The 72,089-nt window shown below is 37.7% G+C and overlaps 2 pseudogenes; both read right to left on the bottom strand.

Moving 5' to 3' along the window:
• Positions 1-39,393: 39,393 nt before the first annotated feature.
• Positions 39,394-40,223, bottom strand: LOC111154357 (annotated as a pseudogene).
• Positions 40,224-65,527: 25,304 nt separating this feature from the next.
• The window catches only part of LOC111154358, an 11,921-nt pseudogene continuing 5,359 nt past the window's right edge, over positions 65,528-72,089 (bottom strand).

A 72,089-nucleotide genomic window follows, 5' to 3' on the forward strand; every position in this document is an offset into this window, starting at 1 on the left:
ACACTGCAAGAAATATTAAGGGAGGTTCCATAAAAGAGGAAAAATCCTAAGAATATGATTGAACAGAAATATATGGAGACAGTCTATAGAAAAAAAGACTTCACATGTAACATGATGTCAATAAAAATGATTCTCTCAATAATCACACTCAATGTGAATGGCCTAAATGTGCCCATAAAATGACACAAGGTTGCAGATTGGGTAGAACAAAAGAACTCATCCATATGTTGTCTACAAGAGACCAATTTTGACCTAAGGATACATCCAGACTGAAAGCAATGGGATTGAGAAGGATCTTTAATGTCAATAAGCCTCAAAGGAAGGTTAGGGTAACAATTCTCATATCAGATTAGATTCTCATATCAAATTAGATTTTAAACTAAAGACTGTAGTCAGAAATACAGAAGGACACTACACCATTCTTAAAGGGACTATCCACCAAAAAGATCTAACAACTGTAAATATTTATGCCCCCAATATGGGAGTAGCCAATTACATACGAAAACTGTTAATCAAAATAAAGAGTTATATTGATATGAATACATTAATGGTAGGAAATCTTAGCACATCACTCTCAGTAATAGATTATCTAAGCAGAAAATCAATAAAGAAACAAGAGCATTGAATGACACATTGCACCAGATGGACCTCATAGATATATACAGAACATTCCACCCTAAAACAACAGAATACTCATTCTTCTCAAGTGCACATGGTACCTTCTACAGAATGGACCACATACTGGGTCACAAATCAGGACTCAACCGATACCAAAAGATTGAGATTATTACCTGCATATTCCCAGATCACAGTGCTTTGAAATATGAGCACAACCATAAGGGAAAGTTTGGAAGGAACTCAAACACCTGGAAGCTAAAGACCACCTTGTTTAAGAATGCTTGGATCAGCAAGGAAATCAAAGAAGAACTGAAACAATTCATGGAAACCAATGAGAATGAAGACACTTCGGTCCCAAACCTATAGGATACAGCAAAGGCAATCTTAAGGGGGAAGTACACAGCCATTGGAACCTCCCTCAAAAAAAAAAAAAAAAAATCCAGAATACACCAGCTGTCTTTACACGTTAAAGAACTGGAGAATCAACAATAAATTAAGCCAACTCCACACACAAGAAGGGAAATAATCAAGATTAGAGCAGACTTCAATGAGATAGAAACTAGAGATACAGTAGAACGCATCAATGAAACTAGAACCTACATATTTGAATGAATCAATAAGATCGATAAGGCATGGGCCAAACTAATCCAAAAGAAAAGAGAGTAGGCCCAAATTAATAAAATTATGAATGAAAAGGGAGAGATCACAACTAACACCAAGGAAATAGAAACAATCATCAGAAATTATTATCAACAGTTATATTTCAATAAGGAAAGTAACCTAGATGAAATGGATGCATTCCTGGAAAATCATAAACATGCAAAACTGAACCAGGAAAAAATTGACAACCTGAATAGACTGATATCCAGTAATGAGATTAAAGTAGTGATCAAAAACCTCCCAAAAAACAAGAGCCCAGGACCTGACTGATTCCCTGGAGAAGTCTACCAAACGTTCAAAGAAGAAATAATACCTCTTCTCCTGAAGCTGTTCCCAGAAGTTGAAGCAGAAGGAAAACTTTCAGACTCTTTTTACGAAGCCAGCATTACCCTGATCCCCAAACCAGGCAAAGACCCCACCAAAAAGGAGAATTTCAGACCAATATCACTGATGAATATGGACGCTAAGATTCTCAGTAAGATCCTAGCAAACAGGATCCAATAGCCCATTAAAAAGATAATCCACCATGACCAGGTGGGATTCATCGCTGGGTTGCAAGGGTGGTTCAACATTCGCAAATCAATCAATGTGATAGAATAAATCAATAAGAGAAGAGAGAAGAACCACGTGGCCTCTCAATTGATGTAGAAAAAGCATTTGACAAAATCCAGGATCTGTTCCTGATTAAAATGTTTCAAAGTATAGGGATAGAGGGAACATTCCTCTACTTCATAAAGTCTATCTATGAAAACCTGCATCAAATATCATCCTTAATGAGAAAAACCTGACAGCCTTCCCATTGTGATCAGGAACACGACAAGGATGCCCACTCTTATCCCTCTTGTTCAACATAGTATTAGAAGTCCTAGCAACAGCAATCAGACAACAAAGAGAAATAAAAGGCATTCAAATTGGCAATGAGGAAGTCAAACTCTCGCTCTTTGCAGATGACATGATACTTTATATGGAAAACCCAAAAGACTCCACCCCCAAACTACTAGAACTCATACAGAAATTCAGTAATGTGGCAGGATACAAACTCAATGTACAGAAATCAGTTGCTTTCTTATACATTAACAATGAAAATATAGAAAGGGAAATTAGAGAATCAATTCCATTTACTATAGCACCAAGAACCATAAGATACCTGGGAATAAACCTAATCAATGACATAAATGATCTATACTCGAGGAACTACAGAACGCTCATGAAAGAAATTGAAGAATACAGAAAAAGATGGAATAGTATTCCATGCTCTTGGATCGGAAGAGTAAACATTGTTAAAATGTCTATACTGCCTAGAGCAATCTATATTTTTAATGCCCTTCTGATCAAAATTCCACCTGTATTTTTCAAGGAGCTCGAGCAAATAATCCTAAAATTTGTATGGAATCAGAAGAGACCCCAAATTGCTAAGGAAACATTGAAAAACAAAAACAAAATTGGGGGCATCACGTTACCTGATTTCAAGCATTACTGCAAAGCTGTGATCACCAAGACAGCATGGTACTGGCATAAAAACAGACACGTAGACCAGTGGAACAGAGTAGAGAGCCCAGATATGGACCCTCAACTTTATGGTCAAATAATCTTTGACAAAGCAGGAAAAAAATCCAGTGGGAAAAAAGTCCATTTAATCAATGGTGCTGGAAAAATCGGACAGGTGTTTGTAGAAGAATGAAACTCGACCATTCTCTTACACCATACACAAAGATAAACTCGAAATAGATAAAAGATCTCAACATGAGGCAGGAATCCATCAGAATCCTAGAGGAGAATATGGGCAGTAACCTCTTTGACATCAGCCACAGCAACTTCTTTCAAGATATGTCTCCAAAGGCAAAGGAAACAAAAGCGAAAATGAACTTTTGAGGACTTCATCAAGATCAAAAGTTTCTACACAAGAAAGGAAACAATAAACAAATCAAGGAGGCAACCCATGGAATGGGAGAAGATATTCACAAATGACAGTACAGACAAGGGTTGATGTCCAGAATCTATAAAGAATTCCTCAAACTCAACACACACAAAACAGATAATCACGTCAAAAAGTGGGCAGAAGACTTGAACAGACACTTCTCCAAAAAAGACATACAAATGGCTAACAGACACATGAAAAAATGTTCATCATCACTAGCCATCAGGGAGATTCAAATTAAAACCACATTGAGATACCACCTTACACCACTTAGAATGGCCAAAATTAACAAGACAGTAAACAATGTGTGTTGGAGAGGATGTGGAGAAAGGGAAACCCTCTTACACTGTTGGTGGGAATGCAAGTTGGTGCAGCCTCTTTGGAAAACAGTGTGGAGATACTTAAGAAATTAAAAATAGAGCTTCCCTATGACCCTGCAATTGCACTACTGGGTATTGACCCCAAAGATACAGATGTAGTGAAAATAAGGTCCATCTGTACCCCAATGTTTATAGCAGCAATGGCCAGAGTCACCAAACTGTGGAAAGAACCAACATGCCCTTCTACGGACGAATGGATAAGGAAGATGTGGTCCATATACACTATGGAATATTATGCCTCTGTCAGAAAGGATGAATACCCAACTTTTGTTGGACAGGACTGGAAGAGATGATGCTGAGTGAAATAAGTCAAGCAGAGAAAGTAAATTATCATATGGTTTCACTTATTTGTGGAGCATAAGGAATAACACGGAGGACATGGGGAAATGGAGAGGAGAAGGGAGTTGGGGGAAATTGGAGGGGGAGTCAAATCATGAGAGACTGGGGACTCTGAGCAACTAACGAAGGGTTTTGGAGGGGAGGGGAGTGGGAGGTTGGGTGAGTCTGCTGGTGGGTATTATGGAGGGTAGGTATTGTATGTAGCCTTTGGTGAGGTGCATAAACAATGAATTCTGGAACACTGAAAAGAAATTTAAAAAAAAAAGTTAAAAAATTCTCCAATTCTTTTTTTTTTCCTTATGTTTTTTTCTTTTTCATTTCTTTTTACTTTTTTCCCATTTCAGCTAGATGCTTATTATACATACTTATAGTTGCTTTTTGACTTATATATTTTTTCACATCCCCATTTTATAATACAAGCTTCATTTTGGTCTTTTTTTCACTTTATTCAATTTTATATCATATTTTTTTTCTTACAATTTTGGGATGTAGTGTATTTTAACACACTGATCAAAATTCTTTCAGGAACAAGTGTTATCACTTGTATCTGCTTTGTGCATTCTGCAAGATTATAGTCTCTCTTCCCCAATTTAAAAAAAAATATTCTATTCTTGTGTTTCATTTTGGCTTTGTTTTTCTGTGGTGGCTTCCAACTACTCTAGATTTTTCTAAGGTGTATTTTGCTTGGATCGTGGATGATATTTTTGATTCTTTTCTTTTTTTTTTAAATACCCAGTAGTGCAATGGCAGTGTCATAGGAAAGCTCTATTTTAAATTTCTTGAGGAATTTCCACACTGTTCTCCAAAGTGGCTGTACCAACTTGCATTCCCACCAATAGTGTAAGAAGGTTCCCCTTTCTCCACATCCCCTTCAACACATGTTGTTTCCTGTCTTGCTAATTTTGGCCATTCTAACTGGTGTAAGGTGATATCTCAATGTGGTTTTAATTTGAATCTCCCTGATGGCTAGTGATGATGAACATTTTTTCATGTGTCTGATAGCCATTTGTATGTCTTCATTGGAGAAGTGTCTGTTCATATCTTCTACCCATTTTTTGATATGATTGTCTGTTTTGTGTGTGTTGAGTTTGAGGAGTTCTTTATAGATCCTGGATATCAACCTTTTGTCTGTACTGTCATTTGCAAATATCTTCTCCCATTCCATGGGTTGCCTCTTTATTTTGTTGACTGTTTCCTTTGCTGTGCAGAAGCTTTTGATCTTGATGAAGTCCCAAAAGTTCATCTTTGCTTTTGTTTCCTTTGCCTTTGGAGACATATCTTGAAAGAAGTTGCTGTGGCTGATATCGAAGAGGTTACTGTCTATGTTCTCCTCTAGGATTCTGATGGATTGCTGTCTCACGTTGAGATCTTTTATCCATTTTAAATTTATCTTTGCATACGGTGTAAGAGAATGGTCGAGTTTCATTCTTCTACATATAGCTGTCCAGTTTTCCCAGCACCATTTATTGACGAGACTGTCTTTTTTCCACTGTATATTTTTTCCTGTTTTGTCGAAGATTAATTGACCATAGAGCTGAGGGTCCATTCACCCTTCATTTTTCACTGGGCAGAGGAGGAGGAGGAACTAAAGAAAGAGGAGGAACAAAAAAAAAAAAAAAAAAAAAAAGGAACCAGAGGCAAAGTTTTATGTCCCAGAGCTAATCATTATGGATATAAGTAAGATGTCAGAGAGAGAATGAAGGCCAGCAATCATAATGTTAATAGCTAGGCTTGAAAAAGGCATAGGTGACAATATAGAATCTGTAAGGGCAGAAATGAGATCTAATCAGGCTGAATGTAAAAATGCTATGAATGAGAGGAAGTCTTAACTCAATACTCTAACAGCTGGAATAAATGAGACTGAAAAGAGAATAAGTGATCTATAGGACAAACTGATGGAAAGGAATGATGTTGAGAAAAAAGATAAACAACTAATAGCTCATGAAAAAAAGCTTGGAAAAATTAGTGATACCATGAAACATTCCCATGTCAGAATTATTGGGATCCCCAAGGGGGTGGAGAGAGAAAGAGAGAGAGAGAGCTAGAAGGTATATTTGATGAAATCATAGCTGAGAACTTCCTTAATCTGGGGAAGAAAACAAGTATTTGTGTCCAAGAGGTAGAGAGAACCCATCTCAAAATCAATAAAAATAGATCAACACCTTGAAATAATGAAATTTGAAAATCTTTAAGAAAAAAAAAGCTATCCTGAGAGCAGTTAGAGATGAGTTTCCTTACATATGGGGGGAGAAGCATCAGAAAACATCAGACCTATCTACAGAGACCCAGGAAGCCAGAAAGAGCTAGAAAGACATATTCAGGGTACTAAATGAAAGGAACGTGCAGCCAAGAATATTTTATCCAGGAAGGCTGTCATTCAGAACAGATGGAGAGATAAAAAGCTTCCAGGACAGGTGGAAATGGAAAGAATATGTGAACACCAGTCCAGCCCTGCAAGAAATATTAAGGGGGTCTCTGTAAGTGAACAGAAACCCCAAGAATCACATAGACCAGAAGGAAACAGAGACTATCTACAGAAACAGTGACTTTGCAGGCAATACAATAATACTAAGTCATATCTTTCAATAATTATTCTGAAGGTAAATAGGCTGAATGCTCCAACCAAAAAAATACAGGATATCAGATTTGATAAAAAAGGAGGACCTATCCATTCGTTGTCTTCAAGAGGCTCATTTAGAACCTAAAGACACCACCAGATTGAAAGTGAGGGGATGAAAAAATATTTACCACACTAATGTACATCAAAAGAAAGCTGGGGTGTCAATCTTCATATCAGACAAATTAGATTTTAAACCAAAGACTGTAGTAAGAGATATAGAGGGACACTATATCATACTTCAATGGTCTATCCAACAAAAAAGATTTATCTGCCCTCAACATGGAAGGACTCAATTATATAAACCAATTAATAACCAAAATAAAGAAACATGTTTATAAGAATACACTAATAGTAGAAGACCTCAATACTTTGAGACTCACAGCGATGGACAGATCATCTAAGCAGAAGATCAACAACAACAACAACAACAACAACAACAACAATAAGAGATTTGAATGGCACATTGGATCAGATGGAGTTAGTAGATATATATAGAACACTCTTTCCTAAAACAACAGAATACTCATTCTTCCTGAGTGCACATGGAACCTTCTCCAGAATAGATCACAAATCAGGTCTCAACTAATACCAAAAGATTGAGATTATCCCCTGCAAATTTCCAGACCAAAATGCTTTGAAACTGGAACTCAACTATAAAAAGAAATTTGGAAGGAACTCAAACACTTGGAAATTAAAAAGCTTCTGCTAAATTATGAATGGGTCAACCAGGAAATTAAAGAACTTAAACAATTCATTAAGCCAATGAGCATGAAACACATCAGTTCAAAACCTAAGGGATACTGCAAAGGTGGTCCTAGGAGGGAAGTACATAGATTCCCAAGCCTTTTTCAAAAAATTAGAAAATTCCAAAAAGTGCAAACTGACTTTACACCCAAAGGAGCTGGAGAAAGAACAGAAAATAAAGTGTAAACGAAGCAGGAGAAGAGAAATAAAAAGATTAGAACAGAGATAAAAGAAATAGAACCTAGAAGAATAGTAGAACAGATCAGCGAAACTAGAAGCTTGTTCTTTGAAAACATTAATAAGACCAATAAACCACTGGTATCCAAAAGAAAAGGGAAATGACCCAAATCAATAAAATCATGAATGAAAAGGGGAGAGATCATGACTAATACTAAGGAAATAGAGACAATTTTTATAACATTATCAGCAGCTATATATTAACAAATTAGGCAATCTGGAAGAAATGGGTGCATTCCTGGAAACTTATAAACTACTAAACTAAAACAGAAAGAAATAGACAATCTCAACAGATCAATAACCAGCAAGGAAATTGAAGCAGTAATCACCCCCACCCCCCCAAAAAAAATCAAGGCCACATGGCTCCCTGGGGAATTCTATCAAACACTTAAAGAGGATATACCTATTCTACTGAAGCTTTTTCCAAAAAATTCAAATGGAAGGAGAACTACCAAACTTGTATGAGGCCAGCATTACCCTTATTCCAAAACCAGACAAAGACCCCATCAAAAAGAATTACAGACAAATATCCCTAATAAACATGGATGCCAAAATACTCAACAAGATCCTAGCCAATAGGATCCAAAATCACATTAAAAAGATTATTTGTCACAACCAGGTAGTCCCCCCCGCCACTGCCCCAGATACATTAACAAAAGAAGAGACAAGAACCATACGATCCTCTCAATTGATACAGAAAAAAAATTTGACGAAATACACTATCTGTTCTCTCTCTCTTTTTAAGATTTTATGTATTTATTTCTCAGAGAAAGAGAGAAAGAGAGCACAAGTAAGGGAAGCATCAGGCAGAGGGAGAGACAGGCTCCCCACTGAGCAAGGAGCCAGATGTGGAACAGGGCCCTGGGATCATGACATGACCTGAAGGCAGATGGTTAACCAACTGAGCCACCCAGGCATCCCTTCAGGATTCTTTCTTGATTAAAACTCTTCGAAGTATAATGATAAGGAGGACATAGCTCAATATCATAAAACCATCTATGAAAATCCCACAGCTAATATCATTCTCAATGGAGAAAAACTGAGAGATTTTCCCTTAAGTTCAGAAACAGGATAGACGTGCCCATTCTCATCACTATTATTCAACATAGTACTAGAGGTCTTAACTTCAGCAATCAGAAAACAAAATGAATGAATGAATAAACAAATAAATAGCATTCAAATTGGTAAAGAAGTCAAATTCTCTCTTTGCAGATTATATAATAGTTTATGTGGAAAACATGGAAGACTTCACCCCAAATTATTAAAACTCATACAGCAATTCAGCAAAGTGTCAGGATACGAAACTGGTACATAAAAATCTGTCGCATTTCTGTACACTAACAGTGTAAGTGAAGAAAGAGAAATTAAGTAACCAATTTCATTTACAATAGCACAAAAACTGTAAGATACCTATGAATAAACTTAAGCAAAGAGGTAAAGGATCTATGCTCTTGAAGCTACAGAACACTTATGAAAGAAATTGAGGAAGACACAAAGAGAGGGCAAACATTCCATGCTCTGGATTGGAAGAAGAAACATTGTGAAAATTTCTATGCTGCCCAGAGAAATCTACATTTCCAATGCAATCCCTATCAAAATACCACTGGTATTTTTCACAGACCTGGAGCAAACAATCCTAAAATTTGTATGGAACCAGAAAAGACTCCAGATTTCCAGGGGAAGGTAGAAAAAGAAAACCAAACTTGGGGGCATCATGATGCCTGACTTCAAGCTATATTACAAAGCTGTGATCACCAAGACAGCATGTTATTGACACAAAAACAGACACATAGATCAATGGAACAGAATAGAGACCTCAGAAATGAATTCACAACTCAATGGTCAACTAATATTTGACAAAGAGAGAATATCCAATGGAAAAAATACAGTCTCTTCAATAAACTGTGCTGGGAAAATTGGACAGCTACATGCAGAAGAATGAAACTGGACCATTCTCTTACACCATACATAAAGATAAATTCAAAATGGATTAAAGACCTCAAAGTGAGACAGGAATCCATCAAAATCCTAGAGGAGAGCATAAGCAGTAACCTTTTTGACTTTGGCTGCAGCAACTTTTTTCAAGACATGTCTCTAAAGGCAAAATAAACAAAAGCAAAAAATGAACTACTGGCAATTTATCAAGATAAATCACTTCTTCACGGCAAAGGAAACAGTCAACAAAACAAAGAGGCAACCCACTGAATGGGAGAAGATATTTTCAAATGACATCAGATAAAGCATTGGTAAACACGATCTACAAAGAACTTCTCAAACTCAACACCCCAAAAATAAATAATCCAGTCAAGAAATGGTCAGAAGATATGAACAGACACTTCTCCAAAGAAGACATACAAATGGCTAACAGACATGTGAAAAAATGTTCAATATCACTAGCCATCAGGAAAATACAAATCAAAACCACAATGAGATATCCCCTTACACCAGTTAGAATGGCAAAAATGAACAAAAACAGGAATCAGAAATGTTGGTGAGGATGTGGAGAAAGGGTAACCTTCTTACACTGTTGGTGGGAATGCAAGCTGGTACAGCCACTCTGGAAAACAATATGGAGTTTCCTCAAGATATCAAAAATAGAGCTACACTATGACTCAGCAATTACACTACGAGGTATTACCCCCAAGATACAGATATAGTGAAAAGAAGGGGCATATGCACCCCAGTGTTCATAGCAGCAGTGTCCATTATAGCCAAACTGTGGAAGGAGCTGAGTTGTCCCTCAATAGCAGAATGGACAAAAAAGGTGTGGTTCATATATTCAATGGAGTATTCCTCAGCCATCAGAAAGGATGAATGCCTACCATTTGCATTGACATGGGTGGAACTTGAAGGGATTGTGTTAAGTGAAATATGTCAGAGAAAGAATTATCATATGGTTTCACTCATATGTGGAACACAATGTATAGCCTGGAGGACCATAGGGGAAGGGAGGGAAAACTGAATGGGAAGAAATCATAGAAGGAAACAAACCATGAGAGACCCTGGACTCCAGGAAGCAAACTGAGGGTTACAGAAGTGAAGGGCTGGGAGATGGAGTAACTGGGCGATGGGTATTAAGGAGGGCATGTGTAGTGGTGAGCTTGGGCTGTTACAAGCAACTAATGAATCTTTGAACACTACATAAAAAAAAATAATGCAATATATATTGTCTAATTTAACATAATTTAAAAAAATAAATAGTGATCATTATTCTTGTGAGACTAGAATTCTAATCCCAGTTTTTTGTTGTTGTTGTTTTTAAGTTCGAAGACTAGTACTTTATGCATGCAAGCACATATTGGGCAAAGAACAGAGACTATCTCCAAGAGGAAAAGTATTAATCATCAAACTCAGGTGAAGTTGCTCCTCTATCAACAGTGAAGTTAGGTTAGAACAAATTATCTTTCAATTTACCAGGCAACAATAGAAGCCAGAAACCAAACCAAAACAAACAAAATCTTGACAAAAATGTCAGCCACTAGATGGTGCTATTGCCCCTCTCTGTTTGTGTGGTAATGCACTCAGGATGTTGCCCCAGCTTGCATAAAGAGGTCCAGCAGAGAAGTTTCCAAACTTTTGAGGACATAAATCTCTGCATCTGTTTCCCATGAAATTCAGGAAATCATGAAGACAATTTTCCTTTAAGAAAATAGGAATCTGAGCTTTATGGATGTAGATAACTTGATTCGTTATCTTTGAAACTGTCTTTGAAGGTTTTTAATTTTTTTTTTAACTCACTAGCAAATACATAAAAGTGAATAAATGAAACCCAGGACAGAAAACAATAGCTCATGTTGTCTTGCTTGGTATAGCTTTAATTTCATTTTTTAAAAAGGTTTTATTTATTTATTTGACACACAGAGATCACAAGTAGGCAGAGAGGCAGGCAGAGAGAGAGAGATGGAAGCAGGCTCCCCCTGAGCAGAGAGCCCAATGCGGGACTCGATCCCAGGACCCTGAGATCATGACCTGAGCCGAAGGGAGCGGCTTAACCCACTGAACCACCCAGGCGCCCTTTAATTTCATTTTTGAGGCAGAAAAGATCAGTCTGTGAATAATCAGCTTTGCCAGTTCTATCAGGAGAGTCAAAGAACTTGAACTTTGATACAGGATATTATATCTCTAGTCTCATTCCCTAACCACAACCACCACCAATTCTATGTTCTCATCTGGCCACCTTGCCAGACATGGGAATAAAACAGTGGACAATACAGAGACTTCTGTTCACAATAAAAACTTAATAATTACTAGTTGAACAAATGAAGAAATGAATGAATGACTGAAATCTCTTTCTAAATACCTCCAACAATAATAAGGTGATCATTACCTTTCTCAACTTCCCTTCTGCCATGATCTTGAGCTGTCCCACAAATTGGGTCAATAGTGATCGTGTTGAATATCAAAAATAGGTGATGTTAAGGTTTGTCCTTTTCTATCCAGTGGTTATAGACCTAGTCTTACACTCATAAGATACTTAATTAATACCTGATGTGTTGAGTATGTAGAAGTTGGCTCTAATTAGGAGAAATAGAAGAAACTGAGCCATGGAAAATAGAGTATGGAACAATTAGAGGGAGAGATTAATGATAAAATCTGCTCGTGTGTGTAATCATTCTCCCATCAGGGCAGTTACTGTCCTCAACCTTTATTAACTTAGAAAAAGAAAGTTAGGCCTTGAGGCCTTCCAGAGTCAGGGGAAGCACAGCAAAGATACCCAAATGGGTTTTCCACATCTAGGTTGATTGTTGAGAAAAGAAAGAACAGCTTGTACTATTCTGGGTAGTACAAGCACTGTAATTTGTGACAGCTATAGGTCATGTATCTATTTTTCTGTCTGACAAGGACAAAGAGCAGCTGGTGACTGGTACAAACCCAGACTGGCTTGTTCAGGCTGTGAACTATGGAGATAGAGCCTCAGCTTTCAGCCTAAGCAATAAAAGAGGTGGGGTATATGGTTAATGCTTGCATGTCTGCACAAATTTAACTGGAGCTAACAAATTTCTGGTTACAGGTGGGAAAATAAAGCTTAATGATTCTAAGAACTCTGTTCTTAATTTCCTGAGTACGAAAAGAAAGTAGATATTACACCTTTTTCTTTTCCCTCTCCACTCCTGCTGTGGCCACCTTCAATTCAATTAAATCTAACAAATATCAGTGGAGCCCTTATTAAATCCCTGACATTGTGCTAGGCACTGAGGAAGTGAGGTGAACATGGCATGCTGTCTGTGTCTTCAGGATTAGTTTAATATTGAAGGCAGACATTTGCAACGATGTGGATGGAACTAGGCTGTATTATGCTAAGTGAAATAAATTAGTCAGAGAAAGACAAACATCGTATGATTTCATGCATATGTGGAATTTAAGAAACAAAACAGATGAACATAGGGGAAGGGAAGGAAAAATAAAATGAGATAAAAACAGAGAGGGAGGCAAACCATAAAAGACTTTTAAATGTAGAGAACAAAGTGAGGGTTGCTTGAGGGGAGATGAGTGGGGTGATGGGCTAAATGTGTGATGGGCATTAAGGAGGGTACTTGTTGGAATGAGCACTGGGTGTTGTATATAAGTGATGAGCCACTAAATTCTACTCCTGAAACCAATACTACACTATATGTCAATTAACTTGACTTTAAATAATAAATAAATAAATAAATAAATAAATAAATAAATAAAGGCAATCTTTAAAAACAAACAGAAATTCTGAAGGCAGACAAGTAATCAAATATTATGGTAATGGTGACAATAGATCTATGCACAAAAACTACAAGATGCAGTACAGATAAGGGGTTTTTACTCCATTGCTGTAGAGTAGGGAGAATTATAGAAAACTTCTTAGTGGAATTTAGAACTATACTAAAGAGTACAATGGGTCTCCAGCACATAATCCCAATTTTCCCTGCCTGTAAGTCAACTCAAAAAAAGCGAATAGGTAGAAGGACTGTCTCATCTGCATAGGTATGGATTCTTTCCAGCATGTCCCTAATCCTCTTCCACCCCATGCCAAAGGATAAGCCTCCTTAGCTCTGCTTGTCTGATTTGCAGCCATTCTACTAATGTTGCTAGAAGGGTACCATTAGTGCATTTTTGCCCAACTCCATTTTATTTCACTTTTTTTTCCCTATGAAACTGTCTGTGATATTCACTTTATTTCCTTTTGGACACACACAAAAAAGATCACAGAAAATGTACTTAGCTAGAGTGTTTTGCCTTCTGTAGGCTAAAAGTACCAATGTTTCCCTTAGGCATTGTCAAAGACTCATGTAGTTATGCCACAGGTTAATGCATGTAATTAAATCAGAAATCTAGGTAGTCCAAAACACAGGATTTCCTGCCTACTTTTAGATTTCTTTACATGCTCATTAATTCAGTCCTCATTTTTCAATAGTCCTTTCTTTCTTTTTTTTATTTTTTAGGCTTTTTAAAAAATTTAATTTCTTTTCAGTGTAACAGATTTCATTGTTTATGCACCACACCTAGTGCTCCATGCAATACGTGCCCTCCATAATACCCACCACCAGACTCCCCCAACCTCCCACCCTCCGCCCCTTCAAAACCCTCAGATTTTATTTACTTATTTGAGAGAGAGCATGAGAAAGAGAGGATAAGCAGGCAGAGGGGGAGGGAGAAGTAGGCTTTCCACTGACCAGGGAAACTGATGTGGGGTTCAATCCCAGGACCCTGAAATCATGACCTGAGCCAAAGACAGATGCTTAACTGACTGAGCCACCCACGTGCCCTCCACCTAGTCCCTTCTTAATAACACCTTCCACCAACTCTCATTTCACAGACCCTTTCCTTGCTTGCCTGTTACACCTCAACAAATAAGCATATTCTTATAAACTGTCATATGATAATAGTACAACGATTTTGTAATTAATGTTCTCTATTCAAGGGAACACAATCAATGGATTGGGGCAGTACAGTGCTTCAGAAGTAGTGGAGCACACTTCCCAAGGAATTTAGGCAAGATCAAGTTCTATAGAATATTAGAAGAAGCCACTTGGAAATAAGACATGACTGGCTAGGAGATCAGGGATTTTCTGTTAGGGTGAGCAGGTTCTATTTTCTAAGGTAAGGTGAGTTTGATAAAGCAGAGTTGGAGGATTGAGATTAGTGTGTTTTAGTTTTCCTTGACCATTCCCCTGAGTTAGGTTGACTTAGGTTTAGATTTATGATATGGGCCAGACCACTGGGGCAGCAGCCTTCATTCTGTGGGTCCTGATATGTGAACACTTTACCAACACCATGACTCTTCTTTAGACCAAAAAATAAAAACAAAATAACAAAGGGGAAAGAGGAAATTCATAATGCTCTATCGCTATAGGAGTAGCACTGTAATTCTCTTTTGGGCACAGATGCAGGATGAGTGATGTGAGGATGGAAAACAAGCCTGTATGGCTGGAAAATCTCATATTCATGGAATAAATCCTCAGATCTCAGTGAAAAGAAGTGAGTAATAAATACATAAATATAAAAATATTGAAGTAAAATATTGAAATAAATACATAAATATAAAAAAATATTGAGGGGACTAACCATGAGAGACTGTGGACTCTGAGAAAAAAACTGAGGGTTTTTGGAGGGGCGGGGGGTTAGGTGAGCCCATTGGGGGGTATTCTTGCGCAGGGGCCATGCTAATCTTCTCTGTATCGTTCCAATTTTAGTATATGTGCTGCCGAAGCGAGCACCATTGGGGGGTATTCAGGAGGGCATGTATTGCATGGAGCACTGGGTGTGGTGCATTAAGAAGGAAACTTGGAACACTGAAAAAATAAAATTAAATTAAAAAATATTGAAATAAATTCTCAATATTATATGAAGAAAATTCATGAAGTCTTTTAATGAAATTGCATGTAACAACTAAGTATTCCACTATGCTGCAGCAATTTCTTTTACATTTCCAGAAAGTCCACTGAGGCCAATCTTCCTGAATTAACTATGGGATATTTAAAATTGAATTATGTCCTGGGCCTCGAGATGATAAGAAAACCAGCAAGTGCTCCTATAAGGGTGTTCCTCCCAAATCCTACATCCCAAGGATTTGTGGTGAGTATCAGCCAAGCACTTAGATCTTTTTCATTTGATGTAGGCTGTTTCCTTACTTGGGTCTGTCATATGCTCATCTGTGTGGAGATAAGCCCCAGCTACAGAGAGGAATTGGAAAAGATGTTCTCTCTAAAGTAAACTAGGTTATGTTAAGACTACACCACATACTAGGAAGCCTCTGAATGTATATGCATCCTGGAAGGGTTTACTAAATGTTAGGTTTCAGTGAGCAATAGGTTTGAAAACAGACCACACATAAGAAGCTTTCAAACAAGAGGGAAGTCTGAATTCATGGCTGTTATGATGTGTCATATAAACAGGGTCAGTTTATTTAGCAAAAGCTTGGAAGTTTTAGTGTTGCCAAGGGAGATAGTCAGGAACATAGTCCATTACCCTTCAGTGCTAAATGAATTCAGACTGTGACTTGTTTTTCTCAGCCACCATGAACTTTGTTTTTTCTAATGGGACCTACTTGAATCTGGGGGTAGGAGGAGAGAAACTAAAATAATTAACTGTACACTTCAAAGTCTCAATCTGGCCACTTTTAAAGTTGAAAAATGTTATTTGTATTTAGATAGGGATTGCACTGAATTTGTAGAGTGCTTTGGGTAGTACAGACATTGCAACAATATCGGTTCTTCCAATCCATAAGCATGGAATACCTTTCCATTTATATCATTTTCAATTTCTTTCATCAATGTGTAGGTATGTTATTATTGTGAGGTGCAATTGTAACTAAGAATGTTTTCTTAATTTCTCTTTCTGCTACTTCATTATTAGTGTATAGAAACACAGCTGATTTCTGGGTCTTAATTTCTGCAACTTCACTGAATTCACTTATTACTTGTAGTAGCTTTTTGGTGTTTTTAGGATTCTGTTTATCTTTTAACAATGGTTAATTAAATTTTTTAAATACTGAGCTAAAAAAGTATATGTAAAGGAATACAAAACAATGTTTTGACTTTAGGACTTCTAGAAGTCTATAAGATGACTTAAGAGCATTATGAATCTTTAAAAGGGAGATAGGGTACATAACATTTCCCAAAATTATTTATCACAAAACCTATGGAGTCTATCCAGGGTTATTTTGGGGGGGGGGCGGGGGTAACTTTCCACAAGAAATGCCTCAGGGACTGGCATATGTAAAATTCAAAAATAAAAGTCTATAGGGTGCTGCTATCCCCTGTTGAATAAGGAGTCTCAACTGAAATAAGGCTGATCCATTTTCTCCCTCTATATGCCACTTCCAGCAGTCAGAGCCATAAAGACTGGGAAAAAGTCCTGTGTTCTTCACTGGCAACATGATAATGTTTTAGACTTTTAATAGAAAAAAAAAAAAAAAGACCCGAATGCTAAGAAATCTGCCCAAATTGTCATGCAAGATCCTGCTCTGAACAGAAAAGGGAGAGTCATTATTGACCACCAGCAGTGAATAAAGAAATATAAAATCACTTCAAATTGAGACAGTCTGTGAAGCTTGTTATAAAAATTTGAAGTATTCCTCGGGGCAATGAGGACACATTGAATTATTTTAAGATAGAGGGTGGTTTGATCATATTCATATTTAGATCACTTGGCACAACAGGCGGAATGGACTATAGGTAAGCTTTTCTGTGTGTGTGTGTGTGTGTTTGTGTGTGTGTGTGTGTGTATGCAGTGGAAAGAGGGGTTTGGGAATCAAGATAGAAGGAGGCAGACCAGTGGGAAGATGGGGTAGTGTCAGTGGAAATAGAGACAAATGGATTTTGAAATGTGAAATGAATTAGTATTTTGAAGTTAACTGGATATTAGGAGTTGGTGTGGGGGTGGGGGAGAAGAGGTCAGAATAAATTCCATATTTCCAGCTTAAACAACTGAGTGAATGTCAGTACCTCTCACCTAAATGAATAGCATGGAGGAATAGCATGATTGAGGACAGAATAATAGTTTTAGATATAATCCTATGAAATTGAGGTATTTGTGGGAAAATCAAATGAAGGATAATGTGAAGTAAGTAGCTGTATATACTGATCTGGACTTCAAGAGATAATGAGATTTGGGGTGAAAGGTAGAGACCTTAGGGTCATTAGCATATATATAATAGTTAGAACAATGGACCTACATAAGAATAACCATGAAGAATGAGGAGGTAAGTGGAACTGAACAGAACCTTAACACCAATATTGTAGGCGTAGACAATCATAAGGAAGCTGAAAAGAAAACTCTAACAAGGGGTGTGATAGAGTTAGAAAGAGCATTAGGAAAAGTGCTGTTCACAAGAAAGGAGATGGTTTCAAGAGGAGAGATGGAATGGTATATATATCATAGATCATATATATATGATCTGTATCTAAAAATGACTGTGGATTTATAAAAAAGAAATTATGATGACCTTGAAAATTATAATTTCAATGACATTGTAGAAGCCGGGGCCAGGTTACAGAAGGTCGAAGAGTGAGTAGAAAATGAAGGTAAGTGATAGGTGTAGAAAACCACAAAACAGTAGCTGGAAGGTTAGTACTTTGGAGAGCAGTCATTATTCTTTTTTTAAAAATTCAATTAGCCAATATATAGTACACCATTAATTTCAGATATAGTGTTCAGTGATTCATCAGTTGCATATAACACTCAATGCTCTTCACATCATGTGCCTATCGTGATGCCCATCATCCAGTTACCCCATCCCCCACTCACCTCCCTTTCAGCAACCCTGTTTGTTTCCCAGAGTTTAGAGTCTCTCATGGTTTCTCTCCCTCTCTAATTTTTTCCCATTCAGTTTTCCTCCTTTCCTTTATGGTTCTCTGCACTATTTCTTATATTCCACATACAAGTGAAACCATATGATAATTGTCTGTTCTGATTAACTTATTTCACTTAGTGTAACACTCCTCAGTGCCATCCATGTTGATGTAAATGGTAGGTATTCATCTTTTCTGATGGCTGAGTAATATCCCATTGTATATATAAACAACATCTTTATCCATTCATCTGTCAAAGGACATCTTGTCTACTTCCATAGTTTGGATATTGTGAACATTGTTGCTATGAACATTGGGGTACAGGTGCTCTTTTGTTTCACTACATCTGTATTTTTGGGGTAAAATATCCAGGAGTGCACTTGCTGCATCATAGAGTAGCTCTATTTTTTAAATTTTATTTTATTTTTCCAGTGTTCCAGGATTCATTGTTTATGTACCACACAAAGTGCTCCATGCTATTTTTAACTTCTTGAAGAACATCCATATTGTTTTCCAGAGTGCCTGTACCATCCTGAATTCCCACCAACAGTGTAAGAGTGTTCAGTCATTATTTTTTTTTCCTAAGGATTTTATTTATTTGACAGAGAGAGACAAAACACAAGACTGGGGAATGGAAGAGGAAGAAGCAGGCTTCCCGCCGAACAGAGACCCTGATGTGGGGCTCAATCCCAGGACCCTGGGATCATGACCTGAGCTGAAAGCAGATGCTTAACAACTGAGCCACCCAGGCACCCCCATTATTCTTAAGATAAGAAACATTTAAGCATATTTAAGGGCTGATCAACCACAAATTGAAGACTAGGAAGACCCTGAGCTCACCCCATCCCACATTTTCAGCTAGATATTATCCACATCCAAATAGGTAAGCCAGAGAATGATTTGGATACTGGCAGAACAAACTTCACAATTACATATAAAGAAGAAGCTTCATATGAAAGGTTAGGAAGGTCAGAACTGCTAGGGAGGCTGCCTGCAGGAGGGAGGGAGCTGTGCACAGATAGGGCAGAGAAATAGGCCCTCAAACCAGGGAGTTTACAAGGGAAGACTAATTCCCCCTAAGGTTTAGCTTTAAAAATCAGAGGATCTGAATTCTGTAAGTTTGTAAACCAGGGGGACTTCTTGTCTTGAGCTTTGAAAATCAGCTGACTCAGCAGTGGGTGGGCCTGAAGGGTGAGGTCACTGCCCTTAAAGAGACAGCAGCCTGCATGGAGTGGCAACACAAAACTGACAGTTTACACAGTGCTGGAGACAAACGAGACAAATCTGTTCATACTGATTTTGGAGCATGTTGGAACCTCTCTGAAATAAGGTAAGTGGCAGGCACCATTTTTCTTCTCCAACTCCCAGCATAAACACTGATCTATCTATAGGAAGGGAAGCTGCAGACACTAGCTACCTAATTTTCTACCAGTGTGTCACACCAATGACTTCTGAGGACTTGCCTACTCCAAGCCTGATAGCCTTGGTCCTGGGCTGAAAACAAATTTTGTTACAAGTCCATCTCTGGCATGCCAGGGTACCAGGAGCACAGTTGCCTCCATACATGTCCAGTCATGACACAGTGCCCAAATATTGCACCACATACAACCACAAACCCATAGTCACCCTCACATGCCATGCCCAGGTGCACTTCACCATTTCTGTATACCATATCTAGCCTCACACCTCTAACCACTCTTGTGTGCAGTCATCAGCCACTGTGGCACATCAGGTGATCTGGCATAGGATTGGTGCCCCATTGCAAATTTTGCTAGCACCACCACCTTGCACCCAATTTCCACAACAGGAATGCTTCCTCAGAACTGGCATAATGGGGTCTCACTAACACCACAGAAAGCAAGCACAGCCTACAATAGGAAGAAAGTCAGTGCAAACACCTGCACTGAAAGGTAAAGTGACTCAGACACAATAATAAGGCATATGAACCACACATAGGATACTCTCCTGAAGTGCTAGGTTACAGTGGAGAGGAAACAATGTTTTTCAGGGCACTTTAGGACCTCTTCTTCATTAGATCACTATTTTCAAGAGTAGAATACATAGCTGACTTTATTAACACAGAGAATCAGATACAGAGAAGAAAACAAGAGGAAGAAAAAAGGAAATAATCAAAATAGAAATAAGTAACATGCCAGATAGAGAATTTAAAGCAATGATCATAAGGATACTCACTGGATTTTAGAATAAAAGATGGAAGATATGAGTGAGAGACCCTTAACAGAGATAAGCAACATCATACCAGAGGTAAAGGGCCCAATAAACAAAATGAGAAATATGTCTGATGGAATGAACAGGAAAATGGAAGAAGGAGAGGAATGATTTAATGGCCTAGTAGACAAGTAATGGATAGCTGAACAAAAGAGAGAGAAAAGAATTATGCAGAAGAATAGAATTATGAATTATGGAACCCAGTGACTCCATTAAACATGATAAGAGTAGCTTTATAAAAGACCCCAAAGAGTCTATCCAAAAAGATAATCTAACAATTGTAATATCTATGCCCTGAACATGGAAGCAGCCAACTACATAAGCCAGCTGTTAACCAAAATAAAGAATCAGATAGACAATAATATATTAAGTAGAAGATTTTAACACTCCACTCTCGACACTGCACAGATCAGCTAAACACAAGATCAAAAAAGAAACAAGAGGCTTGAACAATACATTGGACCAGATGGAGTTCACAGATATATACAGAACATTTCACCCTAAAACAACAGAATACTCATTCTTCTTGAATCCATACAGAACTTTCTCCAAAATAGACTGTGTACTGGGTCACAAATCAGGTCTCAGCCAATACCAAAAGATTGAGATTATTCCCTGCATATTCTCAGACTGCAATGCCCTGAAACTGGAACTCAATCACCAGAAAAAAAAAATGGAAAGAATTCAAACACTTGGAAGTTAAAAATCATCCTGCTAAAGAATTAATGGGTCAACTAGGGAATTAAAGAAGAACTTAAACAATTCATGGAAACCAAAGAGAATGAAAACACATAGGTCCAAAACCTGTGGGATGCTACAAAGACGGTCCTAAGGGGGTAATACATAGCTATCCAAGCCTTTCTCAAAAAAGTAGAAAAATCCCAAATGCACAAGCTAACCCTACACCTAACGGAGCTGGAGACAGAAGAGCAAATAAAACCTTAATCAAGCAGGAGAAGAGAAACAATAAAGATTAGAGCAGAGATCAATGAAGTAGAAACCAGAAAAATGGTAGAACAGATGAACAAAACCAGAAGCTGGTTCTTTGAAAGAATTAATAAGTTCAATAAACCACTGGCCAAACTTATCCAAAATAAAAGTTAATAAATTAATTAATAAATTAATAAAGTTAATAAAATCATGAATGAAAAGGGAGACATCACAACGGACACCAAGGAAATAGAAAGAATTTGAAATTATTACCAGCAACTGTATGCCAACAAATTAAGCAACCTGGAAGAAATGGACACCTTCCTGGAAACTTATAAACTATCAAGACTGAAACAGGAAGAAATAGACAATCTGAATAAGCCGATAACCAGTAACAACATTGAAATAGTAATCAAAAGCCTCCCAAAAAGCAAAAGTTCAGGGCCTGATGGCTTCCCAGGGGGAATTTTACCAAACATTTAAAGAGAAATAATCTCCTAATGAAGCTATTAAAAAAAATAGGAACAGAAGGAAAACTTACAAAATCTTTCCATGTGGCCAGCATTACCCTGATCCCCAAACCAGGCAAAAACCCTTCCAAAAAGAAGAATATCCCTGATGAATATGGATGTCAAAATACTAAACAAGATTTTAGCTAATAGGATCCATCAGTACATTAAAAGTATTATTTACCATAGGCAAAGTGGGTTTTATGCCTGGGATGCAAGGGTGGTTCAACATTCACAAATTAATCAACAGGGTAGAGTACATCGATAAAAGAAAAGAAGCATATGATTCTCTCCGTTGATGCAGAAAAAGCATTTGACAAAATACAACCATCTGTTCCTGCTTAAAAGTCTTCAAAGTATAGGGATATAGGGAAAAATTTTTCAATATAATTAAAACCATCTATGAAAAGCCCACAGTGAATATCATTGTCAATGGGGAAATCAGGAAAATGACAGGATGTCTACTTTCACACTATTGTTCAACATAGTACTAGAAGTCCTACCCTCAGCAATCAGACAAGAAAAAGAAATAAAAGGCATTCAATGTGTAAGACTGATGATTCACAGACCTGTATCCCTGAAGCAAATAATACATTATGTGTTTATTTAAAAAATAATAATAAAATAAAAGACACTTCAATTTGGCAAAGAAGTCAAACTCTGCCTCTTCATGGATGACATGATACTTTATGTGGAAAATCCAAAAATCTCCACCCCCAAATTACTAGAACCCATACAGCAATTCAGCAATGTGGCAGGATACAAAATCGAAGCCCAAAAACCAGTTGCTTTTCTATACACTAACAGTGTAACTATAGAGAGAGAAATTAAGGAATCAATTCCATTCACAAGAGCAACAAACACCATAAGATACATAGGACTAAACTTAACTAAAGAGATAAAGGATCTATACTCTAGGAAGTATAGAACACTTAAGAAAGAAAATGAAGAAGATATAAAGAGACGGAAAAATATTCCATGCTCATGGACTGGAAGAATAAACATTGTTAAAATGTTGATCCTCCCCATAGCTATTTACATTTTCAATGCCATCCCTATTAAAATACCATTGGCATTTTTCAAAGAGCTGGAACAAAAAATCCTAAAATTTATAAGGAACCAGAAAAGACTCTGAATCACCAAGGGAAGGATAAACAAACAAATAAACAAACAACCCAAAAACAACAACTACAAAAAACAAAGCTAGGGGGCATCAAATTACCTGACTTCAAGCTATATTGCAAAGCTGTGATCACCAAGACAGCATGGTATTGGCACAAAAACTGACATATAGACCAACGGAACAGAATAGAGACTCTGGAAATGGACCCTCAACTCTATGGCCAACTAATCTTTGACAAATTAGGAAAAAAATATCCAATGGAAAAAATGACAGTCTCTTCAATCAATAAGTGGTGCTGGGAAAATTGGACTGCTACATATAGAAGAATGAAACTGGACCATTCCCTTATGCCATATACAAAGATAAACCCAAGATGATGAAAGACCTCAGTGTGAGACAGGAATCCATCAAAATCCTAGAGGAGAAAATAGGCAGTAACCTCTTTGACAATGGCCACAGTAACTTCTTTCAAGATGCATCTCTAAAGGCAAGTGAAACAAAAGCAAAAATGAACTTTGGGGACTTCATTAAGATAAAAATTTCTACACAGCAAAGGACACATTCAAGAAAACTAAGGAGTAGCCCACAGATTGGGAGAAGATATTTGCAAATGATAATACAGATAAAAAGCTGATATCCAAGATCTATAAATAACTTCTCAAACTCAACACTCAAAAAACTAATAACCCAGTCAAAAAATGGGCAGAAGTCATGAACAGACACTTCTCTACAAAGACATACAAATGGCTAACAGACACATGAAAAATATTCAACATCACTAGCCATCAGGGAAATACAAATCAAAACCACAATGAGATACCATCTTATACCAGTTAGAATGGCAAAAATGAACAAAACAGGAAACAACAAATGTTGGCAAGGATGTGGAGAAAGAGGAACTCTCTTACATTGTTGGTGGGGATGCAAGTTGGTACAGCCACTCTGGAAAACAATATGGAGGTTCCTCAATATGTTAAGAATAGAGCTACCCTACGGCCCAGCAATTGCACTACTGGGTATTTACTGCAAAGATACAGATATACTGAAAAGAAGGGGCATATGCTACCCAATGTTCATAGCAGCAATGTCCACAACAGCCAAACTGTGGAAGGAGCTGAGATGCCCTTCAACAAATGAATGGATAAAGAAGAAGTGGTACATATACACAATGGAATATTATTCAGCAATCAGAAAGGATGGATATCCATGATTTGCATTGACATGGTGGAACTGGAGGGGATTATGCTAAGTGAAGTAAGTCAAACAGAAAAATACAATTATCCTATGGCTTTCTCATATGTGGAACATAAGCAATAGCACAGAGGAACACAGGGGAAGAGGGGAAATGCCAGGGGGAGAAATCAGAGAAGGAGATGAACCATGATAAACTATAGGCCCTGAGAAACAATCTGGGGGTTTCAGAAGGGAGGAGGGTGGGGGAGGGGGTAGCAGGGTGATGGGCATTGAGGAGGGCACATGCTGTGATGAGCACTGGGTATTATACTTAAGTAATGAATCACTGAACACTGCATCAAGTACTAATTATGTAGTATACAGTGGCTAAATGAACATTTTTTAAAAGTCCCAGAAGAAGAAGAGAGAGAAAGGGAGGCAGAAATTTTATTTGAAGAAGCAATAGATGAATACCTTCCTAACCTAGGGAACAAAGCAGATATTCAGATCCACTAGGCACAGAACAAGGCTACGGCCCAACAGAATCAACAGAAACATATCCACACCAAGACATATTGTAATCATGTTGGTAAAATATGGTGAGAAAGAAATAATTGTAAGAACAATGGACAAAAGAAGATGGTAACTTATAAGGGAAAACCCACAAGTATAGTATTTCTCAGCAGACACTTTGCAAGCCAGAAGGGGAAGACACGATTTATTCAGAGTGCTGAATGGAAAAAAAATCTGCAGCTAAGAATATAAAGCAAAGCTGTATAGAAGTATAAAAATACAGAATAGAAAGAGAGGTGAAGAGTTTCCTAGACAAACAAGATCTAAGGGAGTTCATGACTATTAAGCCAGCCCTACAAGAAATATTGAAATGGACAATTTAAGTGGAAAGAAGAGAACAAAAGAGATGGCATAAAAGTAGGAAACACAAAAGCAGTAAAAATAAATATTTCTGTTAAAAATCAGTCAAGGAAATCACAAGAAAAAAGCATGTAAAATATGACAACATATACCTAAAATGTGGGAAGGAGAGGAGAAAACATTGGGTTAAAAATTAGGTGAACATCAACTGAATGCAGACTACTATATGCAGAAGACTTTATATACAAATCTCACGGTAACCACATATCAAAGACCACTATAGGCATGAAAGAAATAATAAGAAATCCAGAGTGGATGAGTGGCTCAGTCAGTTAAGTGTCTGTCTTCAGCTCAGGTCGTGATCCCAGTATTGGGATCAAGCCCCATGTCAGTCTCCCTGCTCAGTGAGAGGCTTTTCCCTCTCCCTCTGCCCCATCCCCTGTTCATACTTTCTCTCTCACACTCTCTCTGTCTCAAATAAATAAATAAAAGCTAAAAAAAAATCCAAATATATCATCAAAGAAAATCAGCAAACCATGAAAAAGAGAAAAAAAAAATGATCAGAGAAAATCCTCTGAATCAATCACAAAACAAGTAATAACATGAGCATAAATGTGCATCTCTCAATAATTTCTTAGAATGAAAATGAAGAATATACTACAATGAAAAGACATAGGGTGACCGAATGGATTAAAGAAAACAAAAACAAAAACAGGACCCATCTATATGCTGCCTATAAGAGACAGCATATGTAGGTCGGAAGACACCTACAGATTGAAAGTGAGAGAATGGAGAAATATCTATTTTCTATTATATCTATTATGTAAATGGATGTTGAAAGAAAGCTTCAGTAATAATATTTGTATCAGTCAAAGTAGACTTTAAAACAAACACTGTAACAAGGGACAAAAAAGACTATATAATATATAAAAAGGACTATATTAAGTATAATATATGTTAGGTAATATATAATTACTATATAATAGTAAAGGGGAGAATCCAGCAGGAAAATACAACAATTGTAAATATTTATGCACACAACATGGGAGCATCAAAATACATAAAATAGTTAATAACAAATATAAAGAAACTAATTAATAGTAGCATAATAATAGTAGGGTACTTTAACACTTCACTAACATCAACAGACAGATCATCTAACCAGAATATCAAGAAGGAAACATTGGCTTTAAATGACACACTGGAACAGATGGACTTAACAGATATGCCCAGAACATTCCATCCTAAAACAGCAGAATATACATTCCTTTCAAGTTCGCATAGATCTGTAGATTAGATCACATATTAGCCCACAAAACAATCCTAAACAAATTTAAGGGTATCAAAATCACACCTTGAATCTTTTCTGACAACAGTGCTATGAAACTAATCAACCACAAGAAAAAATCTGGAATGAGCACAAACATATGGAGGCTAAATAACATGCTACTAACCAATGAATGGGTCAATCATAAAATAAAAGAAGAAATAAAAAAGTACTTGGAAAAGATGAAAATAAAAACACAATTGTCCAATACCTCCAGGATGCAGCAAAAGAAGTCCTAAGAAGGAAGCTTATAGCAACACAGGCCTGCCTCAGGAAGGAGGAAAAAAATCTCATATAAACAACCTAACTCTGCACCTAAAAGAGTCAGAAAAAGAAAAGTAAATGAAACCCCAAACCAGTAGAAGGAAGGAATAATAGAGATTAGAGTACAAATATATGACATAAAAACTTAAAAATCAAGAGAACACATCAATGAAGTTGTAAGCTAGTTCATTAAAAATATCAATAAAATTGATAAATGTTTTGTGAGACAGCAAGAATAAAAAGAAAAAAATTTAATAAAATCACAAATGAGAGAAGAGAGATAACGACAAACATCACAGAAATGCAAACAATTCTAAGAGAATATTATTTAACAAAAAGAACACAAAGCTATATGTTGGAGCGCCTGGTGGCTCAGTTGGTTAAGTGTCTGCCTTCAGCTCAGGTCATGATCCCAACTTCCTGGGATTGAGGCTCACATCAGACTCACTGCTCAGTGGGGTGTCTACCTCTCCTTCTTCTTCTGCCCCTCCTCCCTGCTCATGTGTGCTCACTCTTTCTCAAATAAACAAAATCTCTAAAAAATTAAAAAACAAAACAAAACTATATGCTAAGAAATTGGATGACCTGGAAGAAATGGATAAATTCTTAGAAACATATAACTTACCAACACTGAAACAGGAATAAATAAAAAGTTTGAGCATATCTATAACCAGCAAAGAAGTTGAAACAGTAATCAAAACATTCCCAAAAAGAAGTCCAGGACCAGATAGATTTACAGATGAACTCTACCAAATATTTAAAGTAGAGCTGATACTTATTCTGAAACTGTTCCAAAAAAATAAAAAAGGAAGATAAACTTCTAAATTCATTGTATGAGGCCAGCATTACCCTGACACCAAACCAGATAAAAATATCATAAAAAAAGAGAACTATCAGTCACTATCTCTGATGAATATAGATACAAAAATCCTCAACAAAATACTCGCAAACAGATCCAATAATAAATTAGAAGATTCATTCACCAATATCCAGTGAAATTTATTCCTAGGGTGCAAGAGTGGTTCAATATTGCAAATTAATCAACATGATACATCACATTAATAAGAGAAAGAATAAAAACCATATGATCATTTCAATAAATGCAGAAAAAGCATTTGATAAAGTACAAATCCATTCATGATAAAAGTGCATAACAAAGTAAGTTTATAGGCAATCTATGAAAAACCCACAACTAATATCATCCTCAATGGGAAAAAACTGAGAGCCTTTCCCCTAAGGTCAGGAACAAGACAAGGATGTCCATTCTCACCACTTTATTCAACATGATATTGGAAGTCCTAACCACAGCATTCAGAAAACAAAAAGAAATAGTAGTCATCTAAATCAGTAATGAAGAAGTAAAGCTTTTAATATTTTCAAAACACATGGTACTTAAATATAGAAAACCTGAATGGCTTTAGCAGAAACCTGCTAGAAATCATAAATGAAATCAGTAAAGTATCAGTATACAAAATCAATTTACAGAAATCTGTTTAATTTCTATGCACCAGTAATGAATAATGAAGCAGCAAAGAGATAAATAAAGAAAATAATCCCATTTACAACTGCATCCAAAATAATAAGATACCTAGGAATAAACTAAAGTGAAAGCCCTGTACTCTGAAAACTATAAAACACTGATGAAAGAAATCAAAGATGACCCGAAGAAATGGAAAGACACTCCATGCTCATGGTTTGGAGGAACAAATACTGTTAAAATGTCTATACTATTCAAAGCAATCTACACATTTAATGAAATCCCTACCAAAATAACATCATTTTCATTTTCACAGAAGTAGAACAATCTTAAAACTTGTATGGAACCACAAATGAACACAAATAGTCAAAGCACTCTGAAGAAAGAAAGCAAAGCTGGAAGCATCACAATTCCAGACTTTGAGTTATAGTACACATATTTAGTAATGAAAACAATACCGTACTGCCACAAAGATAGACAAATAGATCAATGGAACAGAAAAGAAAATCCACAAATAAACCCACAATTATCTGGTCAGCTTTTGACAAAGCAGGAAAGAATAGGGAAAAATCTCTTCAACAAGTGTTGGGAAAATTGGACAGCAACATGCAAAAGAATGAAACTGGACCACTTTCTTACACTATACACAAAAATAAATTCAAAATGTATTAGTGACCTAAAACAAGATCTGAAACCCTAAAAATCCTAGAAGAGAGCACAGGCAGTAACTTATTTGACTTTGGCAGTAGGAAATTCTTTCTAGATATGTCTCCTGTGGTAAGGAAAATAAAGCAAAAATAAACTATTGGGACTACATCAAAATAAATCTTCTGCAACAGTGAAGGAAATAATCAACAAAACTAAAAAGCAGCCTATGGAATGAGAGAACATACTTGTAAATGACATATCTGATACAGAGTTAGTATCCAAAAACTAAGAATAGGTTATACAATTAAACACCCCATAGTCAAACTGTGGAAGGACCTGAGATGTCCTTCAACAGATGAATGGATAAAGATGTGGTACATAGACCCAATGGAATATTATTCAGCAATCAGAAAGGATGGATATACATGATTTGCATCAACATGGATGGAACTGGAGGGGATTATGTTAAGTGAAGTCAGTCAATCAGGAAGGACAATTAGCACATGATTTCACACATATGTGGAACATAAGCAATAACATGGAAGAATTAGGGGAAGGGAGGGAAATCTGAAGGCAGAGAAATCAGAGAGGGAGGTGAACCATGAGAGACTATGGACCCCAGGAAACAAACTGAGGTTTCAGATGGGAAGCAGATGGGGAGATGGGTTAGTCTGGTGATGGGTATTAAGTAGGGCACATGTTGTGATGAGCATTGGGTGTTATCAAAAGCTACTGATGTACTATACAGTGGCTAACTGAACATAATAAAAAGTATATTCCCTATAAAAAAATAAGTGCTCAAACCCAAATAATCCAATTAAAATATGGACAGAAGACAGACATTTCTCCAAAGAAGACATACAGGTGTTAACAGACATATGAAAAGATGTACATCATTATTTACCATCAGGAAAATGCAAATCAAAGTACAATGAGATAACGCTTCACAACAATCAGACTGGCTAACATCAACAACACAAGAAACAACAGATGTCAAGGATGTGGAGGAAATGGACCACTTGTGCAGTGTTTGTGGGAATGAAAACTGAGGCAGCCACTCTGGAAAACAGTATGGAGATTCCTCAAAAAGTTAAAAAGAGAACTGGGTGACAGGCATTAAGGAGGGCACATGATGTGATGAGCACTGGGTGTTATATGCAACTGATGAATTACTGAACTCTACATCTGAAACTAATGATGTACTGTATGTTGGCTAATTGAATTTAAAAAAGAGCCACCTTATGACCCAGCAATCATATTGCTGGGCATTTACCTTAAAAATACAAAAACACCTACCACCAGACGGGCATGGATTGCATGGAACACTGGGTGTGGTACATAAACAATGAATCTTGGAACACTGAAAAAATAAAAATAAATTAAAAAATACAAAAACACTAATTCACAGGGAGCAGTCCAAATGTTCATCATAAAGAAGAATGCGACACATATATAATGGATTATTAGTCAGCCATAAAAAAATGAAATCTTGCCATTTGCAATGACATGGATGGAGCTATAGAGTATAATACTAAGAGAAATACATTAGTCAGAGAAAGACAAATACCATATGATTTCACTCATATGTGGAATTTAAGAAACAAAACAAATGAGCACAGGGGAAAAACAGAGAAGAAGAGAGACAAATCAAGAAACATACTTTTAATTATAGATAAGAAATCAATGGTTACCAGAAGGAAGGGGTGGAGATGGGTTAAAATGTGATGGGGATTATGACATGCGTTTGTCTTGATGAAAACCAGGTGATGTATGCAAGTGTTGAATCATTATATTCTATACATGAAACTAATGTACCACTGCATATTATTGTTATAACATTATTATTATAACATTATATATATTATAAGTACCACTGTAACTTATTGGAATTAAAATAAAAACTTTTTTTAAAGAAAGAAACTGTTGCAAGACACCAAAAAGTGACTTTGACTGGGGTGGTGGCAGTGGAGTTAAACAGATGTGCATAGATTCCAAAGTTATTGAGCATAATTAACATGATTGTTCATTAGGTGGATTAAGAGAAGGGATAGGGCTGCACATAGTGAACTGATCATATTCATTCCTCCACTTGTCTCTTAGTCTTAATTGTCTTCATAGCCCCAGTACCTAGCATAGCATCAGTCACATAACAGGTATTCTGGGAATAATTCATTGGTTCACTCAACACATATTTATTCTAAAATAACAATGACAAGATGCTGATTTATTTTCTGGATGTTGCTATTTAGACAGTAAGGATTATCAAATATTATCTAGATGTAAAAATTGCTAATACATAAATTTGAATAAATACACTATAACTCTTTTTTTTTTTATTTTATTTTTTTAAACATATAATATCTTTTTATCCCCAGGGGTACAGGTCTGTGAATCGCCAGGTTTACACACTTCACAGCACTCACCATAGCACATACCCTCCCCAATGTCCATAATCCCACCCCCCCAACCCCCTCGCCCCATTAACCCTCAGTTTGTTTTGTGAGATTAAGAGTCACTTATGGTTTGTCTCCCTCCCAATCCCACCTTGTTTCATTTATTCTTCTCCTACCCCCTTAACCCCCCATGTTGCATCTCCTCTCCCTCATATCAGGGAGATCATATGATAGTTGTCTTTCTCCGATTGACTTATTTCGCTAAGCATGATACCCTCTAGTTCCATCCACGTTGTCGCAAATGGCAAGATTTCATTTCTTTTGATGGCTGCATAGTATTCCATTGTGTATATATACCACATCTTCTTTATCCATTCGTCTGTTGATGGACATATGGTTCTTTCCATAGTTTGGCTATTGTAGACATTGCTGCTATAAACATTAGGGTGCACGTTCCCCTTCGGATCACTACGTTTGTATCTTTAGGGTAAATACCCAGCAGTGCATTTGCTGGGTCATAGGGTAGTTCTATTTTCAACATTTTGAGGAACCTCCATGCTGTTTTCCAGAGTGGTTGCACCAGCTTGCATTCCCACCAACAGTGTAGGAGGGTTCCCCTTTCTCCGCATCCTCGCCAGCATCTGTCATTTCCTGACTTGTTAATTTTAGCCATTCTGACTGGTGTGAGGTGGTATCTCTTTGTGGTTTTGATTTGTATTTCCCTGATGCCGAGTGATGTGGAGCACTTTTTCATGTGTCTGTTGGCCATCTGGATGTCTTCTTTGCAGAAATGTCTGTTCATGTCCTCTGCCCATTTCTTGATTGGATTATTTGTTCTTTGGGTGTTGAGTTTGCTAAGTTCTTTATAGATTTTGGACACTAGCCCTTTATCTGATATGTCATTTGCAAATATTTTCTCCCATTCTGTCAGTTGTCCTTTGGTTTTGTTAACTGTTTCCTTTGCTGTGCAAAAGCTTTTGATCTTGATGAAATCCCAATAGTTCATTTTTGCCCTCGCTTCCCTTGCCTTTGGCGATGTTCCTAGGAAGACGTTGCTGCAGCTGAGGTCGAAGAGGTTGCTGCCTGTGTTCTCCTCAAGGATTTTGATGGATTCCTTTCTCACATTGAGATCCTTCATCCATTTTGAGTCTATTTTCGTGTGTGGTGTAAGGAAATGGTCCAATTTCTTTTTTCTGCATGTGGCTGTCCAATTTTCCCAACACCATTTGTTGAAGAGGCTGTCTTTTTTTCCATTGGACATTCTTTCCTGCTTTGTCGAAGATTAGTTGACCATAGAGTTGAGGGTCTATTTCTGGGCTCTCTATTCTGTTCCATTGATCTATGTGTCTGTTTTTGTGCCAGTACCATGCTGTCTTGATGATGACAGCTTTGTAATAGAGCTTGAAGTCCGGAATTGTGATGCCACCAACTTTGGCTTTCTTTTTCAATATTCCTTTGGCTATTCGAGGTCTTTTCTGGTTCCATATAAATTTTAGGATTATTTGTTCCATTTCTTTGAAGAAAATGGATGGTACTTTGATAGGAATTGCATTAAATGTGTAGATTGCTTTAGGTAGCATAGACATTTTCACAATATTTATTCTTCCAATCCAGGAGCATGGAACATTTTTCCATTTCTTTGTGTCTTCCTCAATTTCTTTCATGAGTACTTTATAGTTTTCTGTGTATAGATTCTTAGTCTCTTTGGTTAGATTTATTCCTAGGTATCTTATAGTTTTGGGTGCAATTGTAAATGGGATGGACTCCTTAATTTCTCTTTCTTCTGTCTTGTTGTTGGTGTAGAGAAATGCAACTGATTTCTGGGCATTGATTTTATATCCTGACACTTTACTGAATTCCTGTACAAGTTCTAGCAGTTTTGGAGTGGAGTCTTTTGGGTTTTCCACATATAGTATCATATCATCTGCGAAGAGTGATAGTTTGACTTCTTCTTTGCCGATTTGGATGCCTTTAATTTCCTTTTGTTGTCTGATTGCTGAGGCTAGGACTTCTAGTACTATGTTGAATAGCAGTGGTGATAACGGACATCCCTGCCGTGTTCCTGACCTTAGCAGAAAAGCTTTCAGTTTTTCTCCATTGAGAATGATATTTGCGGTGGGTTTTTCATAGATGGCTTTGATAATATTGAGGTATGTGCCCTCTATCTCTACGCTTTGAAGAGTTTTGATCAGGAAGGGATGCTGTACTTTGTCAAATGCTTTTTCAGCATCTATGGAGAGTATCATATGGTTCTTGTTCTTTCTTTTATTAATGTGTTGTATCACATTGATTGATTTGTGGATGTTGAACCAACCTTGCAGCCCTGGAATAAATCCCACTTGGTCGTGGTGAATAATCCTTTTAATGTACTGTTGAATCCTATTGGCTAGTATTTTGGTGAGAATTTTTGCATCTGTGTTCATCAAGGATATTGGTCTGTAGTTCTCTTTTTTGATGGGATCCTTGTCTGGTTTTGGGATCAAGGTGATGCTGGCCTCATAAAATGAGTGTGGAAGTTTCCCTTCCATTTCTATTTTTTGGAACAGTTTCAGGAGAATAGGAATTAGTTCTTCTTTAAATGTTTGGTAGAATTCCCCCGGGAAGCCGTCTGGCCCTGGGCTTTTTTTGATTGGAGATTTTTGATGACTGTTTCAATCTCCTTACTGGTTATGGGTCTGTTCAGGCTTTCTATTTCTTCCTGGTTCAGTTGTGGTAGTTTATATGTCTCTAGGAATGCATCCATTTCTTCCAGATTGTCAAATTTGTTGGCGTAGAGTTGCTCATAGTATGTTCTTATAATTGTCTGTATTTCTTTGGTGTTCGTTGTGATCTCTCCTCTTTCATTCATGATTTTATTTATTTGGGTCCTCTCTCTTTTCTTTTTGATAAGTCTGGCCAGGGGTTTATCGATCTTATTAATTCTTTCAAAGAACCAGCTCCTAGTTTCGTTGATTTGTTCTATTGTTTTTTTGGTTTCTATTTCATTGATTTCTGCTCTGATCTTTATGATTTCTCTTCTCCTGCTGGGTTTAGGGTTTCTTTCTTGTTCTTTCTCCAGCTCCTTTAGGTGTAGGGTTAGGTTGTGTACCTGAGACCTTTCTTGTTTCTTGAGAAAGGCTTGTACCGCTATATATTTTCCTCTCAGGACTGCCTTTGTTGTGTCCCACAGATTTTGAACCGTTGTGTTTTCATTATCATTTGTTTCCATGAATTTTTTCAACTCTTCTTTAATTTCCTGGTTGACCCATTCATTCTTTAGAAGGATGCTGTTTAGTCTCCATGTATTTGGGTTCTTTCCAAATTTCCTCTTGTGATTGAGTTCTAGCTTCAGAGCATTGTGGTCTGAAAATATGCAGGGAATGATTCCAATCTTTTGATAACGGTTGAGACCTGATTTAGGACCGAGAATGTGATCTATTCTGGAGAATGTTCCATGTGCACTAGAGAAGAATGTGTATTCTGTTGCTTTGGGATGAAATGTTCTGAATATATCTGTGATGTCCATCTGGTCCAGTGTGTCATTTAAGGCCTTTATTTCCTTGTTGATCTTTTGCTTGGATGATCTGTCCATTTCAGTGAGGGGAGTGTTAAAGTCCCCTACTATTATTGTATTATTGTCGATGTGTTTCTTTGATTTTGTTATTAATTGGTTTATATAGTTGGCTGCTCCCATGTTAGGGGCATAGATATTTAAAATTGTTAGATCTTCTTGTTGGACAGTTCCTTTGAGTATGATATAGTGTCCTTCCTCATCTCTTATTATAGTCTTTGGCTTAAAATCTAATTGATCTGATATAAGGATTGCCACTCCTGCTTTTTTCTGATGTCCATTAGCATGGTAAATTCTTTTCCACCCCCTCACTTTAAATCTGGAGGTGTCTTCGGGTTTAAGATGAGTTTCTTGTAGGCAACATATAGATGGGTTTTGTTTTTTTTATCCATTCTGATACCCTGTGTCTTTTGATTGGGGCATTTAGCCCATTAACATTCAGGGTAAGTATTGAGAGATATGAATTTAGTGCCATTGTATTGCCTGTAAGGTGACTGTTATTGTATATTGTCTCTGTTTCTTTCTGATCTACTACTTTTAGGGTCTCTCTTTGCTTAGAGGACCCCTTTCAATATTTCCTGTAGAGCTGGTTTGGTGTTTGCAAATTCTTTCAGTTTTTGTTTGTCCTGGAAGCTTTTAATCTCTCCTTCTATTTTCAATGATAGCCTAGCTGGATATAGTATTCTTGGCTGCATGTTTTTCTCGTTTAGTACTCTGAATATATCATGCCAGCTCTTTCTGGCCTGCCAGGTCTCTGTGGATAAGTCTGCTGCCAATCTAATATTTTTACCATTGTATGTTACAGACTTCTTTTCCCGGGCTGCTTTCAGGATCTTCTCTTTGTCACTAAGACTTGTAAATTTTACTATTAGGTGACGGGGTGTGGACCTATTCTTATTGATTTTAAGGGGGGTTCTCTGAATCTCCTGGATTTTGATGCTTGTTCCCTTTGCCATATTGGGGAAATTCTCTCCAATAATTCTCTCCAATATACCTTCTGCTCCCCTCTCTGTTTCCTCTTCTTCTGGAATCCCAATTATTCTAATGTTGTTTCGTCTTATGGTGTCACTTATCTCTCGAATTCTCCCCTCGTGGTCCAGTAGCTGTTTGTCCCTCTTTTGCTCAGCTTCTTTATTCTCTGTCATTTGGTCTTCTATATCGCTAATTCTTTCTTCTGCCTCATTTATCCTAGCAGTGAGAGCCTCCATTATTGATTGCACCTTGTTAATAGCTTTTTTGATTTCAACTTGGTTAGATTTTAGTTCTTTTATTTCTCCAGAAAGGGCTTTTATATCTCCCGAGAGGGTTTCTCTAATATCTTCCATGCCTTTTTCAAGCCCGGCTAGAACCTTGAGAATCGTCACTCTGAACTCTAGATCTGACATATTACCAATGTCTGTATTGATTAGGTCCCTAGCCTTTGGTACTGCCTCTTGTTCTTTTTTGTGGTGAATTTTTCCGCCTTGTCATTTTGTCCAGATAAGAGTAGATGAAGGAGCAAGTAAAATACTAAAAGGGTGGCAACAACCCCAGGAAAATATGCTTTAGCCAAATCAGAAGAGATCCCAAATCGTGAGGGGGGAGAAAGGGGATAAAAAGAGGTTCAGAAAGAAGAAAAAAAAAAAAGAAAGAAACAATTAAAAAAAAAAAACAAATAAAAAAAAAAATATAAAAAGGAAAAAAAAAATATATATATATATATATAGATAGATAGATAAACTAGTTAAAAAACGTTAAAAAAGAAAAGGGTAAAAGTTAAAAAATTAGCTGAAGAAGAAAAATAAATTGAAAAAGAAAAAAATTAAATTAAGTGCAAGGCTAAAGAATCATGGGGAGAAAGCCATGAGTTCCGTGCTTTGCTTTCTCCTCCTTTGGAATTACGCTGCTCTCCTTGGTATTGAAACTGCACTCCTTGGTAGGTGAATTGGTCCTGGCTGGGCTTCTTGTTGATCTTCTGGGGGAGGGGCCTGTTGTAGTGATTCTCAAGTGTCTTTGCCCCGGGCGGAGTTGCACCACCCTTACCAGGGGCCGGGCTGAGTAATCCGCTCGGGTTCGCTTTCGGGAGCTTTTGTTCCCTGAGCGCTTTCCGTAGAGTTCTGGAGGGCGGGAATGAAGATGGCGGCCTCCCAGTCTCTGGCCCGGAGGAGACGAGAGCCCAGGGCCCCACTCCTCAGTGCGCCCTCAGAGAACAGCACCGATTTACTCCCGTCACCCTGACTCTGGCCGCGCTCCGAGCTGTCCGAGCCTGCGACCGGTTCAAGGTAACCCCGAGCTTAGAGCTTACTCCTCGGCTCTGTCTCTGTAGCAGGCTTCCCTGTTCTAATACCTGTAAGCTCTGCGACACTCAGACACCCCTGATCCTTCTGTGACCCTGCGGGACCTGAGGCCACGCTGACCCTGCGTGGCTTTCACCCCGGTTAAGCCTCTGGAGCGATGTCCCTCAGCGGAACAGACTTTTAAAAGTCCCGATTTTGTGCTCCGTTGCTCCGCTGCTTGCCGGGAGCCGGCCCCTCCCCCCGCGGTCTATCTTCCTGTCGCTTTGGATTCACTTCTCCGCCCGTCCTACCTTTCAGAAAGTGGTTGATTTTCTGTTTCTAGAGTTGCTTTTCTTCTTCTCTTCGATCTCCCATTGGATTTGTAGGTGTTTGCAATCTTTAGATAAGCTATCTAGCTGATCTCCCGCTAGCTGAAGTAGTCTCAGCCTGCTACTTCTCCACCATCTTGACTCCTCCCGCCTAGACTATAACTCTTAACTTTCATTAAAAAGGACTCTGGTGAATTTATTACCGGAATTCTAAGAACTTACATAGTGTGGATGATTTGGAGTGGCCATTTCTACAGAAAAGAGACTGATAATTCAGACTTATGATCCTATTCAGAAAGACAGTAGAGAACATTTTTTGGTTTGCTCATCCTTGATAAAAGCATATACCCATATGAATTAATTTAAAATGAATTCTTGGATTTTTAAAAGCATATTAGAAAGTACATAATGGGGGCACCTGGGTGGTTCAGTGGGTTAAAGCCTCTGCCTTCAGCTCAGGTCATGATCTCAGGGTACTGGGATCAAACCCCGCATCGGGCTCTCTGCTCAGCGGTGAGCATGCTTCCTCCTCTCTCTCTGCCTGCCTCTCTGCCTACTTGTGATTTCTGTCTGTCAAATAAATAAATAAAATCTAAAAAAAAAAAAAAAGTACATAATGACTAAGCACATTAAAAATCCAGTAGATTGAGATTCTACCAGCATGCAGTATATCTCAATTTGTAGTCAAAAGCTTAAATATTGAAAGTGTTGGGATTTTTGTTTTGTTTTGCTTTTATGTTTTCATCGCTGAAAGACTTCTTTGCCCCTGACAGGTTTTATTGACCTTTCAGGTTAGAACTCTATGAAAGCACTTACTGATTACATAAAAATGATTGGATTTCTAGTTAGACTCCCCTTGTTTGAGTTCAAACTTCCTAAGGATGTCAATGATGTTTTATTTATTTTTATGTCCTTATAGATAGTATTTGGAACAAAACCAATGTTTAATAAATATTGAATAAGTGGAACTCTCTGTTTACTCTTCACTCCTGCTCCCCAAATGTATTTAGATTATCAAAAGAATGGATAAGTTGAGCGACATTCAGTCTAAAAATGCTTTTGGTTTGTAGTTTAGTTGAGTTCATGTTTACTATAAATTTAAGACTTATTCTTTCATGATTTAGCTACCTAATTTCTTTTTTTTTTTTTTTGTACCTGGTTCTCAACCTCAGTATTGCAAACATTTTTGACAGATAATTCTTTTTGGTGTATGTGTATTGGTGGGTGTGTGTGTGTGATTCCTCGTGCATTATGGATTGTTTGGCAGCTTTCTTGGGCTCTACCCACTTAGCACCCATACTGTTGTGACCATCAAAAATGCCTCCAGACAAGTCCAAGTGTCCCCTGTGGGGTAAAATCATTCCAGGCTAAAAACCACTGGTTATGTCTGTCTGGAACTGTATGGTACAGAGGGATAAGGAAAACAAAGTAAGGCAAAACAAAACAAAACCATAAGACAGGTCATTTAGCAGGTATAACATTACCTGACTCAAAAGTGAGTGCCAGAATCCAATCTCCAGGTGGATTACAATGGGAATAAAGCCTACTCAAGTTTTATGGTGGGAATTACATGTGATAAAATGTGTAAGTATAACTGATAGAGTTCTTGGCTTGTTGGTCTGTGGAAGCATTAGTGAATATGAATTGTGATATAACATGGCTTGGAAAGAAATGTAACTTAGCAAAAACTGGCACAAAGATATTTTGTGTTTGCTATCAACATGTTCAACTTCTTTAGCAGTAGTTTTCATGTTCCAGTATACCTAGTTTCCATCCTTTGAATCTTTTCTCAGATTTCCCACTCTAGTTGTTGCATCGGTAACCATACCAAAACCACAGCATTTCTATCAGTGTGTTGAGGTAAAACCCCTGAATATGGTAAGGGAAAAATCCACATTAGTAATTTAAGCATTTCATTATAGTTCACAACTACTGCAATAACATGGCTTCAGCAACATTTTTTTTTTGCAACATGTGTTTTTTAAGTTTTTTTTTTAATGGATCAGTTATTTAATTAGGTTCTTTGTAAGAAATTTAGAGCACCAATTTGTGAGGGTAAATTCCATTTGTGAGAGAAAACACAGAGTGGACTTAGCCTTGAAGCTGAGGAACAGACTTGATTTTTGGCAGAATTTGCAAGTCCAGAGCTTTCTGATCAACCTTGCATTGCTCTGTAATCTCATATTTCTCTTGCTTGGTGTGGAAGATCTCACCCTCCTGGTGTCTGGGCTTATGCAACTTCTTCTTGAAATAAGCATCAGTGAGATGTTTGCAGATTTTCACACTGCTGATACCAATTTTGGTAGAAGTGGCAATGACGAATTTCTGTGTGTTCTACACAGAGGAACTCGATTGAGGGACAGAGGTCCAGTCACAAGTAGCAAACTCAGTTTTTTCAGGAAAACTACCCTATTGATTCTGTGGTGCCCAGAGAGGATGATCAAAATGGTTCCAGGGGTGATGCTAGCTCGCAGTTTTCTCACGTGCTGACTGCTCCAGGCACACCTTCAGTGGGATAATACCTAGGCATTTTGCAATGTTTAACCACTTGGGTACCACCATTCTTGCAACCACCAAATGGTTTTTTGACAGTAGCAAGAACCTTCTTCTTTTCCTTTTCAACCCTGGATTTAGCTGCCAAATTCTTCCTCTCATACATGGCCTTTCTGGAATACATAGCCGATGGGGAGTATCTGCCAATTCTTTTGACTAGGACAGGGTTTCAGCTGCAGTGGGGCTTCCCTCTTTGGCATTTGAGCCTTCTGGTTACCCTTCTTAGCCTTGCTACAGACATTAGCCTTCTTGGCTTCAGGTTTCTTCTCCTTAGTATCCAGTTTCTCAGCTTTTTTGCCCGCCATCTTGCAAGATGGAAAAGAGCTGTCTTTATTTTCTTTTTTTTTTTAGAGTTTTCACCTAGAAAAAAATAACACAAGCAAGATAGCCTTCATCTTTAGAAATATGTACAAAAGAAGGATTATTATACCAACACAGAACATTATTGACATGCAGAATGAAATAACAAAATGGCCTATTTTCCATGCTTGAAATCCTCTTACTTCTTTACCTCTTGTTACCATTTACAAAAATATAGAATGATAGTGCCTTATCTTATAATGCCTTAATTACTTTAATGGAATTATTCTATCTTGTTAAAGTTTAATTTTTTCTATTTAAAATACTTCTATTAAAATGCATTTTGACATAAATGGAGCCTCACTACCACCAAAGTCAACATTTGACAAAAGTCATTACATTTTCTAGACTATTTTAGCCATTTTTTAAAATTTTGACATAAAAAAATAATTAGGGAGGGTAAGTAAACCTTATCTACATTTGTTGTTGACAAGTCACTAAAAGAAGATACTAAATTATTACACAAAGGAACACTATAATTTTTAATATTTTAAGTTGTTATTTAAATGCCAATTAGCTAACAGTGCAATATTAGTTTCAGTTGTGCAATATAGTGATTCAACACTTCCATATATCAAATATCATCACAAGTGTACTCCTTTATCCCCATCACCTACTAAAAAGAAACATACAGAAAAAGGACATTGCCAGTTCTAAGGAACTTATTTTTAAAGAACTGTACTTTTTATTTTTTTAAATTTCATCTTGCAAAATATATTTTTTATCTCATATCCAAAGTTTTATATTAATCAAATCTTAACAAGGAGAAGCTTTAAAAAATACACAAGTGCACAACATGCATTTTCTAGAAATATGAATGCCAAATAATTTACAAAACTGGATATGTAGTTTAAGTAGTAAATTCTGGGTGTAGTTCCATTTGCTGTGGTAGAGGAAAGAACAAAGAACTGTTTTCCCTGCTTTTAGGCAGGGGCAGCTCAGCTCTTGGCAATTTTACTGCATTCCTTTGGTTTTGAAAACAGCTTACACAGAGTCCTGGATATCTTACCACCCTGGGACTTCCTTGGGAGTCTGAGAAGAGTTTGAGATCAAATTTAAGTCAGGGGTTGTACATAGACCAAAAGGCAGGTAACCACTCCTACTCAAGCAACATCTGAATATTCAGGTCTTGACTCTCCACCACAACCCTGGAGACCCATATCCATAGCTCCCCATTATTTTCCCTGGTGTAGGTGCCTTAAAAATTTCTCCCACTACCTTCCTCAGGACTGCCTCAAAGACCTTCCATGAGCTTCTGCTCTTCCCAGTCCCATGACAACTCCACATACTACTTCATCACTGCCAGCCCCATGACCATGACTTCTTGCTTCTCTTGGAAACCCTTATAAAGAAGCCTAATTCCCTTTTCCTGTGTTTTTACAGAGACCACAGTTAAGGATTTACTCCTTTGGAAGGAGAATTTACTTCTTTGTAAGAACCATAAAGAAATCATACAGGCAGCCTTGAGTTCTTAAAGAATATAATTTTCCAACTATCAGACAGCTAATATCTTTTTATCAGTACTGGAAGTGTATTCACATTGATCTAAGCTTAAAGACAACTATTCTCATTTTGTGAGATGTTTTCTTGCCAGCAGCTGGATTAAAGCTACTTACTGCTTCAGACTGTTCACTTGCAGCTAAAATGAACTAAAAGAATGATGAACCCAGAGAAAGACTAGTAATTATAATTAATAACTCCATAGATTTTTTTAATTCTCATATAATCATTTAAAGTAAGTATAACTATTATCCCCATCTCAACCAAAGCATAAAATGGTTAAGAAACTTGCTCACTGTCTAACAACTAATAAATAATGGAGTCATGATTCAAATATAGCTCTGTCTGATTCCAATATCTGTGTTTTCTACCACTGGGATCCCCTGCTCCAGACCTTCTAGATTGATATAAGTCTTAGTTCTGGAACTTAGATGTTACACCATCTTGTTTGCCTCAGGTACTTCACTCATTTAAAGGGTATGGTAACACCTACCTTAGAGGACATTTGTAGAAATGAGAGAAATAATGGATGTGGGATGGAAAATATTTAGGTATTTAGAGTATGTCACAGTTATAACAGGATGTGATACATTGTTGTGCTTAAAGTAATGCTTATGGAGTTGTTTCCAAGAGAAGCTTTTCATAACTGAATTTTTAAAAGTGTGTCTGTATCTTTTTTCTAAAAATTTTTATTTTTTTAATTCCTTCTCAGTGTTCAGAATTCATTGTTTATGCACCACACCCAGGGCTCCATGCAGTACATGCCCTTCATAATACCCACCACCAGGCTCACCCAACCTACCATCTCCCTCCCCTCCAACACCCTCAGTTAGTTCCTCAGAGTCCAAAGTCTCTTATGGCTTGTCTCCCCCTCCAATTTCCCCCAACTCCCTTTTCGCTCCATCTTCCCATGCCTGTCTGTATCTTTGTGTTCTAATCTTTTTAGAAAGTTGGTTTGGGTTACATATCACTTTGTGACATATTGAGTTTCAAATAAAACACCTGGATTTGCTTTGCCAACCTCGTTTAATAGCTTGTCCTTCTGATCCTCAAGGATAAAACAACAAAGGTTGTGAGAACGTCTGGTATGTCTATTATGGACAGTCATATGGTCAAAACAAATATGAAACTTTATTCAAGGTTTGTATTTATGGAAAGAATCCAAACTAATGCTATTTAATAGCATTTCAAGAAATTGGATACTAATACTTTTTTAATGGTGTAAGAACTACTAGATATTAGAACTATTGGAACACCTAGAGAAATAAGATGTAAAATAGAGTGCTTGAAAAGAAATGATAAAGCTCAAGATAAAACTCTTCCCAGTCCCATGGGAAAGCTCAAGGGCTGACCCATGTGAAGATCATGTGAGAATCATTTTATAAGCACAGAAGGATTCTCCTCAAAATTTGCCCAGTTAAGATATTATTTTCCCTGCTTGCCCTATTTAGCAAATATTTTCTCTTTATTTTCTTTCTCAGACCCCCTGTTAAAATAAATTAAATTTAAGTAATTACTTAAATGCCATAAAGGAAATAATTCCATGATCTAATGTTTTCTTGTTTATTCTCTGGCACTTCTTACTAGAATGCGAGTTACCTACATGACAGGTTGTGTCTTTACACCATGCTTGTGATTCTACTATTGGAGAACCTTCTAAGTCCTACCATCTTCCTGCCTTTCATTTCTAAGCCCTTATTGAGGGGAATCCTAGGGTTTTTCCAACATGTGGATGAGTTTCTCAGATATTTTCTGGAAGCATCTGTAATAGAAATAGAACTTGTTTCTAAGTCAAACATACCTGAATTTATTTCAAGTTTCAGCTTGTCACATTTTAAAAAAGATTTTATTTATTTATTTGACAGAGAGAGATCACAAGTAGGCAGAGAGGCAGGCAGGGGGTGGGGAAGCAGGGTCTCTACTGAGCAGAGAGCCTGATGTGGGGCTTGATCCCAGGACCCCGGGATCATGACCTGAACCAAAGCCAGAGGCTTTAACCCACTGAGCCACCCAGGTGCACCAGCTTGTCACATTAAAAAAAAAAAAAAGATTTATTTACTTATTTTAGAGGGAAAGAGAGAGAGAATCTGTGCTGAACATGGAGCCCAATGCACATGATCTCAAGACCTGAGATCGTGACCTGAGTTGAAATCTAGTTTGGAAGCTTAACCATCTGAGCCACCCAGATAATCCATCAGCTTTCCAACATTTTAACTTTATGATTATAAACAAGTTACATAAGTGTTCTGTATCTCAATTTTTCTCTCTACTTAACAGTAAAAATAATAACTACATTGAAGACTCATTCACGTATTTCATGTGCATACTGGTGAGTAGATCTGAATTTGCCATATAGGAAGCACTTGATAAATTGTTCCCTCCCACCTCCCCATATTTGTTTCCCATGATTATTCAATTTTAATCTCAGGGGAGGAAAGAAAAAGGAAAGTAGGAAGCTAAAAATGGCTTCAGCCAACATCTTCTTCCTTGGGTTAGCAGCTCTTTCATGCTAGAGGGAACAGTATTTAATTTGGTATTAACAGTAGTATTTAAGAACAGTTAGTATCTTTAAAATATGGCTCACTTTTTTGAGGGGTGGTGGTATCTAGGGCTTTATGCTATGGAGATAAATGAGGCAGAGTCCCTTCCTTCAAGGAAATTATAGTTATGACATAACAATTCTTAAAATGTCATGTTTCATAAGATTATAAGAGGTTTCTTATTTGCTGTTTTTCTGCACATAATCATCAGTAGACAACATGTGATTAAACTATATTTCCTTGCATTTTTTCAGGCTAAGTCCCTGATGTCACATAATGTAAAATTCTGAAGTCTCAGTGAAGGATTTGTGCAAATGTTGGAGAAGAAATAAGTTCTTTCCTGAGGAAAATTCTGATTTCTTCTGCTGGCAGTACTCCTTCCAACATCCCTCCACCTCATATGATGGGATATACCACCTGCCCCTATGTTAGGACAAGTCTACAAATCCTGCTCTTAATCCTCCACAGAACAGTGGAAGCCTGGCCCTTTCTAGAGCTGAGTACTACTCCCCTTAATTCTCGTTAAAACCAGCACAGTGTCTGTGCTTTAAGAAATTCAATAATGTTGGCTAACTGAACATCACCATCATCATCATCATCACCATCATGATAAAAGAAATTTAATAATGTGGTCGGTATTTCAAAAACAGTAGTAAACAAGACATAGTCTGTTGTTTAGGTAGCTCACAGTAGAGTGAGAGGAGGCCAGAGAACAAGAAAACACTAGACCCCAGAACTATTTCCTTTAAAGTAGTTACACAATTAAATACAGAGCACTAGGTATTATATAAGACTGAAGAATCACTGAACTCTACCTCTGAAACTAATACACTGTATGTTAATTAATTAATTTAAATAAAATACAGTAAATAAAGGTTTTCTAAGTAGAACAAACTTGGAAAATGATATATCAGCCTAGTAAAGCAAGTCATGCAAAAGTCTAGAGCAAGAGACATACAGGTGGAGGAGACACCGGGTTAAAGTCTCTAAAGAAAAAAAAAAAGAATTGGTGTATTTAGAGGACACTCAAGAAAGGATTGTAGATAGTCTGAGAGAACAGCATTTAGTGAAGAAGGCTGAGAGGTGGTATGAAAATTAAAGCTGGGGAGAAATGTACCTCATAGCCTCCTTTTCCTTCATGAAACAGACAGGATGGAGATATCTTCAAACAAACCTCAGGTCAGGACACATAGTTCTTGCCTTGAGGCTGGTTTCCTGGGGCCACCTTCATCAGGTTTCACAGCAGATGTTAAAGGGCAGGTAGGATGAGATAAGCTGTCTTAAAACCTCACCAAATTCCCTGAAGGAGCCCCATCATTTCTTTTTTTTTTTTAATTTCTTTTCTGTGTAACAGTATTCATTATTTTTGCACCACACCCAGTGCTCCATGCAATATGTGCCCTCCCCAATACCCACCACCTTGTTCCCCAACCTCCCACCCCGTGCCTCTTCAAAACCCTCAGGTTGTTTTTCAAAGTGCATAGTCTCTCATGGTTCACCTCCTCTTCCAATTTCCCTCAGCTCCTTTCTCTTCTCCATCTCCCTATGTCCTCCATGTTATTTGTTATGCTCCACATATAAGTGAAAACATAGGATAATTGACTCTCTCTGCTTGACTTATTTCACTCAGCATCATCTCTTACAGTCCCGACCATGTTGCTACAAAAGTTGGGTATTCATCCTTTCTGATAGAGGCATAATACTCCATAGAGTATAAAGACAACATCTTCCTTATCCATTCGTCTGTTGAAGGGCATCTTGGTTCTTTCCACAGTTTGGCAACCGTGGCCATTGCTGCTATAAACGTTGGGGTACAGATGGCCTTTTTTTCACTACATTTGTATCCTTGGGGTCAATACTCAGTAGTGCAATTGCAGGGTCATAGGGAAGTTCTATTTTTAAATTTTTGAGGAATCTCCACACTGTTTTCCAAAGTGGCTGCACCAACTTGCATTCCCACCAACAGTGGAAGAGGGTTCCCCTTTCTCCACATCCTCTCCAACACATGTTGTTTCCTGTCTTGCTAATTTCGGCCATTCTAAGTGGTGTAAGGTGATATCTCAATGTGGTTTTAATTTGAATCTCCCTGATGGCTAGTGATGATGAATACTTTTTCATGTGTCTGATAGCCATTTGTATGTCTTCATTGGAGAAGTGTCTGTCCATATCTTCTGCCCATTTTTTGATATGATTACCTGTTTTGTGTGTGTTGAGTTTGAGGAGTTCTTTATAGATCCTGGATATCAATCTTTTGTCTGTACTGTCATTTGCAAATATCTTCTCCCATTCTGTGGGCTGCCTCTTTGTTTTCCTGACTGTTTTCTTTGCTGTGCAGAGGCTTTTGATCTTGATGAAGTCCCCAAAGTTCATTTTCGCTTTTGTTTCCTTTGCCTTTGGAGACATATTTTGAAAGAAGTTGCTGTGGCTGATATTGAAGAGGTTACTGCCTATGTTCTCCTCTAGGATTCAGATGGATTTGCAAATCAATCAATGTGATCGAACAAATTAATAAGAAAAGAGAGAAGAACCACATTGTTCTCTCAATTGATGCAGAAAAAGCATTTGACAAAATCCAGCATCCATTCCTGATTAAAATGCTTCAAAGTATAGGGATAGAGGGAACATTCCCGAACTTCATAAAATCTATCTATGAAAGACCCACAGCAAATATCATCCTCAATTGGAAAAAGCTTGCAGCCTTCCCATTGAGATCAGGAACACGACAAGGATACCAACTCTCACCACTCTTGTTCAACATAGTATTAGAAGTCCTAACAACAGCAATCAGAAAACAAAGAGAAATAAAATGTATCCGAATTGGCAGTGAAGAAGTCAAACTCTCTCTCTTCACAGATGACATGATTCTTTATATGGAAAACCCAAAAGACTCCACCCCCGAACTACTAGAACTCATACAGCAAGTCAGCAACATGGCAGGATACAAAGTCAATGTACAGAAATCAGTGGCTTTCTTATACACTAACAATGAAAATACAGAAAGGGAAATTAGGGAACCGATTCCATTTACTATAGCACCAAGAACCATAAGATATCTGGGAAAAAACCTAACCAAAGAGGTAAAGGAACTGTACTCAAGGAACTACAGAACACTCATGAAAGAAATTGAAGAAGACACAAAAAGATGGAAGACCATTCCATGCTCTTGGATCGGAAGAATAAACATTGTTAAAATGTCTATACTGCCTAGAGCAATCTATACTTTTAATGCGATTCTGATCAAAATTCCACTGGTATTTTTCAAAGAGCTGGAGCAGATAATCCTAAAATATGTATGGAATCAGAAGAGACCCCGAATTGCTAAGGAAATGTTGAAAAACAAAAATAAAAGTGGGGGCATCACGTTACCTGATTTCAAGCTTTACTACAAAACTGTGATCACCAAGACAGCATGGTACTGGCAAAAAAACAGACACGTAGACCAGTGGAACAGATTAGAGAGCCCAGATATGGACCCTCAACTCTATGGCCAAATAATCTTCGACAAAACAGGAAAAAATATGCAGTGGAAAAAAAGTCTCTTCAATAAATGGTGCTGGGAAAACTGGGCAGCTATATGTAGAAGTATGAAACTCGACCATTCTTTTACACCGTACACAAAGATAAACTCAAAATGGATAAAAGACCTCAATATGAGACAGGAATGCATCAGAATCCTAGACACATGAAAAAATGTTCATCATCACTAGCCATCAGGGAGGTTCAAATTAAAACCACATTGAGATACCACCTTACACTACTTAGAATGGCCAAAATTAGCAAGACAGGAAACAACATGTGCTGGAGAGGATGTGGAGAAAGGGGAACCCTCTTCCACTGTTGGTGGGAATGCAAGTTGGTGCAGTCACTTTGGAAAGCAGTGTGGAGATTCCTCAAGAATTTAAAAATAGAACTTCCCTATGACCCTGCAATTGCACTACTGGGTATTGACCCCAAAGATACAGATGTAGTGAAAAGAAGGGCCATCTGTACCCCAATGTTTATAGCAGCAATGGCCACGGTCGCCAAACTGTGGAAAGAACCAAGATGCCTTTCAACGGACGAATGGATAAGGAAGATGTGGTCCATATACACTGTGGAGTATTATGCCTCCATCAGAAAGGATGAATACCCAACTTTTGTAGCAACGCAAATGCGACTGGAAGAGATTATGCTGAGTGAAATAAGTCAAGCAGAGAGAGTCGATTATCATATGTTTTCACTTATATGTGGAGCATAACAAAAACCATGGAGGACAAGGGGTGATGGAGAAGAGAAAGGAGTTGAGAGAAATTGGAAGGGAATGTGAACCATGAGGGACTATGGACTCTGAAAAACAATCTGACGATTTTGAATGGGCAGGGGTGGGAGGTTGGGCGAACCAGGTGGTGGGTATTAGAGAGGGCACGGATTGCATGGAGCACTGGGTGTAGTTCAAAAACAATGAATACTGGTTTGCTGAAAAGAAATAAAGAAAAAGAAGAAGAAGATAAGGAAAAGGGGGAGGGAGCCCCCAGAAACGACCCAATGGAAAGTAATACCCCAATACGAGAGTGCTCTGTGATTCAGGACCAGCATTAACTAGGAGTCTGGTTGAAAGCACTCAAAAAGAGCAAAAGATCTTAGGGGGAATTTAGTGTAATTGGTGGTTAGGGGCAGGGACTTAAGCCCACGTACCCAGGACAGTCACCACTGGCACTGAACCAGAGAGTGCAGCGAAGAAGCCAGGTCTTGGTCCCTGAGCTGCCAGTGCATCTGAGAGCGTCTGGGTGGTGGCACATGAGGGAGTCTTGTGTGGACGATAGTCAGCACTCTCTAGAAGCACAGCCTTTTGCACTCTGCTTGTGTGCTGCATGTCCGGGGTCTGAGTTGCACTCCACACACTTCGTTGAGAGAGGTCTGTGCAGGCACCAGCCAGTGCTCTCTAGGACCGGGAAATTCTGGACACTCCCAGCCTGGGCCAGTGTGGAAATCTCAGTGTGCTATCTCTGGGTGGGACCTCTTTGGTAGTCTGGACCTGCTGAGACAGCTTTGGTGGAGGCAGCCACTGGAAGCCAGCTCTGGACTAGTATTTCTCATGGTTTTGGGTACAAGCAGGAGTTCCTGTGACCCCAGAGACTGTGACTGGGGACGTGCTCTGCCAGTGACAGAAAGGGAATTTATGTGGTCTGGAGCACCCAGAGGGGAACAGACTAAGGCTTCTCTCTGAGATGGAGGTCTGGGTGCAGTTTGCTTTCCTCTGAATATCCAAAGAACTGCCAAAAGCCACTAAGGGGAGAAAAAAAAATAAAAAGAAAAAAGAAAGAAAGAAAGGAAAGAAAGAAAGAAAGAAAGAAAGAAAGAAAGAAAGAAAGAAAGAAAACCTCCAGAGAACAAAAGCCTGAAAAACCAGTTTCCTCAGAGCCCAGCCACTTGATGGGGGTAGGAGGACTTAACTTTAGCAAGATTGCCTGAAAAACCACTGGGCAGGACCCTCAACCAGAAAGCCAGCTAAAAAGAAAAAAATAAAATAAACAAGAGAACAACCACCACCACTTATAGGTAAAATTTTTATTTTTAATTCATTACCACTATTCTCATTCTTTTCATTTTTAATACATTTTTTTTACCTTTTACCATCACAATGAGATGTTCAGTTCATCAAATTCCATAATAATCTTTTAATCAGAACTTTTTTGATAGATAAACCTGTGTTTATCTTTTTCTTTTCTATTTTTTATTTATTTTATTTTAATATTCATATAGAGATAAGTGTCTAGGTAATCCCTTTTCCCCAATCAATGCTACCCCATATGTAAACCAGTTTTAATCCCCCTTTATCTCAGGAAAATTGAGTCCTTTAACAAAGATATCATGATACATCCAGGAAGAATCAAAATAAACTTCCTCGCCTACACTGAGGATTTATAACCACCCTCGCATCTTTTTCTTCTCTCAGTTTTTCTATGTATTTCTTTTTGTTCTGCTAATATCTAAATCTTATACATGGGGTTCATTTTGGCTGTGTTCTCTCTATCTCTTTTTTTTTCTTCTTCTCAGTTACTTTTGTCGTTCTTTTTGTTTGTATACTTTATAAATCTTATCTTTGGCACCAATTAGGGCTGGGTCTTCTCTTTCATGTTTTCTTTTCTTTTTTTTTCCTGTCTCTCTCTTGCTTTTTCTTTTTTCTTTCTGTTTGGTGGGGACTCTCGATTGCTCATAAGCTTTCCAGAGTGCACTTTGGCTGCACCATGGTTGATACATTCAGCTACACATCCCTTCAACCATCACTCACCAAAATGAAGAGGAGGAGGAATGCCCAACAGAAGAAAAATTCAGAGACTGGGCCCTCTCCCTCAGAGCTATTGTATATGGACATAAACAGAATGTCAGAAAGGGAATTCAAGCTAACAATTATCCTGGCAATAGCTAGGTTGGAGAAAACCTTTAATGACAAAATGGAAGTGATTGGTGCAGAAGTGAAAGCCACCAGGGATGATGTTAACCATGCTCTCTATGAGTTCCAATCTAATCTAAATTCTCTGACACCCAGGGTAACTGAAGCAGAAGATAGAATTGGTGATCAAGAGGACAAACCAATAGAGAAAAAGGATCAGGAAGAGGCCTGGAACAAATAGCATAGAGGCCATGAAAACAGAATTAGGGAAATAAATGATGCCATGAAACATTCCAACGTCAGAATTATTGGAATCCCTGAGGGGGACAAGAAAGAAAGAACCTAGAGGATATAGTTGAACAAAATCTCCATGAAAATTTTCCCAATCTGGTGAATGGAACAGCATTCATGTCCTAGAGGCAGAAAGGTCTCAGCCCAAGATCATAGAATCTAGAAAGACCACAAGACACCTGAATGTGAAAATTATGAGTCATAATTTTAGACAGGAGCTCTGGAAAGCAGCTAGAAGGAAGATATTCCTTAGGTACAGAGAAAGGCCCATCAGAATAATGTCAGACCTGTCCCCAGAAACCTTGGAAGCCAGAAAGGGCTGGCAAGATGCATTCAGGGTACTAAGTGAGAAGAACATGCAGCCAAGAATACTTTATCTAGCAAGACTGACATTCGAAATGGATGGAGAAATATAGAACTTCCAAGATTGGCAAGATTTAAAAGAGAATGTGACCACCATCTGGGCGATACAAAAAATATTAAGGGGGGGGGTTCTATAAAAGAGGAAAAAAAAAACAAGAATATCATTGAACAGAAATATATGGAGACAATCTATGGAAACAAAGACTTCACAGGTAACACAATGTCAATAAAAATGTATCTCTCATGAATGGCCAGAGTTGCATATTGGATAAAATGACAGGACCCACCCATATGTTGTCTACCAGAGACCCATTTTGAACCTGATACATCCAGACTGAAAGTGAAGGGATGGAGAAGGATCTTTCATGACAATGAGCCACAAAAGAAGACTGCGGTAGTGATTCTCATATCAATAAATTAGATTTTAAACTAAAGACTGTAGTCAGAGATACAGAAGGACACTACATCATTCTTAAAGGGTCTAACCACCAAGAAGAACTAAAAATTTTAAATATTCATGCCCCAATATGGGAACAGTCAATTCCATAAGACAACTGTTAATCAAGATAAAGAATCATATTGATATGAATACATTAATAGTAGGAGATCTTAACACATCACTCTCAATAATAGACGGATCATCCAAGCAGAAAATCAATAAACAAGAGAATTGAACAACACATTGGACCAGATGGACCTCATAGATATATACAGAACATTCCACCCTAAAACAACAGAATATTCATTCTTTTTGAGTGCACATGGAACCTTCTCCAGAATAGACCACATACTGGGTCACAAATCAGGACTCAACCTATACCAAAAGACTGAGATTATTCCCTGCATATTCTCAGATCAAGATGCTTTGAAACTAGAGCTCAACCACAAGGGAAAGTTTGGAAGGAATTCAAACACTCAGAAGCCAAAGAGCACCTTGGTTAAGAATGCTAAGATCAACCAGGAGATCAAAGAAGAACTTACAGAATTCATGGGAACCAGTGAGAATGAAGACACTGCAGTCCAAAACCTATGGGATACAGCAAAGGCAGTCCTAAGGGGGAAAAACATAGCCATCCAAGCCTACCTTAAAAAAATTGAAAAAATCCATAATACACCAGATCTCTTTACACCTTAAAGAACTGGAGAATCAACAACAAATTAAGCCAACTCCACACACAAGAAGGGAAATAATCAAGATTAAAGCAGAGATCAATGAGATAGAAACTAGAGACATAGTAGAACGCATCAATGAAACTAAAAACTGTGTATTTGAATGAATCAATAAGATCGATAAAGCATGGGCCAGACTAATCCAAAAGAAAAGAGAGAAGGCCCAATTTAATAAAATTATGAATGAAAAGGAAGAGATAACAACTAACACCAAGGAAATAGAAACAATCATGAGGAATTATTATCAACAGTTATATTTCAATATGTTAAGCAACCTAGATGAAATGAATGCATTCCTGGAAAATTATAAACTTGCAAAACTAAACCAGGAAGAAATTGACAACCTGAATAGACCAATATCTAGTAACGAGATTGAAGCAGTGATCAAAAACCTCCCAAAAAACAAGACCCCAAGAACTGATGGATTCTCTGGGGAATTCTACCAAACTTTCAAAGAAGAAATAATACCTATTCTCCTGAAGCTGCTTTAAAAAATTGAAGCAGAAGGAAAACTTCCAGGCTCTTTTTATGCATCCAGCATTACCCTGACCCCCAAACCAGGAAAAGACCCCACCAAAAAGGAGAATTCCAGACCAATATCCCTGATGAATATGGACGCTAAGATTCTCAATAAGATCCTAGCAAATAGGATCCAACAGCCCATTAAAAAGATTATCCACCATGACCAGGTAGGATTCATCCCTGGGTTGCAAGGGTGGTTCAACATTCGCAAATCAATCAATGTGATAGAACAAATCAATAAAAGAAGAGAGAAGAAACACATGGTCCTCTCAATTGATGTAGAAAAAGCATTTGACAAAATCCAGGATCTGTTCCTGATTAAAATGCTTCAAAGTATAAGGATAGAGGAAACATTCTTCTACTTCATAAAGTCTATCTATGAAAAACCCACAGCAAATAATATCCTCAATGGGAAAAACCTGACAGCCTTCCCATTGAGATCAGGAACACGATGAGGTTGCCCACTCTCACCAATCTTGTTCAACATAGTATTATAAGTCCTAGCAACAGCAATCAGACAACAAAGAGAAATAAAATACATTCAAATTGGCAATGAGGAAGTCAAATTCTCTGTCTTCGCAGATGACATGATACTTTATATAGAAAACCCAAAAGACTCCACCCGCAAACATGAGAACTCATACAGAAATTCAGTAATGTGGCAGGATACAAGGTCGATGTACAGAAATCAGTGGCTTTCTTATACACTAAAAATGAAAATACAGAAAGGGAAATTAGAGAATTGATTCCAATTATTAAAACCAAGGACAGTAAGATACCTGGGAATAAACCTAATGAAAGATGTAAAGGATCTGAACTCGAGAAACTAAGAAACACTCATGAAAGAAATTGAAGAAGACACAAAAAGATGGAAGACCATTCCATGCTCATGGATACGAAAAAATAAACATTGTTAAAATGTCTGTACTGCCTAAAGCCATCTGTAATTTCAGTGACATTTTGATAAAAATTCCACCGGCATTAATCAAAGAGCTGGAGCAAATAATCCTAAAATTTGTATTTAATCAGAAGAGACCCTGAATTGCTAAGGAAATGTGAAAAAGAAAAACAAAACTGAGAGCATCATGATGCCTGATTTCAAGCTTTATTAAAAAGCTGTGATCACCAAGACAGCATGGTACTGGCATAAAAACCTACACATAGACCAGTGGAACAGAGTAGAGAGCCCAGATAAGGACCCTCATCTGTGGTCAAATAATCTTTGACAAAGCAGGAAAAAATATACAGTGGGAAAAAGACAGTCTCTTCAATCAATGGTGCTGGGAAGATTGGACAGCTATGTGTAGAAGAATGAAACTCGACCATTCTCTTACACCATACACAATGATAAACTTGAAATGGATAAAAGACCTCAACATGAGGCAGGAATCCATCAGAGTTCTAGAGGAGAACATAGGCAGTAACCTCTTCAATATCAGCCACAGCAACTTCTTTCAAAGTATGTTTCCATAGTGTATATGGACCACAACTTCCTTATCCATTCTTCCGTTGAAGGACATCTTGGTTCTTTCCACAGTTTGGCGACCGTGGCCATTGCTGCTATAAACATTGGGGCACAGATGGCCTTTTTTTCACTACATCTGTATCTTTGGGGTCAATACCCAGTAGTGCAATTGCAGGGCCATAGGGAAGCTCTATTTTTAAATTCTTGAGGAATCTCCACACTGTTTTCCAAAGTGGCTGCATCAACTTGCATTCCCACCAACAGTGGAAGAGGGTTCCCCTTTCTCCACATCCTCTCCAGCACATGTTGTTTCCTGTCTTGCGAATTTTGGCCATTCTAAGTGGTGTAAGGTGGTATCTCAATGTGGTTTTAATTTGAATCTCCCTGATGGCTAGTGATGATGAACATTTTTTCATGTGTCTGATAGCCATTTGTATGTCTTCATTAGAGAAGTGTCTGTTCATATCTTCTGCCCATTTTTTGATATGATTGTCTGTTTTGTGTGTGTTGAGTTTGAGGAGTACTTTATAGATCCTGGATATCAACCTTTTGTCTGTACTGAAAAACAATCTGAGGGTTTTGAAGGGGCAGGGGGTGGGAGGTTGGGGGAACCAGGTGGTGGGTATTGGAGAGGCACAGATTGCATGGAGCACTGGGTGTGGTGCAAAAACAATGAATACTGTTATGCTGAAAAGAAATTTAAAAAAAGTCTCCAAAGGCAAAGGAAACAAAAGCAAAAATGAATTTTTGAGACTTTCAAGATAAAAAGCTTCTGTACAGCAAAGGAAACAGTCAAGAAACCAAAGATGCAACCCACAGAATGGGAGAAGATATTCTCAAATGACAATATAGACAAAGCGCTGATATCCAGGATCTATAAAGAACTCCTCAAACTCAACAACCACTGAACAGATAATCATGTCAAAAAATGGGCAGAGTCATGAAGAGACACTTCTCCAATGAAGACATACAAATGGCTAACACATACATGAAAATATGTTCATCACTAGACATCAGGGAGATTCAAATCAAAACCACATTGAGATACTACCTTACACCAGTTAGAATGGCCAAAATTAACAAGACAGTAAATAACAAGTGTTGGAGAAGTTGTGGAGAAAAGGCAACCCTCTTACATTGTTGGTGGGAATGGAAGTTGGTATAGTACTTTGTAAAACAATATGGAGATTCCTTAAGAAATTAAAAATAGAGCCTCTCCATGACCCTGAAATTGCACCACTTGGTATTTCCTGCAAAGATACAGATGTAGTGAAAAGAAGGGCCATCTGTACCCCAACATTCATAGCAGCAATGGCCAGGGTCGCCAAACTGTGGAAAGAACCAAGAAGCCCTTCAATGGACGAATGGATAAGGAAGATGTGCTCCATATACACTAAGGAGTATTATGCCTCTATCAGAAAGGATGAAATCTGAACTTTGTATCAACATGAATGGGCCTGAGAGTATGCTAAGTGAAATAAGTCAAGCAGAGAGAGTCAATTATCATATAGTTTCACTTATTTGTGGAGCATTAGAAATAACACAGAGATCATGGGGAGATTGAGAGGGCAAGTGAGTTGGGGGAAATTGGTGGGGGTGACGAACCATGAGAGACTATTAACTATGAAAAACAATCTGAGGGTTTGGAGGGGCGTGGGTGAGGTTTGGGTGAGCCTGCTGGTGGGTGTTATGGAGTGCACATATTGCATGAGCACTGAGTGTGGTACAGAAACAATGAATTCTGGGACACTGTAAAGAAATTTAAAAAATAAATAAAAATTTTAAAAATGGAAAATAGAAAGAGAGATTAAAGAGCTTCCAGGACAAACAAAAAATAAAGAATTTGTAAATACCAACCAGCTCTACAGCAAATATAGAAAGGGGTCCTCTAAGCAAAGAGAGATCCTAATTGTAGTAGACCAGATTGGAACAGAGACAATATACAGTAACAGGCACCTTAAAGACAATAAAATGGCACTAAATTCATATTTCTCAATGGTTACCCTGAATGTGAATGGGCTAAATGCCCCAAGCAAAAGACACACTGTATCAGAATGGATTTTTAAAAAATCAATATGCTGTCTACAAGAAACTCATTTTAGACCCAAATACACCTCCAGATTTAACGTGAGAGGGTGGAAAACAATTTCCCATGCTAATAGACATTGAAGGAAAGCTGGGGTGGCAATCCTTATATCATATAAATTAGATTTTAAGCCAAAGACTATAATAAGAGATCAGAAAGGACACTCTATCAAACTCAAAGGGTCTCTCCAACAAGAAGATCTAACAATTTTAAATATCTATGCCCCTAACATGGGATCAGCCAACTATATAAACCAATTAGTAACAAAATCAAAGAAACACAATGACAATAATACAATAATAGTAGAGTACTTTAACATCCCCCCCCCTCACTGAAATGGACAGATCATCCAAGCAAAAGATCAACAAGGAAATATAGGCCTTAAATGACACACTGGACCAGATGGACATCACAAATATATTCAGAATATTCAATCCCAAAGCAACAGAATACACATTGTTCTCTAGTACACATGGAAATTTCTGAAGAATAGATTACATCCTGGGTCACAAATCAGATCTCAACCTGTACCAAAAGATTGGGATCATTCCCTGCATATTTTCAGACCACAATGCTCTGAAGCTAGAACTCAATCACAAGAGGAAACTTGGAAAGAATCCAAATACACGGAGGCTAAAGAGCATCCTACTGAATAATGAATGGGTCAACCAGGAAATTAAAAGAGAATTGAAAAATTTCATGGAACCAAATCATAATGAAAACACAATGGTTCAAAATCTGTGGGACACAGCAAAGGCAGTCCTGAGAGGAAAATATATAGCAGTACAAAACTTTCTCAAGAAACAAGAAAGGTCTCAAATATACAACTTAACCCTACACCTAAAGGAGCTGAAGAAAGAAGAACAAAGAAAGCCTAAACCCAGCAGGAGAAGAGATATAATAAAGATTGGAGCAGAAATCAATGAAATAGAAACCATATAAATAAATAAATAAATCCAATAAAAAAGATCAATGAAACTAGGAGCTGGTTCTTTGAAAGAATTAATAAGATTGATAAAACCCTGGCCAGACTTATCAATAAGAAAAGAGAAAGGACCCAAATAAATAAAATCATGAATGGAAGACGAGAGATCGCAACCAACACCAAAGAAATACAAATAATCTTTTTAAAGATTTTTATTTATTTATTTGACAGACAGAGAGATCACAAGTAGGTAGAGAGGCAGACAGAGAGAGAGGGGGGATGCAGGCTCCCTGCTGAGCAGAGAACCCAATGCAGGGCTCGATCCCAGGACCCTGAGATCATGACCTGAGCCGAAGGCAGAGGCTTAACCCACTGAGCCACCCAGGTGTCCCCAAGAAACACAAAATAATTAAAAGTACATATTATGAGCAACTGTACACAAGCAAATTTGAAAATTTGGAAGAAATGGATACATTCCTAAAACCTTCCTGAACCAGGAAGAAATAGAAAACCTGAACAGGCCCATAACCAGTAAGGAGATTGAAACAGTCATCAGAAAATCTCCCCAAAACAAGATCTCAGGGCCAGATGGCTTCCCAGGGGAATTCTCCAAACATTTAAAAGAATTAATTCCTATGGTCCTGAAACTGTTCAAAAAAAAGTAGAAATATAAGAAAAACTTCCAAACTCATTTTATGAGGCCAGCATTACCTTGATCTCAAAACCAGACAAAGACCCCATCAAAAAAGAGAATTATAGACCAATATCCAATTATAGACCAATATCCTTGATGAACACAGATGCGAAAATTCTCACCAAAATACTAGCCAGTAGGATCCAACAATACATTAAAAGGATTATTCACCATGACCAAGTGGGATTTATTCCTGGGCTGCGAGACTGGTTCAACATCCACAAATCAATCAATGTGATACAATACATTAATAAAAGAAAGAATAAGAACCATATGATACTCTCAATAAATGCTGAAAAAGCATTTGACAAAATAGAGCTTTCTTTCTGAATCAAAGCTCTTCAAAGTGTAGGGATAGAGGGTACATACCTCATCATCAAAGCCATCTATGAAAAACCCACAGTGAATATCATTCTCAATGGAGAAAAACTGAGAGCTTTTCCACTTAGGTCAGAAACATGGCAGGGATGTCCATTTTCACCACTGCTATTCAACACAGTACTAGAAGTCAGCATCAGCACTCAGACAACAAAAAGAAATTAAAGCCATCCAAATCGGCAAAGAAATCAAACTCTCACTCTTTGCAGATAATATGATACTTTATGTGGAAAACCCAAAAGAATCCACTCCAAATCTGCTAGAACTTGTACAGGAATTCAGTGAAGTGTCAGGATATAAAATCAATGCACATAAATCAGTTGCATTTCTATACACCAGCAACAAGACAGAAGAGAGAAATTAAGGAGTCTATTCCATTTACAATTGTATCCAAAATCATAAGATACCTAGGAATAAACCTAACTAAAGAGGCAAAGAATCCGTACTCAGAAAACTATAGAGTACTCATGAAAGAAATTGAGGAAGACACAAAGAAATGGAAAAATGTTCCACAAATATTGTCAAAATGTCTATGCTACCTAAAGCAATCTACACGTTTAATGCAATCCTTATCAAAATACCATCAATTTTTTCAAAGAAATGGAACAAATAATCCTAAAATTTATATGGAACAAGGAAAGACCTTGAATAGCCTGAGGAATGTTGAAAAAGAAAGCCAAAGTTGGTGGCATCAGAATTACAGACTTCAAGCTCTATTACAAAGCTGTCATCATCAAGACAGTATGGTACTGGCACAAAAACAGTCACATGGATCAGTGGAACAGAATAGAGAGCCCAGAAATAGACCCTCAACTCTATGGTCAACTAATCTTCAACAAAGCAGGAAAGAATGACCAATGGAAAAAAGAGACCATCTCTTCAACAAATGCTGTTGGGAAAATTGGACAGCCACATGCAGAAAAACGAAACTGGACCATTTCCTTACACCACACACAAAAATAGACTCCAAATGGATGAAAGCCCTCAATGTGAGAAGGGAATACATCAAAATCCTTGAGGAGAACTCAGGCAAGAACCTATTTGACCTCGGCTGCAGCAACTTTTTCCTAGAAACATGGCCAAAGGCAAGGGAAGCAAGGGCAAAAATGAACTATTGGGACTTCATCAAGATCAAAAGCTTTTGCACAGCAAAGGAAACAGTCAACAAAACCAAAAGACAACTGACAGAATGGGAGAAGATATTTGCAAACGACATATCAGGTAAAGGGATAATATCCAAAATCTATAAAGAACTTATCAAACTCACCACCCAAAGAACAAATAATCCAATCAAGAAATGGGCAGAGGACATGAAGAGACATTTCTGCAAAGAGGACATCCAGATGGCCGACAGATGCATGTAAAAGTGCTCCACATCACTCGGGATCAGGGAAATACAAATCAAAACCACAATGAGATACCACCTCACACTAGTCAGAATGGCTAAAATTAAGAAGTCAAGAAATGACAGGTGTTGGTGAGGATGCGGAGAAAGGGGAACCCTCCTACACTGTTGGTGGGAATGAAAGCTGGTGCAACTACTCTGGAAAGCAGCATGTAGGTTCCTCAAAAAATTGAAAATAGAGCTAACCTATGACTGAGCAATTGCACTACAGTGTATTTTCCCTAAAGATAGAAATGTAATGATCCAAAGGGGCACGTGCACCTGAATGTTTATAGCAACAATGTGCACAATAGCCAAACTATGGAAAGAACCTAGATGTTCATCAACAGATTAGTGGATAAAGAAGAGGTGGTATATATACCACCTGTGGTATATACACCATGGAATACTACACGATGGAATACTACACAACCATCAAAAGAAATGAAATCTTGCCTTTTGAAATGATGTGGATGGAACTAGAGGGTATTATGCTGAGTGAAATAAGTCAATCAGAGAAAGACAATTATCATATGATCTCCCTGATATGAAGAACTTGAGAGGCAACGTGGGGTGTTTGGGGGGTAGGGAAGGAAAAAATGAAACAAGATGTGATTGGGAAGGGGGCACCTGGGTGGCTCAGTGGGTTGAGCCGTTGCCTTCGGCTCAGGTCATGATCCCAGGTCCTGGGTTCAAGCCCCACATCAGGCTTTCTGCTCGGCGGGGAGCCTGCTTCCTCCTCTCTCTCTGCCTGCCTCTCTGCCTACTTGTGATTTCTCTCTGTCAAGTAAATTAATAAAATATTTAAAAAAAAAAGATGTGATTGGGAGGGAGACAAACCATGAGACACTCTTAATCTCACAAAACAAACTGAGGAACTGAGAGTTGCTGGGGGAAGGGGGGTAGGGAGAGGGTGGTTGAGTCATGGACATTGGGGAGGGTATGTGCTATGGTGAATGCTGTGAAGTGTGTAAACCTGACGATTCACAGACCTGTACCCCTGGGGCTAATTATACATTATATGTTAATAAAAATAATTAAAAAAAATACTGGAATGTTTTAGGGTTGTGCGACTAATGTCCAATATGACATAGAAGAAATATTGGAACAGAGAGCTTATCAGAACAAAGTGATTCCTTAACCATTTCTGTAGTTTTCAGGGAGAACAAGCTGCCTCTCTTCTCTTCCAGAAATTTTTTTTTGTATCTATGTGCCCTGAATCCCCCCCCATCTACTCTGTGATTGATTGCTTCCTGCTACTAGCTGAAATCTGCCATCATTGGACAATTTTCAATAATCTACAACCACCAATCCCTACCGGCCATATCATTACCAAGGCTCTTTCCCCAAAGAAATAGAAAATTTTAGCCATGGTTGATGTTGGGGTGGGAGTGGGGAGATGAATCATTAAAATGAATCACACTAGGCACCTTGGTGGCTCAGTTGGTTAAGTGTCTGCCTTTGTCTCAGGTCATGATCCCAGGGTGCTGGAATCAAGCCCACCTTGGGCTCTCTGCTCAGCGGGGATCCTTCTTCTCCCAATATCCCCGTCCCTCACTGAGGATCCCTCTCTCTCACTCTCTTTGCCAAATAAATAAAATCTTACAAAAATGAAAATAAAATGAATTGCACTAAGGCATAAATAACTAAGATTCCACTTCATACCTCCCCCAAACTCTTCCATTTTTGACAAATAGTCCAATACCTCACAAAATAATAATTCTCTGGTGGTTGAACTCTAGAAAAGGTAAGTTTCACTTTATGTGCATTAAAATTATCTGGTTAAATAAAAGATTAAGAACTACAAATGAGATTTCAAGAATTCACCTAAGTGTTGACCCTATTTTCTTACCTCATAGTCACCTGATCCAAATTTAGATAAACATTCCTTTCCAGTAAAGATGAACTTAATGAAACAAAATTAACTCTTTAGCTAAATGCTAGCTTTTTTCTAGGAAATAATGAACCATATTTATATAACCAGTGTAGACTCCTTTTGGAAAAGATTTTAATCATTAGAAAATGTAAGCTGTTGATTCACTTGAGGAGCTATATAATCCTGTTAGAGTAATTTCGTATTCTCTGGATCTTTTTCCTCATTAGTAAAATGATGACGTTGAACTAGACATACGATGTTGAGGATTACAGGAATTTCTGATCTGTATTACTTGTGATCTCGTGAAATACAAACTTTTTCTTAAAAAAAATGCACTAGCTAAGTCATACAAGCTTCTTTTGACACAGCATTCAATAGATCATCACAGCATTCTTCTTTAGTCAACAGAAAATACCATTGATTTAAAATGACTAAAGAACACCTGAACTTATGACAACAAAGAAAATATTTTAAAGTAGTAAAAACAATGTAATACAATCATAAAATTGTTTACCAAATACATATTTTCTAATTCTTGTGTTTGTATTTTTGCTTTCTATTTGAAAGGTAAACACCCAAACAGTTTCTTCTGTTTCATGCTACAAAGTTAAAACACATTCAACAAAAGCTAGATAGAGTTTGTGTAGTGTGATGCATGCAGCTAGGCAGCGGTAGGGCTCTCAGGATGACTCTAAAACAACTTGAAGATTTTTATGGAGTTGGCTAAGTAGAGTGTCCCAGGAGTTAAACTGAGTCATGATTTTGACCAGATTAAATTTCAGATGGCAATAAAAAAAAAAAAAAGGTGAGGAACAATCCTGAAAGGAAGACGTTTCTTTCTTAAATCTGGTGCTGGCAACTTTTCCTTTTTTAAATATTAATTTATTTATTTTTATTTAAATTCAATTAGTCAACATATAGTACCATCATTAGTTTATTATATGTTCAATTGCTCATTAGTTGAGTGTAACATCCAGTGCTCATCACATCACATGGCCTCCTTAATACCCATCACTGAGTTACCCCACTACCTCCACTCACTTCCCTTTCTGCAACCCTCAGTTTGGTAATTTTTCCTTTTAACAGTTCATCAGTACCCTTCATTCCAGACCTTTTATTCATGAAACTGCTTTACTTTGATATGGAATTCAATTGAATCCATTCTTGAAAGATTTATCTAACCTAAATCCTAAGTAACAGTATTTGCTTCTAAATGCCTTTTCTTCTTTTTAAGCTTTTATTATAACTCCAGTATTGTTAACACACTGTAATATGTTAGTTTCCCATTCAACAATTCTGTGCATTACCAAGTGTTTACCACGATAAATGTACTCTTTAATCTCCAACACCTATTTCACTCCCCCCACCTCCCCTTTCATAATGTCCAGCTTGTTCTCCTTAGTTAGGAGTCTGTTCCTTGATTTGGCTTTCTCTTTCTCTCTCTCTCCCTTTTTTTCTTTGCTCATTTGTTTTGTTTCCTAAATTCCACACATGAGTGAAATCATATGGTATTTTCCTTTATTTGACTGACTTATTTCATTTAACATTACACTCTGTAGCTCCATCCATGTTGTTGTAAATCGTAAGATTTCATCCTTTTTAATAGTTGAATAAAGTGCGTGTGTGTGTGTGTGTGTGTGTGTGTGTATATATATATATATAGTGTCTACATAATATATAGACACATAATATATATCTTCCTCTTCATTCATCTATCAATGGACATTTGAGCTGCTTTCATAATTTGTGTATTATAAATAATGCAACGATAGACATAGAGATAACTATATCCTTTTGAATTAGTGTTTTTGTATTTCTGGGTAAATACCCAGTAGTGCAATTTCTGGGTAGTTGGGTACCCCTATTTTTAACTTTTTGAGGAACCTAGATACTGTTTTCCACAGTGGTTGCACGACTTTACATTCCCACCAGACCTCAAATAGACAAAGCAATCTTGAAAAAGCAAAGCAAAGTTGGAGGCATCCCAATTCCAGACTTCAAGTTATACTATAAATCTGTAGTAATCAAAATAGTATGGTACTGGCAAAAAAAAAAATCAAAACACATAGATCAATGGAACACAATTTTAAAAAATCCCAAAAAGAAACCCACAGTTATATCATCAATTAATCTTTGACAAAACAAGAAACAATATTCAATGGGAAAAAGACAGTCTCATGGCACCTTGGTGGCTCAGAGGGTTAAAGCCTCTGCCTTCAGCTCAGGTCATGATCCCAGGGTCCTGAGATTGAGCCCCACATTGGGCTCTCTGCTTAGCAGGGAGCCTGCTTCCTCCTCTCTCTCTCTCTGCCTGCCTCTCTGCCTACTTGTGATCTCTGTCCGTCAAGTAAATAAACAACATCTTAAAAAAAAAAAGACAGTCTCTTCAACAAATAGTGTTGGGGAAACTGGTCAGGTACATGTGGAAGAATGAAACTGGGTCACTTTTTATAAAAAAGAAATAGAAAAATTTGAACAGAATAATTACCAGCAATAAATTTGAATAAAAAAATCTCCCAACAAAAAACAGCCTAGGATTAGATGGCTTCACAGGAGAACTCTACTAAATATTCATTCATTCATTCATTCATTCATTCATTCACTTATAGAGGGCACACAAATACTTTATTGCTCACCTTTCACACAAAACACACTTCCAGTTTTCTTTTACAGTTTGACAGTGTTTATGTTTACAAATCCCACCAAGAAGCTTCATGTAGATTTCAGTAAGTAAATGTAAAACATCAACTCAGCCAGGCTTTTTTTTTCCCCCCAGCAATAATAAAGGGCCTCCTGAACTAAGCAAAAATCCATCCTCTTACTTGGTAGTACATTTCTTCCATTACAAAAATGTGTTCTGGCCAAAGCAAACTAACTTGTATTTGCTGAGCCGGTGGCATCAACTCATGAATAAAACAAATTTCAGTTTGCTGTTTCTTCTAACAGATTTCAAGTAAAGATAAGGTTTAAGGAGGAATTTGCTTTGAGTGGATACATGTCAATTTGAGTTGTTATACTATATAAATGCCTACAGGTACTGTACATTCATGAAATAGTTTGCTTTTAGAATCCTTATAGATTTTGGCCATGTTCAAGCATATGATACAGTATCCCATTATATGGACAAAGCTACTGAACATGCTATCTGTAGAAAAGCTCATTTAATAGGAACTGACCTGAACTCTATCATGAAACAAATGTGGCATAATCTCTCTGAATAAAAAGCCAGTCAGGGCAGAACTGTGCTTGTAAAATAGACATTAGAATACGTTAAGGAAAACATATATAAATTGATTGTTTGAGGAAGTTTCCTAGGTGTAAATCTAAAAAAAAATCTAGGTTAATCCTCATTTCCCAAACTTCTTTTTGAAAACTACTTATTCAAGTAATTTCTTCCTAAAAATGCATATTCTGACTGTGGAATTAATCTACTGATCAATTAAAGGAAGTTTTGATTGCCTTTTTAAAAGTTCTTTATATAAAAGAGAGATGTTAAGTAAGTTTATCAAACTGTGTTACGTAAGTCCTTAAAAAAAAAAAAAAAAAAAGTAAACCCAACAACAGAATTGAGTGAAGACCTACAAATACTTATGCCAAGCAAGAATCTGCCTTCCACCTGTGGTCTCACATTAATTCTAAATTGATGCTGGGCTCAGGATTCTGAAACTAAGTTTCTATTACTTGAGCTCTAGCAAAGTGTAAGGTTCTGTGGCTCTAGCAAAGTGTATGGTTCTGTGGCTGAATCTCCATGCTGAACACACTGTTCAAATTGTTCCCCTTGGTGATAATTCTGGCTCTACATTCCTCCCCAACCTCCTCCCTGGCCTCCACATCCACCTTGGCCTCTGTGACCACCTCTCCCTCCACGACTACTGCCTTGATCATTATGGCGCCCACCATCTTGGTATCTATTGTCCTGCTGGCATCCACCACGTTGGTATCCACTTTCTGCATATATAGATGTTTGGAAGCCACCATAACCACCACCTTGACCACTGTGGCCACCATGATAGGCACCTGGCTGGAAACCAGAATCTCAATAACAACCATCTTGGTATCCACCTCTTTCTCCACTCCTTCCACCTGTCCAGCCTCTTTGATGCTTATTTCATTTTCTTCCCCCATGGCTACCATGGTCATAGCCACCACATTCCTCTCTCTCCTCCTTTTTCATGATATACTTGATCTCCATATGAGGAATTTTTATAACCATCTATCCCTCCTCCTTAGCCTCCTACTTGCTGCTGGGGGCCATCTTGCCTTTTCCAACATGATGGCATCTCTGGAGGTGGAGGTCTACCTCCTCTGTCAGGTTCCCTGCCCATCCATACCTTATTGATCACACAGGCAGTCTCTTCTCTTAGAGAGCCACTGCTTGTCCTTAAAATCTTCAACAAGTCTTGTCTTGCAGCCAAAAGATTAGCAACAGAAGTAGTACTTTTAGGAGAAAAAAAATTGAGATTTTTGTCTGGTAGACCTTTGCTGATTTTTCTATTAGCTCTGTCAGACCTTTCAAAAGACTGGACACTGACATGCAAATGTTTTATTAGAAGCTTTCTCTGAACTTCAAATTCATTGGCTATGGCTTCGTTAATTGTTTCTATCTTCAATTTCAAATTCATTGGCTATGGCTTCGTTAATTGTTTCTATCCCAGTGGGTGGTCCCATTGGCCTCTTCAATAAAGTTTTTCCCATATGGTTGGAAGGAACTTTTGTTTATGTCTCCTTTATTTTTTTTTTTCAATCCCACCGAAGAATTGGAATATAGGTGTATTGGCTGGAGGCTTGGACATTCCTAGAGCAATACATATGCCTTTCAACACTTGAAAGACCTCACTACTGCCTCCTTCTTGAGCTTTTTTTGGAGGAATATTCACACAGAGTATTCTGGCAGCTTTTAGTTCTGAGATGAGGTACATAAACAAAAGGAGGCAATTCTTCTGAGGGAAAAGGCACTTGATCACATCTGCAGATGTTAATGATAGATATGGACAGTTCATCTTGCCTAGTAGCCCACTCACCCCTAGCTGGAATTCTTCAGCTTCACTAAGGCCGTTAGTTGTTTGCACATTTTCCTCTAGTTTACAGAACACTCTTAATTCAGAATCCAGCTAAGCACAGAGTTTGGTAAACTCAGGGGAACTGATTCCAAAAGATACTGCCAGAGACACAGCACCATCTTCCAAAAATGGACACTTTATAACCTAGATCTTCCAATGACTCCAAGATGTCAGTCTCCATGAGGTCACCACAATCAAATGTGACTTATTCCTGGGCTGAGAGGGTGGTTCAGTATTCACAAATCAATCAACACGATACACCACATTAATAAAAGAAAATATAAGAACTGTATGATCCTTTTAATAGATGCAGAGAAAAGCATTTGACAAGTACAACACCCATTCATGATAAAAACCTACAGCAAATTAGAAATAGAGGGAACAAGTCTCAACATAACAAAGGCCATAAATGAAAAACCCACAGCTAATATCAATGTGGAAAGACTGAGAGATTTTCCTCTATGGTAAGGAACAAGGCAGGGATGGCCATACTCACTAGTGTTATTTAACATAGTACTGGAAGTCCTAAATTCAGCCAATAGACAACACAAAAAATAAAAGCCATCTGAACCAGCAAAGAAGAAGTAGAGTTTTCACTATTTGCAGATGACGTGGTACTCTCTAAAAAGCTGTAAAGACTCCACTAAAAAGTTGCTAGAACTGATACACAAGTTCAGTAAAGTTTAGTAAAGAATAGAAAACCAATCTACAATCATCTATTGCATTTCTATACACCAATAATGAAACATCAGAAAGAGAAATAAAGGCATTGATCTCATTTACAATTGTACTCCAAACCATAAGATACCTAGGAATAAACTTAACCAAAGAGGTGAAGAATCTGTACTCTGAAAGCTATAAAACACTGATGAACAAAACCAAATATGGCACAAAGAAATGTAGAAAAAGAAAAAGAAATGTAAAATATAGGAAGAACAAATATCGTTACAATGTCTATATTACCCAAAGTAATCTACACTTTTAAGGCACTATCAAAATGCCATCAACATTTTTCATAAGCTTGTTCTACAGAGCATTTGAAATGAGCCTCTCTTATTGATTGTTTTTATTGACCCAGATCCAGATTACTGGATTCTGTTGACTTCAGGATTAAAAAGAGAACAGTCTTGGTTATCATCATAATGATATGAACCAGTGTGATGGTGAAATGTGATGAGGCTCTAAAATAGAACTGTAGCTACTGTTTTAGCATTTATCATTTCATTCCTGACTTTGTCATCATATACTATGGGGAAAAATGGGAAAGAAAAAAGACTGTTTTTTGCAAGGTAAGATATGTGGAGTCATTAATCTGCTGGGAGATATCAGAAGATAAACAGAAGTGAGAGGATACCTCCATAAGTTTGCTCCTGGAAAGTGGTATAACACCGGAGCAGAAAATTGGAACCCTTAGAAATCTGCTCTAGTGATAGACACCCCTCTCTGAAAGGGGCACTGGAAATGAAAAGGCAGAATTCTAGGTAGGGCATTGTGGTCTTGGGATATGAGGAACCACAGAGGAAAAGAGGGTGCCTTAATGGGTCCAGACTGAGCAATGGAGTCAGGAAGCATGTTATGGTCAGAGAGCCCAGGAAGGAGCTCTCAGCTCTGATCACCATAAACCATGAGCCAGGCTAGTCAATAATTGATCTTTTCTTGAGGAACCTGAAAAAATCTTGAACCTGTGCCCAAAACTGGACAAAAAGTTTCAGTGAGGTAGTGGCCTGGAAAGGACATTAGGGTGGCACCCAGACATGATTCAAGAGCTTTTGGTGCTTGCTCGAGTCCACTGTTGCTCACAGTTTTAGACACAACTGCCAGTGGAACCCCCAGGCTCCTAGGACTGCCTCTGAAAGAGTTGCTATGGGTGCACAACTCAGGAGACTACAGCCCTTGGCAGTGCATACAGAAGAGGAGGCTGTTAGTCCTGGAAGGTTATTAAAGAGGGAAGACTGAATTTTCTGCTGCTGGGCAATTTTTGCTCTGATCCTCTGAAAAGGCAAAGAAAGTCTGCGGGGAACAAAAGCCACAGAAAGGATGAGTATGTACTGAGCCCATCCCCTGACAAGGGTGGGGCAACTCTGTCCAGGCAGGATTACGTGAGAAATAGCACAGCAGGCCCTTCCCCCAGAAAACAGGCTGGAAGAACAAGTGGATGACAATCCTATGGATCACAGAAGCCTGTAAAATCCCAATGCCAGGGTAAAACAGAATATTGAGCTCTAGATGTGGCCTCACGACTTATTTTTCAGATAAAATTTTCCTTTTCTTTCTTTTTTTATTTCTTATGCTTTTTCTCTCTTTTTTAAACTTCCCCTCATTTCAGCTAGATGTTTATTATATCAACTTATATTTCATAGTCGCTTTTTAACATGTATTTTTAAACCTGTATTTTTATAGATAAGATTTATTTTAGTCACTTTTTCACTGAATTCAATTTTACCCTTATATATATACAATTCTTACCTTCCTTGTAATTTTGAGATGTAGTGTTCTCTAACAACAGACCAAAATACACCCAGGAACAGCTGAAACACCCTGTTCTGTCCACTCTGGGAGATTATAGTCCCCATTCCCCTACCCTGTTTTTAAAATTAAAAAAAAATATTAGATTTTATTTTTGTGTTTCATTTTGGCTTTGTTTTTCATGGTGTCTTCTGGCCACACCGGATTTTGCTAGGGTATGGTTCGGTCATGGTTGATATTTTGGACTCTGCTCATTCAATCAACCATCCCTCAACAGAATGACTAGGAGGAGGAACTCTCAACAAAGAAAAGAAACAGAGACAATGTCCTCTGCCACAGAACTAATGGATATGGATATAAGCAAGATATCAGAGTTAGAATTCAGGATAGCAATCATACAGTCAATAGGTAGATTTGAAAGGAGCTTATTGCATGGAGCACTGGGTGTGGTGCATAAACAATGAATCTTGGAAAACTGAAAAAAATAAAATTAAACTGAGATGTTAAAAAGTAATGATTAAATATTAAAAAATGAAAAGAGCATTAGTGATAATATAAAATCTCTAAGAGCAGAAATGACACCTAATCAGGCCAAACTTAAAAATGCTATGAAGGAGATGCAGTCTAAACTGGGTCCTCTAACAGTCAGGGTAAATGAGGCAGAAGAGAGATTAGTGATCTAGAAGATAAGCTGATGGAAAGGATTTAAGTTGAGGAAAACAGTGATAGGCTACTGGTAGCACATGAAAAAAGGCTTAGAGGGATTAATGATGCCATTAAACATTCCAATGTCAGAATTATTGGGATCCCCAAGAGGATGGAAAGAGAGAGAGAGCTAGAAGGTATATTTGAGCATCATAGCTGAGAGCTTCTTTGAAACAAGCATTCAACTCCAAGAGACAGAGAGGATCCCTCCAAAAATCAATAAAATAGATCAACACCCTGAAATATAATAGTGGAACTTCAAATTTTAAAGCTAAAGAAACTATCCTAAGAGTAGCCAGGGAGAGGAGTTTCCTTACATAGGGAGGGTGGAACATCAGAATAACATCAGACCTGTCCACAGAGACCTGGCAGGCCGGAAAGGGCTGGCAGACATATTCAGGGTACTGAATGAGAAGAGCATGCAAGCAAGAATACTTTATCCAACGAGGCTGTCTTTCAGAATGGATGGATAAATAAAGAGCTTTCAGGACAGGCAGAAATAGAAAGACTATGTGACCACCAAGCCAGCCCTGCAAGAAATATTAAGGGAGACCCTGTAAACAAAGAGAGACCCCAAGAGTCACCTCGGCCAGAAAGAAACAGAGACTTTACAACAGAAACAGGGACTTTACAGGCAATACAACACTAAATTCAAATCTTTCAATAGTTATTCTGAATGTAAATGGGCTGAATGCTCCAACCAAAAGACACAGGGTGTCAGATTGGATAAAAAAGCAGAATCTATCCATAGGCTGTCTTCAAGAGAATCATTTTGAACCTAAAAACACCTCCAGATTGAAAGTAAGGGGATGGAGAAATATTTACCACACTAATGGACATCAAAAGAACACTGGGGTAGCAATCCTCAGATCAGACAAATTAGATTTTAAACCAAAGACTGTAGTAAGAGATGCAGAGGGACATCATATCATATTTAAAGTGTCTATTCAACAAGAAGATTCAACAACTGTAAATACCTGCCCCCAACATGGAAGGAGTCAATTATATAAACCAATTAATAACTAAAATAAAGAAACACATTGATAAGAACACCTTAATAGTAGGAGACCTCAACACTCCACTCACAGCAATGGACAGATCCTCTAAGTAGATCAACAAAGAAACTAGAGCTTTGAATGACACTTTGGACCAGATGGACTTCATAGACGTCTATACAGAACATTGCCTCCTAAAAAATGAGGATACACATTCTTCTAGAACACACATGGAACTTTCTCCAGAATAGATCACATACTGGGTCACAAATTAGGTCTCAACTGACACCAAAAGATTGAGATTATTCCCTGCATATTTTCAGACCCGAGTGCTGTGAAACAGGAACTCAACCACATGAAGAAATTTGGGAGGAACTCAAACACTTGGAAGTTAAAGAACATCTTGCTAAAGAATGAATGGGCCAACCAAGAAATTAAAGAAAAACAAACAATTCATTAAACCAGTGGGAATGAAAGCACATCAGTTCAAAACCTATGGGATACTACAAAGGTGGTCCTCAGAGGAAAATACATAGCCACCCAAGCCTCTCTCAAAAAATTAGAAAAATCCCAAATACACAAGCTAAACTTACACTTAAAGGACCTGGAGGAAGAATAACAAATAAAGCTTAAACTCAGCAGGAGAAGGGAAAGTATAAAGATTAGGACAGAACTCAATGAGATGGAAACCAGAAAAACAATAGAACAGATCAATGAAAGTGGAAGCTAGTTTTTTGAAAGAATTAATAAGATCAGAAAAGCACTGGCCAGACTTATCCAAAAGAGAAAGGACCCAAATCAATAAAATCATGAATGAAAGGGGAGAGATCATGACTAATACCGAGTAAATAGAAACAACATTTAAGAGATTTTTACCAGGAACTGTATGTCAACAAATTAAGCAACCTGAAAGAAATGGATGCGTTCCTGGAAACTTATAAACTACTAAACTGAAACAATAATAGACAATCTCAACAGACTAATAACCAGAAAGGAAATTGAAGGAGTCATCAAAAACCTCCCC

The sequence above is a fragment of the Enhydra lutris genome, unplaced genomic scaffold (genome assembly GCF_002288905.1).
Source record: "Enhydra lutris kenyoni isolate GAN:26980312 unplaced genomic scaffold, ASM228890v2 scaffoldscaffold37, whole genome shotgun sequence".
Lineage (NCBI taxonomy): Eukaryota > Metazoa > Chordata > Mammalia > Carnivora > Mustelidae > Enhydra > Enhydra lutris.